This window comes from Cryptomeria japonica, chromosome 7 (assembly GCF_030272615.1).
Source record: "Cryptomeria japonica chromosome 7, Sugi_1.0, whole genome shotgun sequence".
Classification (NCBI taxonomy): domain Eukaryota; kingdom Viridiplantae; phylum Streptophyta; class Pinopsida; order Cupressales; family Cupressaceae; genus Cryptomeria; species Cryptomeria japonica.
The window spans coordinates 260,654,237-260,726,325 of NC_081411.1; the positions used below are offsets into that span (position 1 = coordinate 260,654,237).

At 34.0% G+C, this 72,089-nt stretch overlaps 2 protein-coding genes across 2 annotated transcripts; both read left to right on the forward strand.

The window, feature by feature from the left end:
• The first annotated feature begins 31,729 nt into the window (after positions 1-31,729).
• On the forward strand, positions 31,730-33,077 carry LOC131061203 (GDSL esterase/lipase At4g10955). The gene is made up of 2 exons (XM_057994737.2): positions 31,730-31,865; positions 31,973-33,077. The coding sequence occupies exons 1-2, from the start codon at positions 31,804-31,806 to the stop codon at positions 32,988-32,990; spliced, it is 1,080 nt and encodes a 359-aa protein (XP_057850720.2). The 5' UTR covers positions 31,730-31,803; the 3' UTR covers positions 32,991-33,077.
• Positions 33,078-66,626: 33,549 nt separating this feature from the next.
• Positions 66,627-67,989, forward strand: LOC131061206 (GDSL esterase/lipase At4g10955-like). The gene is made up of 2 exons (XM_057994741.1): positions 66,627-66,752; positions 66,795-67,989. The coding sequence occupies exons 1-2, from the start codon at positions 66,627-66,629 to the stop codon at positions 67,467-67,469; spliced, it is 801 nt and encodes a 266-aa protein (XP_057850724.1). The 3' UTR covers positions 67,470-67,989.
• Positions 67,990-72,089: the final 4,100 nt, after the last annotated feature.

Below are 72,089 nucleotides of genomic sequence, written 5' to 3' on the forward strand. Positions count from 1 at the left end.
CCAATCATTCCGAGCCACACTCTAGCGATGCTTTCCCTTGAGCGCTCAAGGTGTGAAACCTGTGAAACTTTCACGTTGTGTATCTTAGAGCCCATGGAACATATGGATGAGCCATCTGAACCTATGGGGTTGTGTGATGGGTGCCTCCAAAAACCTCTCTCTCTTTCGGACAACTCAATTCTATTTTCTTGTGGTGAGATTTTTTATGTCACATAAAAAATCGGCAAATGCATTTAGTGAAAGGTGGCAACATAGCATAACTTTCGTTCTTCTCATTGTGGAAATGAACCATCAGCACAAGTGTATTTGGGTGGCTAGGTTTATTCTAGGCATGTCCTTGTTTTGATCCCCAAGTTGCTCGATCATTCTAAGCCACACTCTAGAGACACTTTCCCTTGAGGGCTCAAGGTATGAAAATGGTCAAACTTTCTCATTGCGTATCTTGGAGCCCGTAGCATGTATGGATGAGCTATGTGAATATATGGGGTCATATGGTTGGAGCCTACAAAAAAACTCACTTTCAAACAACTCAATTTCATTTTCTCGTGGTGAGATTTTTTCTGTCGCATAAAAAATTATTAGATGCATTCAGTGAAAGGTGGCAACATAGCATAACTTTCATTCTGGTCATCATGGCAACAAACCATTAGGGCGATCAGTTATGGGTGGTTGGGTTTATGATAGGTATGGCCTTGTTTTGCTCCCCAAGTTTCCCATTCATTCTGAGCCATATCCTACTGATGCTTTCCCTTGAGCACTCAAAGTGTGAAAATGATCAAAATTTCATCTCGCGTATCTTGAAGCCTGTGCCACATGTGGAAGAGCCATCTAAACCTACAGGGTCATTTGGTTGGAGCCTACAAAAAAATCTCTCACTTTTGGACAACTCAATTCCATTTGCTCGTGGTGATATTTTTTCTGTCGCATCAAAAACCATAAGATGCATTTAGTGAAAGGTGGCAACATAGTGCATTTTTTGTTCTTCTCACCATGGCAATGAACCATCAATGTGAGTGCATTTGGGTGGATGGGTTTATGCTAGGTATGCCCTTGTTTCTCTCCCCAAGTCGCCTGATCATTCTGAGCCACATCCTATTGATGCTTTCCCTTGAGTGCTCATAGTGTGAAAATGGTCAAAATTTAACCTCATATATCTCTGAGCCCATGGCACTTATGGATGATCCATCTAAACCTACGAGTTCATGTGGTTGCAGCCTACAAAAATCTCTCTTGCTTTTGGCCAACTCAATTCCATTTTGATGCAGTCACCGGTGAGGAGGGACCTCAAAGAGATCAGTCCGGATTGGTCAGCAAGAGTAAACACAACGGAAACATACAGGTATGATGGAGGCAATGCAGAACATATAGTTTTATTGCATGAAAATTGACTACATCCAACAAGTAACAACCGGGTTAAAACATACTGGCACACATGCCTGGTAGAATAGGTCACAACTGGGACCTTGAATCAAAAGATCTATCTTCTAGGCACAACCTATCTATCTGATACTCAGATTGATTCTAATTGATTCATTCTAAAGCATCGTTAAAAATATATATCGATCTAAAGGATCCAGTTGGCCCAAAAGGGATCTAAACTCAAAGAACAAGACCTAACATGCAAAATAAACAAGGTTGGCCTCTGCCAAGAGATTCCTCCAAAAAACCCAAAGGATGAAATGTAGAAGGTCGGCCACATGCCAAGAAATATCAAGATCAATGCTCAAGGCTACACAAGCTTCAGAATGGGTTTCAGTAGATTAGCAGAATAGGTCTCAAGCAACCAGTAACAAGAAACTGTCATGGAAAATAGTAGCGATATCTTGTCAGAAAGTGATCCAAATGAGATGCAGTCTGAAAGCAAGAAAGATGATGAAGTCTTCAAGTAGAATCCAATTCCACAAGATCCGGTGAGCCAAAAATAGGACACGTAGAAAAAAAACTGAAACTGCAAACAAACCATAAAGGAAAATATTTTTGGTTGATGCAAGATTGCTGTGAACCGGGGATGCTCCTGCATTAGACATTCAGGGTTAATAAAAAGTAAGCCTCTCACTTTTCTAGGGTTAGAGGGAAACCAAGGCATTCTACCTATGCCTGAGAAATCCAAGATGAATCTTCAACTGGTCTGCTCTTCCACTTCACAAGATATTCTTTGTGCTGACTGTTCTAGGTACTACACCCAATCCTACTATCCAAAATCTCTTCAATATGATCCAGTTCCTTCCAAGGCAATTGTTTCTCAAGGTTTGGAACACTGTCCTCACTAAATTCTAGTTCATGGTACTAATGAAGATCTGCAATGTTGAATATAGGTGAAATAATTAGACTACCTGGTAGCTCCACTTCATATGCATTTCCAGAACAAAACTTTCTCAAAATCTTACAAGGTCCAAACTTCTTCATCCATAACTTATTATAAGTTCCAAGCGGTAATCTCTCTTTTCTCAAATATACAATCACTTCATTACCAACTTCAAATTCCTTATGTCTCCTCTTCTCATCTTCTTTCTCTTTATATTTGTTTTTCATGTCTTCCAAATGTTGTTTAACCTAAATATGCAATGCTGCCATGTGATCTGCAAAATCTTCTACTTCTGAACTCTTCTAGTCTTCACTGCTAATGTCTCTCAATTTTGATGTTCCTCTGTGATGCACTCTGGTAACAATCTCAAAAGGTGTTTTTTCAGTACTTCTGTTCACTGAATTGTTGTAGGCAAACTCTGCTTGTGCAAGGATCAAATCCCAGCTTTTGGTTTTGTCTCCCACTAAACATATCAACAAGTTTCCCAAGCTCTGGTTAATAACTTCTGTCTGTCCATTAGTTTGTGGATGAAAAGTAGATCTGAACTTCAAATCTGTCTTCATCTTCTTCCAAAGTGTTCTCCAAAAATAGCCAACAAACTTAGTGTCTCTATCTGAAACTACGCTCTTAGGTAATCCATGCAATCTCACCACTTCCTTGAAAAATAGGTCTGCTACATGTAATGCATTTGATGTCTTGTTACAAGGTATGAAATGATCCATCTTTGAAAATCTATCCACTACCACAAATATAGAATCGTTCCCTCTTGGTGTCTTAGGCAATCCAAGTACAAAATCCATGCTTATATCCTCCCAAGGGCTTACCCCTACTATCAAAGGTTTATACAATCCCACATTCTAACTACTACCTTTTGCAGCTTGACAAAATCTACAACTTTGCACATATCTCTTAACATCCTTATCAATCTAGGGCCAAAAGTACTGCTCACTCACCAATGCAACTATTTTGTCAATGCCAAAATGTCTAGCTAAACCTCCACTATGTTTCTCCTTTATTAGGTTCTCTCTCATGGAACTCTTAGGTATGCACAACTGAACTCCCTTGAATAATATCCCATCCTAAATGAAATAACCCAACTATTTTCTCCTATCAACCATAACCGGTTCTCTACATGCTTTCCAAGGTTCTGCAAAATCCGGATCTTCATCATACAAGGTCTTCAAATCTTTAAAACTTAATACTATCACTCTCATTTCTATTAGCAAATTCCTTCTCCTACTCAATGCATCGGCAACTTTGTTAGATTTCCCACTTCTATGCTTCAACACAAAGGTGTAACTCTGCAAGAATTCTACCCATCTCATATGTCTCAGATTCAACTTACTCTTGACTATTCAAATATTGCAAAGCTTGATGATCTGTATATAATACAAACTCCTTAGGCATCAAGTAGTGTCTCCATTTCTTCAAGGCTTGAACTACGGAATAAAATTCCCGATCATACACTGAATATCTCTTTTAGACATCATTCAATTTCTCATTGAAATAGGCTAATGCTCTCCCTTCTTCACTCAAAACTGCTCCTATTGCTGTTCCACTTGCCTCACAATCCACTTGAAATACCTTATTGAAATTCGGTAAAGCTAACACAGGTTTCTTAGTCACTTTTTGCTTCAATAATTCAAAACTTTTGTTTGCTTCGATGGTCCACTTTAATTTCTACTGATCTCCTCTCATGGTATCAGTCATAGGGTTAAAAACTAAACTAAAATTTATGATAAACTTCAAGTAAAAACTAGCCAATCCATGAAATGATCTTACCTCTCCAATGTTTTCTGGTGTAGGCCAATCAACAATGGCTTTCACTTTCTCAGGGTCCATCTTCAAACCATCCTCAGATATCACAAAGCCCAAATAGACTAAATCATCCTTCATGTAAGTACACTTCTTGATATTGATCATCAAGTTTTCTTCTCTCAACCTCTGCAAAACTTTTCTTAACTGCAATAAATTCTCCTCTTTTGTTCTACTGAAAATAAGACTGTCATCCAAATTCACAATAACAAACTTACCCAAGAATTTCTTCAATACCTCATTCATTAGCCTCATGAAAGTACTCGGTGCATTAGTCAATCCAAAAGGCATCACCAACCATTCATATAGTCCTTCATTTGTCTTAAATGTTGTCTTCCACTCATCACCTTCTCTGATCCTGATATGATGATATCCACTCTTCAAATCTATCTTTGTAAAGTATTTTTCTCCACTCAAATAGTCTATTATGTCATCCATCCTAGGCAAAGGAAATTGGTATTTCACCATGATCTTGTTTATTGCTCTTGAATCGGTATGCATCCTCCATTCTCCATTCTTATTAGGTGCTAATACTGTTGGTAATGCACAAGGGCTCATACTCTCCCTGAGCAAACCTTTCTTCAACAAATCCTGCACTTGTCTATCTAGTTCTTCATTCTCTACCGATGTCAACTGGTGTTCAACTTTGTTAGGAAAACTAGCCTTGGCAACCAAGTCCATGCAATGACTAATACTTCTAATAGGTGGCAATCCATCAGGTACATTATCTAAAATGATTTCCTCGTATTCAATCAACACATTCTTATCTCTTCCGGGTGTTCTCCTTCTGGTTCCAGTATCTCAGTCTTCTTAGGATTTAAAGAAAAACACACATTCTCCTGTCTCAGTCCATCCATGAATTTCCTTCCATATACTAAACAGATTCTAGCATTTGTATAGACTTCATTCTTTAGAGGTTCCTCCAAAGGTAACAAGGTTTGCTTCATCCCATTGGCCACAATAGTGTATGTATTCTTCCTCCCATCATTTATTACCTGTCTATCAAACTGCCAAGGTCTTCACAATAAAAGATGACAAATATCCATAGGCATAATGTCACACAAAATGTCATCATGATAATTCCCAATTTTCAATTTTACCAAACATTGTTCACTTACTAACAACTTATGTTCATCCCAAATCCATGCTATCTGCTAAGGCTTAGGATGTTTCAATCTCTCCAATTTCAACTTATTCACCATCTCTTCTGAAACAAGATTATCTAAACTACCACTATCAATAACAACTTTACAACACTTACCAGATACCCTACATCTGGTCTTGAACAAATTCTTCCTCTGCAAGGTTTCTTCATCTCCTCCAGTATGACACAAGGCTCTCCTCATCATCAATAGTTCTCGATCTTTTGGTTTATTGTCTGATCCAGTGGGGATTTCTTCCACCACTACTACTCTTCTGGTAGCCTTTGTCTTCTTACATTCAAATGCATGGTGTCCTTCTCCTCCACACTAAAAGCAAGTTCCTCTAAATGTCCTCTTGTCTTGTCTTCCAAAGTTATCATTCAAGTAACCATCCGGTTCTCTCCTCCGATAGAAATTTCTATCATCCTTCCGGTACGAATTACCATCTTTTCTCACTTCCTTGTTCTTGTTCTGATATGTACTGGTTCCTCTTCCTCCGGTATATCCTCTTCCTCCTTGAATATTCCTTCGGTAAACCTTCCACCTCTACCTCTCTGTCCCTGCTCATGTATTTTGTTCAATTTTTCTTCAGCCTTTAATGCATACTGGTAAGCCTCTTCAACACTCTCCAATTTGATCATACTGAGTTTATCTTGTATAGACATTTGCAATCCATTCAAATATATTGCAATTTGTTCAACTTCATCATCAACATGTCTAGATCTGATGTTCAATTTTTAAAATGGTTCAGTGTACTCCTTCACACTAGATTCCTTCTATCTCAGGTTCTACAACTTCCAGAATAAATCCACTTGATAATTCGCTAGGACAAACTTTGATTTTAACTTAGCAATCATTCGATCCCACGTCTTAATATTTTATTTACCTCTTCTTTTTCTAGATCAACTTGCAAATGCTCCCACCAAAGAGATGCATGACCTTTCAACTGGGTACAGGCATATTTCACATTCCTCTCTTCTGCAGTGTTTTCAAAATCAAAATACTTCTCCATATCTGAGATCCAATCCATCAATTCATCCGAATCTAAATTCCCATCATATTCTGGTGGGGTAAAATGAGGTTTAGTGTTCACCCTACTCCAAAACCTTTCTTCATCCGGATCAACTGCCGGTAGGTTTACTTGTTCTGCCAGGGCTTCTTCTCCTTCATCTTTGCTTACATCTTCAATATGTCGACCTCTTCTCTAGGCTATCTTCATGGCTTCTAACTGAGCTTCTTTTCCTCACAACATCTCCATCATAATAGGGTCTGCATTCCCATGTGCTCCACCATTCCTAGTTCCTCTTCGAACCATTGATTCGCGCTAGTCCTTTGCAATTGCAGGTCGGATCCGCAATCCGCCACCCTACAAAAAAATTTAGGACACACAACCTCTGGAACAAAACTTCGCTCTGATACCACTTGAAGCAGTCATCGGTGAGGAGGGATCTCAAAGAGATTAGTCTGAACCGGTCAACAAGAGTAAACACAACTAAAAAACATAGATATGATGGAGGCAATGTAGACCAGATAGTTTTATTGCATGAAAATTGACTACATCCAACTGGTAACAATCGGGTTACAACATACTGACACACAGACCTGGTGGAATAGGTCACAACCAGGACCTTGAATTAAAATATCTATCTTCTAGGCACAACCTATCTATTTGATACTCAGATTGATTTTAATTGATTCATTCTAAAGAATGATTAAAAATATATATATCGATCCAAAGGATCCAGTTCGCCCAAAAGGGATCAAAACTCAAAGAAGAAGACCTAATGTGCAAAATGAACAAGGTCAGCCTCCACCAAGAGATTCCTCCAAAAAATCCAAAGGATGAAACGTAGAAGGTCAACCACATGCCAAGAAACATCGAGATCAATGCTCAAGGCTCTGCAAGCTTCAAAATGGGTTCTGGTAGATCAACAGAATAGGTCTTAGGCAATCGGTAACAAAGGAACGACCGATAACAAGAAACTATTATGGAAACCAGTAGCGATATCTTGCTGGAAATGATCCAAATGAGATGCGGTCTGAAAGCAAGAAAGATGATCAAGTCTTCAAATAGAATCCAACTCCATAGGATCTAGTGAGCCAAAACTGGGTCACACAGAAAGAAAAATGAAACTGCAAACAAAACAAAAAGGAAAATGTTTTTGGTTGATGCAAGATTGTTGTGAACCGGGGATGCTCCTGCATCACATTTACTATGGTGAGATTTTTTTGTCGCATAAAAAAACGTCAAATGCATTCAGTGAAAGGTGGCAACATAGTGCAACTTTCATTCTGTTCGTCGTGGAAAAGAATTGTCAACATGAGCACATTTGGGTGGCTGATTTTATGCTAGGTATGCCCTTGTTTCGCTTCCCAATTCACCCAATCATTGTGAGGCACACTCCAGCGATGCTTTCTCTTGAGCGCTCAAAGTGTGAAAATGGTCAAATTTTGATGTCGCGCATCTCCAATCCCGTGGCATGTACGGATGATCCATTTAAACCTATGGGGTTATGTGATGGGTGCTACAAAAAACTCTCTCACTTTTGGCCAGCTCGATTCCATTTACTCATAGTGGGATTTTTTGTGTCACATAAAAATCTGTTAGATGCATTCATTGAAAGGTGGCAACATAGTGCAAATTTCATTTTGTTCATTATGGAAACAAACCATGTCAATCTGAGCACATTCAGGTGGCCAAGTTTACGGTAGGTATGCCCTTGTTTCTCTCCCCAAGTCGCCCGATCATTTCGAGCCACACTCTAGTGATGCTTTCCCTTGAGCACTCAAAGTGTGAAAACAATCAAACTTTGATGCCACGTATATTGGATCCTATGGCACGTATGGACAATCCATTTGAACCTATGGGGTCATGTGATGGGTGCCTACAAAAACCTCTCTCGCTTTTGGCCAATTACTATTTGTTTTCCCATGCCTAGACTTTTTTGGTCACATAAAAAATCATCAAATGCATTCAGTGAAAGGTGACAACATAGAATGACTTTTTTTATTCTCACGGTGGCAATGAATTGTCAGTGCGAGTGCATCTGAGTGCTTGGGTTTACGTCAGGTATGCTCTTGTTTCTATCCCCAAGTCGCCTGAGCATTCCGAGTCACACCCTAACGACGCTTTCACTTGAGTGCTCTAAGTGTGAAAACCATCACACTTTCACATTGCGTATCTCGGAGCCCATGACACGTATGAATGAGACATCTAAAGCTATGGGGTTGTGTGATGTGCACCTACAAAAACCTCTCTTGCATTCAGACAACTCAATTTCATTTGCTTGTGGTGAGACTTTTTCTGTTGCTTCAGAAACCATCAAATGCATTCAGTGAAAGGTGGCAACATAGCACAATTTTTTTTTCTTCTTCTCGTCGTCGAAATGAACCATCAATATGAGTGTGTCTAGGAGGACATGTTTACGCTAGGTATGGCATTGTTTCAGTTACCAAGTTGCTCGATCATGATTTTGATTTTTTTTAAATATGATGTGATCATTTTGTTTTTTGAGTGAATGGGTATAAAATAAAAGTTATTTGAATTTTGAAAGTAGTTTAGAGGGTCCACATTTAATGTAAGAGTTGACATCTAGCTTGTACTTGAAAGAAAGGAAAAACCTGATTAAAAGAGTAATTTCTTCCTTAAGCATATATGTAGACTAGTACAAAATAAGACTTTCTAACTTAGTCTACCACTAATAAACTAACTCTAACTAAAGTGAAGAGACTAGTTACTGAAACAAAAAATTAACTAGGATAATGTTACTACTGTTTGTCTCCATGGACTACGACAAAATTGAAATTCTAGGCATGAAAATACATATATTTTCTAGTTACCAAGTTATGAAGTTGAATTGTCAAACAATAATTAATTTCAACTAAAAATGTAAAAATAATTGTACAAAAAACCTATAGAATATATAATATATCACATACAAAAATGTTCGTACAATTAGAGAATCTTGATTTCAATCATCAAATGTATATATGTGATTATGGATAACAGTTGTAATATGATTTGAATTAACCAAAAAAGTCATAAAGTCATACAATGTTTCATGTCAATAAGAGTATAATATATATATCCAATACAGTGATACGAGCTTTCCAAAAGCTATATGGCAATAAAATGTCACATATACATAATACAAAACATATGCTCGAAAATGCCATTTAGGCATACAATAAAGGCCCCTAGTCTACTGATTTCCCACTAGCATGGGGAAATAGATCATGAGATGCTTTTGACTGTCGAGGGGATGGATATGTATGCAATGCTAGCATATTTTGAATGCATTCACTAGTCCTCCTTTCTAAACTTCTCTAAAGCTCCAACTAATACAATCAAAAGTATAGACATCAATATATAATATTTATAAAAAATGGATTGTAGAATGACAAATAATAGAACAATTACTTACCGCAAACACAAAATCACATTGTTCATCTACAATGGGGGCATGCTCATGCTCAGGAGTGACAAGGCCCTACAACAAGTATTATGATAGAAATTAAACTACATAAAAGTATCATTACAATTTTTAATAATAAACAATTAAAAGAACAACAAAAATGTACTAATTTATCTCAAACCTATGTCAAAGCTTCTGAACTTGCTATTGCTGCAGCAACACCACGATCCAATGTAGCACAAACATCAAGAGGAGTATTTGATGTCAACAACTAAAAATGAAACAATAAATATTATTCAATTAACAAAACTACTAAACTTGTTTTACCACACTGTTAATGAATAAAGGTTACCTTAGTGTAAGTGCCTTGACAAACTTCACTGCAAGGTGTCAATGTCAAAGATCCAACAACAAACTATTTGACATCCAAAGTGACTTATGAGAAAAATATTCATATAATGTTGACTATTCATATGTAATAGTTGAATTATTTATTGGATACATACTTGATCACTCGATGGTGTCGTGTAAAACATGGCTGGTGGAATGTCACAAGTAGTAAAAACACTCTAACTCCACATTTTTATCACAATCATTGTACTAATTTAGTTTTTCTAACTCTTCAAAATAAAATTTAATAAAAAAAATTAAATGAAGTTGCAAAAATTTACCTGGGTATCAATGTTGAATGTCTCACTCAGTAGAGACTCTGTCATGACCATATTCTTAATAGCAGATGGTTGTTGTGTAGGTGCATGTTGACTACTATTAGGGTGATACGTGCAAAGGGCCCCACATGACTGGCAATAGTGAGATCAACATGTAATAGAGTCTCGACATACTGTATGAGGGTGTGATTTAGTGAGCTAATGGACTCTAAGGTATCCACCTTGACACTGTCCTTCACAATGGAAGGAATAGTCATGTGCTCCACCATAGGTCTACCCAAGGGTCTCAGTGCTAGGTTTAGGTCATGCTGTGACCCTACTTAGTCATGTGAGGATCCCACCCCCACCTTAAAAATTTAGGTAGTTGAAATAGTTAGGGATCTCATTCAGGATAAACTCACAATAGAGTTTACTCAAAAAGTACTGAGGCACCTCATGATTATTACATGATAGCTGATAAAAAACCATCCACCACCTATCCTAAAAGTTATTCCTTATCCCTTTGGTGGCACCAATTGATAGGGAACCTCTTGCATCCAGGCTGTAAGGGTTGATTGGTTCTAGGATCTGTGAAAAGTGCACATAGGTCAACTTTGTTTATTTTCTTTTTCTTTATTGTAGCATATGATAACTTGTTTGCATAAAATTGTTTTTGTTCTTCTCTTTTGTTGGACCATATATTAATTTTACCACTCACTAAACCTAAATGGGCTACAATAGATTGCAGTGACTCTGCAAGACTTGTCCTATGAGAGGTTGTGAAATTAGGATCTTTCAACCTATTTATCAACTCCTCAAGTTGTTTTTTGTTGTTTTCAATTTTCCCTAATATATTTTCCCGGGTTCTTGGGGGATGTCTAGGAATTGGGGGAGGGGTTGGTTGTGCCTCTTCTTCAGAATGCTCTTCATGAGGAGGTGGTGGTGGGTTTTCAACATTTTCAGATGGATTTTGAATTCTTGAAATTTAAAACAACTTTCAATTTTAAAACCTAATTTAATCCATATTTTAAACAAAATTAGAGAGTGAAAAAATAGAAATACATACTTCTTCGACCCCCTCGATGCTATGGTGCCATTTTGATGAATTTGTCACACAATCAAAAGCAAAAACTATATTTATATTTGGCGTGCATAGTCTATAAAGCATGAAATGCCGCTCCAACTGTGGGTTTGGGAAAAAAAAAACATATGGATTGCGAATTTTAAGTTTTAATGTTAACTTTAACATTTGGCGCACACCTTCTTTGGTGTGCACCAAAGGGCCTATTGGGGACCAAAATTTTTTTTGGCATCATTTTGGTCCCCCATCTTGGTGCATTTGCCATAGAGCAATGCAAATACAATATTTGACTTTATTTCTTAATCTTTTATGCTTTGATGGTGTGTAGGGGAAAAAGTGAGACTAAGTATGGAAACCCTAATCCCAATCTCATACACACTCATGGAATACGGAAGAGCCCAGGGAGGTAATGCACGTCAGTTACTTCTAATGAGAAAGAGAGAGTCATGGATTACCTCTTAGGTTTTCTATTCCTTTGCTGTAAATGAGAGAGAGGAATGATGCAAAATGCAATCTAACCTAGAAAGCAAGCAAGCAAGCAAACCCTAATTTGAGAATGTCGATAATAGAACAACTGATATATTGTTGCAAAGTATAGATCAGAGGTACACCTATGTCTGAAATCTGAACAAAAATGTCTAGGACCAGAGTGCCACGCCACTATCCTGATTCTACAATTCTGGAGCTGCAACTGACAAGAGGGATTTTGGAGCCTGCAAAGTGTTGTTTTGCCAAGTCTTGCTTGACAGAGGGAAGGACCATGGTGCCACACCACTATCCTAGGAAGGACCAAGGTGCCACACCCCTCTCCTTGGGCTTTCTGCCAAGATCTACAACCCAAAACTATCCCCATGTGCTCTTCCGGTCCCAAAACTTCCAGCGATGCTTAGATCCGAACCTATACCTGAATCTGAAAAAGAGGGTTTGGGGTGGCTATATAGGGTTTTTACTTAGTCAAACCCCTATGTTGGTCATTTCCACCTCCACTAATAGTCGATAATATACTGAAAATGTGTGTGCGAGAACCTTGTGTGTATGCAGGATCCTAAGAATGAAAGTAAACAACTTAGAGCAACCCTAAAGAGTAAACCCTAACTTCTTATAATTGACAAAGTAAATGCTCTAAATCCACAATGCAAAGTGATCTAAAGCATGAATGTGAGTCAAAATGAGGCTTATGCAAAGATATGAAAACAACATAGAACCATACCCAACCCCAAGGGAGAGGTACAAGCCAATCATTAGTCGGTGATCTCCTATTGTTCTTCTATATCTTCAAAAGCCCCCAATTGATAAAATGATGCTTGATGAATTTTTGATGGATGAATGTTGAATGTTGTTGAAGACTTCAAATATCTCCTCTTTCGCTACAAAGAAGGCTCTAATGCTCCAAAAACCTGTTCTTAGATTCTTTGAAGAAGACTCCTTCAAATGAAGAAAGAGAGCTCTTAAGTATGAAATCCTAGATCTTAATTTCATGTTTACGCCGACCTAGGATTTGAATTTCCACCTGATATTTTGGGGTTAAGCATTATTGTATCATAGGATTGTGCTCCCAAAATTTCGAGGAAAAAGTTGCGGACCATGTGCATTACCGCCACAGTCAGAGCAACTTTTCACCAAATTTTTGGGGCCGTTAGATATGATGATATTAGAGAGCATCCCAAAGTTATAGCTGATTTTGAGATGTTTTGATATGCAAAATTGGCCTAAACGGTCAAAATAAGACATAATTAGGGTTTATGATTAAATGATTCATTGGAGAAATAAAATGAAAAGGGGCACACTTAGGGTAAAGGGCACAAATTTATAATATGTAAAGTAATGATACATGACCTTAGATTTAATTTAATTAATTAATTAAATGCTTAAAGGGGAATTACAAATGCAAGATGCAAGACACACTAAGGCGGGTGCTAACCTAAGTGTGAAATTGTACCACCCTAGCAAGGGTGTACAATTTACAACACTATAGATGGATGTTGATATGTCATTCCAATCCACCACTAAGGCATGAGTTGAGAGAACACTACTAATAATCTATGGATTTTTCCATTAGCTTTGCCAATTGAATTTGTTTAAAATCTCCTATTACCATTTTGAACATATCCTGTAAATATATTGTATTTCATGAAATTAAATTTTTGTGAAGCATTTTGTGAAATATGTTGCACATTTATGCTTTTTTATTTTGCATACATGTCCACCAGAGCATTTTAAATATAGTGCTTAGAAAAATTATTTCATTCATTATGCTTTGATGTATGCTCATACATGATTTCAAAGCTCCCATTTTGGTGTAGATTAGGGAAGATGCCAACAAAGGTAATGAGAGTTGGTATTACATCTACCATTTGCAATTACCTTTGAAAGTTTTGGAAACTTTTGAACAAGTCTATCATGTTATTTCCTTGTAATTATGCTTTTTATGACACTCAAACTTACCTGTTTTTTGGTAGACACTTTATACGACTTGTCTATTTTTTAACATTTGTAGAAATAGTGAATGTAGTATTTGCAACTATAAATTCTATTAAAATTTAACCTTCCTTCTAGCATGGGAAGGGAAAAATTTCTACACATCACGAGGACATGATCCTATGAGACATTTTTCTCAACAATTTGTGCCAGTGTCTCTACACTATGCATACTTGTGGCAAGGAATTCCACATCTGACAAAAGTCCTACTTTTATTACATCAATTTGAATTAAGAAGGGAATTGGAATGCCTTAAAATAGAGCTATCAAGGGTTAAGGAGGATGTCAAAACTATTTGGGAAAAATGTGAAGAGTGTTAGAGGACAAAGAGGTTCCCAATATAATGGGAAAAGTTCCTATTCAAATGCTAACTAGTGATGTAAAATGCAAATTAAAGATAGTGTCAAGACTTAGGCATGTGTTCAAAATATTTTAGGGGTTACGGGTAGAGTAGGACTTTTGCAATTTCTGGGGGTATTAAGAACTAACAAGAGTTCCTAGTGGGTTAGAAACTTGTCAATGTTGGGGATTCTAGGTAGGTTAGGAACTAGAGGAATTTTGAAGATTTTATATATATAAACTTTATAAATATATAATATAAATATAAATATTACAATATATATTAATATTAATTTAAGGTATATAATAATATTATATATAATTAGATTATTTTTTTAATATTAAAATTATAGACCGCCATCTATGGGGTTGATCAGGTTGATTTACAGTTTGTTCTTAGTGTAGATACACAATGGGTTTCATTCAAAATTGTTTGAATTAATGTCAATTTTGATGGTGCCTCCCACAGAAACCATGGCTCCTCAAAGGTAATGAATCATCCAAAACCATGAGGGGAATATATAGGGTTGAGGAAAAAATATAGGGGAGACTATGAGAAATGTGGCCGAGTACTTGATCAATGCTTGATGGATTGATTGGGTTGCCATCATTGTAGCATTTTTGAGATGTTAGGGATCATAATACTTGTGTCCCATGTTTAGCATAATAGATGAAGGCTCAAATAGCTGATAGATTCCAAGGAGCAAATGTATAAAACAAGTGTGTTTTGATTTTCCCTATAGTTTACTGGGAGTTTCCTATCACCAATAAAATGATATAGGGATCTAGTCTACAATGGCTTGAGTATTGGTGTTTTTATTGATACTTTGAGGATACTCGCGCACCCATACATTGGTATTAAAGGATGGAGTTTCCTGATGTTGGGCACACATTTGATTTGCAAGGGGGAGCTATGTTCCTCTGGAATGATGGTAGATGTCATAGTCTCATTCCTAGTGTAAGATCAAGCAAAGAACCTAATGATGTAATGAGGTTTCCATCATAAAACTCATGTGTTGAATTTTGCAACATGAGTTTGCAAGATCAAACAACAAACTAGAACACCTAAATCACAATTGAGAGTAGCAAGAAAAATATGTCACATTCCTCGAAAGCAAAGATTGCAAAATAAAATTACAATGCATAATGATGTACTTTTATAGAGAGAACAAATATTCCCTAAGCTAAATTTAGGAGAACTAAAGTGAAAGCACGAGGACCTAAAAAAATCTCAACTCTAGCCAAACTAGAAACACAACTAAGTGAACTTAAGAAAAAATGTATAACTAAAGTTAAAAATTCTCTAACAACCCCCCTTAAGTGAAACTTAGGGAGAAGATAAAAACCTCTAAATGCATGAAATGGAAAAATGGGCATTGACACCAAAAGGCCTGATGAGGTACCTGTGTACAGAAAAGATCTCTCACAACTGGAGAAAAGGAGAAAAACCTAGTGGAAGAAAAATCCTCTCCAAAAGAGAGAAAAATGAATTAAGGACAAAGAAGCCTTCAAGAAAATGTTCCAATAGATAGAATAGAAGCATGAAGAACATCCTCAAATCACAAAGAAGTTATAGACAAATATCAAACAAAGAGACTTTTATAGTGCTAAATGAAGAACCTCGGTTGAAACCAAGATGATGATCAAGATCAAGAAGACAATAATCCTTATGAGTGTCCCCAATGACACTACTTGAACACATAGATGACAAACAAAGGAAAAACATTTATTAGTCAAAGATACAGATGGCACATGAATTTGCATGAGTGACCCCAATGACACTACTCAATCATGAAAGAGTAAATTGCTAGTTGAAAATATAGGTGCCATTAGTTTGAAGAACAATAATTAGTTGAAGATGGAAGGTCACATTCACAAAACTGGAATGCAAGAGTGTCTATATGGTAAAAGCTCCATCTCACTGAAATACAACCATTGCATTTGACTAGTACATAGAAACAAATACTGTATACACAACTTACTCCAAAGTGTTCATCCAAGGAAGTAATAGAACCAACAATAGAAATCCCCCATAATGTTGACAAGGGAGAGGTGACAAGTCCACTAAAATTGTGTGTCACCAAGTAGCACATGAAGGAGAAATTGAATTTGCACAAGAAAATGCCTGCAACTAAAAAAGGGTATGCAAGCAATGCACACACACATGGGACAAGAATAAATAGGATTCAATGTTGTCATGGAGGAATGCTCACTAGACAAAGGTGTGATGAAAAAAAAAGATGCTATACAACCCCCACGACACTTTATAATACAATACATGTATAAATAAGACACAAAAAATGTGCAAAATCCCCAAAAACCATACACAAGAGTGGAACTTTATTTCAATGTGTCTACAAACACATAAGTGCATGAAAGGATGCTCAAAATGCCCAAATAAGGAAAATTTCTATAAATACATATAGAAATGCCCAAGAGAATCCATCTAATGCAAACATAAAGTTTCTAGGAGCCAAAAAGACCAAGTAATCAATCATAAAGTGAAAACACAAAAGACTAAATAAAAAATACCTTCGGCAAATGCTAAAAAAAATAGTTGCAGATTTGGACAGAGAACTAAACCACCTTTCTAATGATATTTGGTTTTTGAAAAATAGAGTTTGAATGTGCAACATATGGCCCCAAAAGTGTCAAACTAGACTTATGACTTTGTTGACTTGGTATGGAAAATTGGAGAGGAATCTAAAAAAATAACTAGCATTAATGGATTGGCGCCAAGACCAGCTTTCTGATGATATGTTGTTTGCATGATTTCGATTATGTATGACCAAGTTATGGCAAAAAAACCAACTGCATGTCAATTAGGGCTTGAAAGGCTTGAAGGGTTTCCAAAAATAGAAAACTACCAAAAATAGGAACTTTCTAATAATAGAAACTTTACGAAAATGGAAATTTTTGAAAATAGAAAGTTTCCAAAATAAAAACTTTTCAAAAATGAAAACTTTCTAAAAATAGAAACTTTTCAAAAATTGAAAATTTCCAAAATTTTTGATGCTTTTTTGCTCCAAAATTTGATAATAGTTGTCCACTTCTAGATCCACACAAGAAGGAAAACTTGGCAACCTTGCAACGCTTCCAAGAAAAGAAACTCTCAAAGCTCGAGAAGGGGTTTGTTGGATCCATGCTGATCCCATGTTGAATTTTGCAACACAAGCCTACAAGATCAAACAACAAAATAGAACACCTTCCACAAATGAGAGTAGCAAGAAAAATATGCCATATTCCTTAAAAGAAAAGATTAGAAAATGAAATTGCATTGTAAAATGATGTGGTTTTTTAGAGAGCCCAAAGATTCCCTAAGCTAAATTTAGGAGAAATAAAGTGAAAGCATGAGGAGCGAAAAAAAAGCTCAACTCTAGCTAAACTAAAGCACAATTTAGTGAACTTAAGCAAGAAAAGCATAACTAAAGTTAAAAATTCTCTAATATCATGCCCATGATCAATGTAACAGAGGAAGGATCAAAGGGCCAATTGATTCCAAGGATCAAATGCACAAGTGTGTTGCTTCACCTATCGATGTATTAAAAACTTGCCTATCATTGATCAAATATTACATGGATACTTTGGAACATGAGTATTTGTAATTTTATTGGGACTTTCAGGATTCTTGTGTCCCTATGCCCTAGTATCGAAGGATGGTGTTGCTTGATGCTAGCTACACATCATTTAAGTAAAACAAAATTTGCAATATTTAGAAGCATACATGTTTTCCATGTTTGGAGTTGCATTTCTTTCACAGTTAATTTGGAGTTGCATGTCATATAATTTTACTTCATCATTAATATATTGAAGTAGCAATTTTATGTCATGTTGGTGTATGGTATGTGGTACATGTTCAGTCTCAACTATGTAAGAATTTGATAAGTAGAGAGGCTTGGTACTAGAAGTGAAGGGAAGTGAAGAAAATGTAGAGATTTTCATACTTAGTAACATAATTTGCAAGATATATAGGAAACAAGGACAAGTTCCCTTGATTCTAATTAGGAGGGAGAAAAGTGAAGTATGAGATGTTCTATATGCCTTGCACGACTACCTAAAAGTGAAATAAATTATTACATATTTGGGTTCATAATCTATATCATATGTTATTATGTCGATTGTAACTTGTGATAATTGTATGCCTGCCATTAGAGTTTATATATTGTATCTACATATGTTGATAATATTGGACCTAAGTAAATACTAGAAGTAACAAGCCGCAAGGTTTATGCTAAGATTCTTCTATCATTTTCTACAAGAAAAAATGAATTTTAGGAGATCTATACTTACATAGCTACCATAGTCTACCATAGTCTTATTTCTACATGTAGAGTATCTAGTCATGAGGGGATAATACAATCAAAGAAGGCCTTTTGTATTGTTCATTGAAAACCCTATGAGCATCCAATGTTTTCCTAGAAAATTCTCTTTGGAGTGGAGTGTCATGTCATTTGGTATTGAGATTGAATCCACATTAGATTCAAATATCTAATTAATATTTTATGGGTGGGTGACAAGATATAATTTATAACATATGGGCCTAGGGTCAACCTATGTTTGGCCACTCTCTATAGATTTCCATTTGATAGAGATAATGTATACAATTGGACAGAAATTGATAGCTTATCAATCCTCTTGGTGATATTAAGAGTGTTAACAACCACGGTTAAATCATTCTAGAAGGATGCTATCTCTTTCTTCAAGGGAAAAATTGTTTGGATTTTCCCTCAAAACCACAATCTCCACCTAAAAACCATGGAGCAATTACCTATGAGCATCCTCTACAATCTTTCCCCAACCCTTTAGATGACCCAAATTCTCATTAAGAAAGGACCACATGGAAAATCCCATGTTAAATGGTTTAGTCCCTAGTCAAATTCCCCAACTTGCTCATTAAGTTAGCCACAATTCATGCCCTTGACCTTAAACCTGTAGTAAATTCTCCATATTTTCTAACTTGATGATAAAGTTGATACATATAGAGTGGCTCAATGTTTAAGAAAGATAAACATTACACAACCTTATATCAAAGTTACACTCCTATAGAATAGGTTACAAATCTCATCTACTAAGAAATGTCTGGACATAACTCAAAATCAAATAACAATCATCTTCAAAGAAAACTTTCACGTGAACCATAATAGAAGAAAGGGAAATCTGTACAACAAAATCTACAAACATACAAAATTAAAATGTAATGATGTTACACCGTAGAAATTTGATAGAGTTACAGTGGAAAGAAAGAACAAAAGATGAAAGTTATTAATGGTAGTATCATCTTGTCTTTGTTGTAGTCGAATCCTCCTTCTAGAATGTTAGGTTGGAATGCTCACAACTATGAATCTTTAAAAAAAAATTCAGTTTGTGAATCTGGCCATCAAACATATATTTCAATATTAACAACACAATACAAGATTTTTTTTCTAGAGTTGCGACTTTTCTAACAATTGTAAGCTTTGCCATGACGTGGTGGTTGCATTGGGGAATCTGTAGGTGACAATAGTATTTGTGTATGAGATATTAGTACACAACACATTGCCTACAACATAAATTTTGTAAACGAATGATAGATCTTTAAGATTTCGGTCCCTTTCTATTGTTTTGTTGGCATTGGGAAATAAATGAAAGGCAGAGCATTTGTTATCTTGTCTCTTGTTATAAATCTGACCGCCACGCCGGGTTTTATGAGGGCACACAGAGTTCAGAAGTTAGTGCACATAATACAACCTTGTTGCATATTTCAAAACTGGACTAGTTAAATCACACACATTAAGTTTCTATTTTTAGGTTTAAAAATATTAAACACTCAGAATTGAGAGACATTCTCTAGACTTAATATGTTGCTTAGTATGTGTGGTTTAAGGGTGGCCCCCCAAAACTGCTCTATATTTGCAAGCACATATTTAACATTGGTGGATTTCTTTGTGCCCAAAATTGTCTTCTTGTTGAAACCCAATTGCAAATTTATTACATGGTTCCACCTGAAGAACAAGTTGAGCAATGTCTTGGAGTTATATATAATTAGTATTTTTTTTTTGTTATTTAATAAAATTATTAATTAATTTTATTAAATTTTTAAATAAACTGTCTACTCCTAATTCGATTACATAAATAAAAAGGTGTAGTTTTTTTTTTAATTTCTACTAAATCAACTAGCCATAGCTGTGTAACCCTATTCCTAATAAATCAACACGTAAGTAACAGGTCCAAACTAGAATAAATCCTAGAGAAGCAACAATTGCCAATTTTTCCCCTTTCCAATCCTTGTTTATTCTAGTATATAGATAAAATGCAAATATAATCCAAGTTATTAGTGCCCAAGTCTCTTTGAGATCCCATCTCCAATAAGATCCCCATGCTTCGTTGGCCCATACTGCCCCAGAAATTATACCTATAGTTAAAAGAAAAAATCCTAGACCAATGACACGATAACTCAATTGGTCTAATTAATTAGTAAATAACCATTTATGATAATTTATAAATGAAAGGCAAAAAGAATGTTTCGATTCCTTTTTTTCTTGGTCATGTGAATTCCCATTTTTATTGAAGAAAAATGAGTTTAATAAAAATCTTTTGATTTATGTCCAAGGGGTTGAGCTTAACTGGTTAAAACATTGGGTTCTCACTGTGGAGACCCAAGTTCAATTCCCAATAGGGACATCTGAAGTGGAATTCTAAGCTATGACTCTTGGCCTTCCATACGATGGGGAAGGTCTTGGGGTCAATCTAATCAAACATAATAATAATAATAATAATAATTCAAAGATATGTAATAGGAATGGGGCCCCCTACTGTGTCCCCACTAGTTCATAGCTCCAGTCAAAAGTTATTTAGGCTTCGGCCAATTACTGATCAAAAAAAAAAAAAAATCTTTTGATTTATTTGGGATGCAATGACCAAAAAGCTATTGATGATAGGGATCCACATAAAAGAGTTGCAAAACTGAGCAATATCATACTTACATGCACCATTAACCAATGAGATTGTAAAGCGGGTACTAACATTGCAGATTGTTGCATTTTATCTAAAAGACCTAAAGTAGCAAAACCATGAGTTAACATAGAACTTGGCGCGGTGATTTCACATAAAACATCTTGGCCCCGTACTTCTATAACTATATGAATCATGGAGGAAGCCCATGAAAGGAACATGAATGACTCATACAAATTACTTAATGATAAATGTCCTGAATAGAGCGTCCGAGTAACTAATACTCCCATTATACAAATACACGTCACTATCATGCCCTTTCCTCCTGATTTACTTAGTTCTTCACTTGAATTAATTTTCGATCTTATCATCGTACTTCATTTATTTGTTCTATATATATCTATATGTGTGTGTGTGTATTTGATTCCTTGAATCAAATTTTGCTTCTAATCAAAAAAGAGAAAATGAAGTCTCCATCATGTTCTTTCTGATCTGTCCAATGAATTCACGATGATTCATGAAAAATAATGAACAATTGACTTAATAAAATGTCTATTTTTACATAATACGCTATTGTAGTTTTTTTTACTTTCTTCTTAAATCTCCAGAAAAGTCGATTCAAAATTAGCTTTTATATAGATTAGAAGAGATTTGACTGGGATTGAATTTTTTAAAAATTACAAATTTTTAGCCTCCTTGGACGCATGGCTTAGGTAGTTATAAAATGATGTAACTTAAAATATATAATTCAAATTATATTCAATTTAAAAAAGTATAGGTGTATTCAAATAGATACCTTAATCATTGAATAAAATTCTTAGTTCTTTTCGGGGGTAGTTTTCGAGGTGCTGAGTGGGGTTTGAGGTCGGTTTTTGTTTTCCTATCTGAGTTCTTTGGTTTTCTATTCAGTTGCTTTCATCTGAATTTTTGGTGTATGGGGGTTTTGTGTGCGGTGTTGGATGTTTTAGTGGTGTTTTGTTTGTTCTTTTTCTATGGGTTTGCTGCCAGGGGAGCCATCAGGAGTTAAATCTCCCATGGATTTTTGTGAGGCGCTTGGGGTTTCTCCCTCGAATCCTAAAACAAAGTTTTTTAATAACAAATTATTCATGAAGGAAACAAATGATGGAGAATTTGTACCATCGGGAGGTTCTCAGATCCTGAAGGTGAATGGATGCTGGTCCAAGAAGAGACCTATTTTGGTGATCCATCCAGAGTCCATTGTCGAGGACATTGAATATTTTTTCAAAGCATGCCTTGCTCTGTAAATTCATGGGAATGAGGGTTTCATTGCAATTTGTGGACTTGTGGGCACGAAGGACTTGTTTTCTTGAAGGGGAAATGGAAATCATGTTGTTGGATAACTAATACTTCATGGTGGTTTTCAATTGCATGGAAGATCAGAATAAAGTTTTCGAGGGGAGTCCTTACTTCCACAACTAGATGGGTCTTTTCATGAAACTTTGCCACACAGGCTTCAATCCATCGAGGGAGTTACCGAATAGTGTCCCTATTTGGGTGCGTCTTCCTCACTTTCCTGTTGAATGTTGGCATAATGATATCCTACATAATGTGGCTACGCTGTTGGTGAAACTAGTGGGTGTTTCTCAACAAACAAGGGACATAAAGGTAATGATTTATACGCGCACTTGTGTCGAAATAGATTTAAATAACCCTTTTCTAGATTCTTTGGAAATTTGGGTGGGTCATATTCTTGGTTTCAACAGTTGGACTATGAAACATTGCCATTCCGTTGTCATCTCTACCATGAATATGAGCACCTACAGAAAAGATGCCCAAGGGCTAAAACGATGGAGTCGCAGTTAACTCAACCACCCCGCAACCAGCCAAGGGTTGAAAAAGGAAAAACAACTATGCCCCGTGAGGCTGCAGGTGGTGAAGGTTTCATTCCAAACAAAGGACGTAATAAGAATCGGGGGAAGAAGAGGACCCTTAAGTAACGATAGGAAGAGGATTGTTTAACCAATTTGATATTCTGGATGACCTCAACCAACAAGAAGTAAACCCCGATTTGATGGCCATGGATCAAGGAACAATGGAAGTTATCCAGGGTGACAATGCTCCAAGTAATGATCAGAATGTGCAAGTGGACATTGCTCTACAAATGAACACAGATCTGGGATTGATGGATTCTGGTGTTCCTGAATCTTGTGCAAATGGGACAATAGGTGAGGGGGAAACTACCATATCACCTGGAAAGACAGGCCTTGATTCGGCAAAAGGAGTCAAAAGCTCTTCGATATTGGGGATCCTTTAGAAAGAGCTTAAAAAAAGGGTTGTTGAGCTAAGTCTTCCAAGGGTGGAAGAAAGAAGGATTTAGAGAAAATAAAGTTGATGGGGGAGTCCTTGGTAGAATCTGGCTGCGTGAAGACATTGGATTACCACTTCTCTAATCCTCAAAAATGATAATTTTATCTTGGAATGTTAGGGGATTGAACAGTGGCCCTCGACAAAAACCTTTTCAAGATTTGGTAAGAATTCATTCTCCTAATGTTCTTTTCCTATAGGAGACTAAATTGTCTATTGAGAGCATGGTTGGTTTGTTACCAAAGCTTTGGGCGCATGGTGATGGTCAGTGTATTGGGGCCCATGGTGTTGTTAGAGTATTCGGGTATTTACTTAATTAATTAAATAATATTTGTTTAATTGTTTAAGTTCCCTTTATCTCTTTTACACTTAAGCTAACTTTAGGTGCATAATAATTAATTATTTTATTAATTATTATGTGCAAACCTAGGTTTTCCTTTTTAGGGTTTCTTGACCTATTAAAGGTTGAGTTCTTTCTTTTCATTGTAAGAAGAAGGATTATTACATTACACATTTTGTGAATATTGAGCTCTCTCCTTTTGAGCATATTTTATGTGTATTTATTTCTTCTGTGATTTGCTTCCTTGCTTCTCCTTGTAACAGGTTTTTCAGCTTGTAGAGTTCATTTGGGCTCCTATGGTGTTGTATTTTCTCAACTCCAACAACCTACACCCAAGAGGACAAGACAAAGTTTTTGGGGGGGGTTCCCATGGTATGCAGGGTATCGTGGGGCCCCTACCACACTGTAGGCCTGGTACAGCCGCCATTGACTGTCCGGTCCTGAGCCCTGCTGTACTCCTGCCGCCGTCAGTGCCCTTCTGGTCCCCACCGACCCTCTAGCTTCTACCAACACCGACATCTGGCCCCCGCCGGCATCGACTTCTCCTGCTGGTCTCTCCTCAGCTCCCCGACCCCGGTCTAGCTCCGCCACTCGGCCACCAGGGCACCAACCGACCACCGGAGCTCCACCCATCCGCCACCGGAGCGCCACCCACTGGCCACCTCCACCCGCCCCAGCCACCAGACTACTCCTTTCTCTTTTTTTGAAGGGGGGTTTGGTTTTTTGGTCATATCTTGGGCATACGGAGTTGTTTTTTCAAAAAAAAAAAGGTGTTAGAAAGCTGGTTCTGAGATGGACCTCGTGACATTGGTATGTTTTTCCAATTTTTTTGTTTGAATGTGTTTTTTTCCAGTCAAAGTGAGGTCTTGTTTTTGCACTCCGAGAGCCATAGAATGAGCATCCGAACTCCGTTTTTCGAAAAGTTTATATTTTTGAAAAGCGTGTGCTGTGTACTTTCCATCCATATGAGTTTTATTTCTAGATTATTCTCCATGAATATTTTATTCAGTTTTTTTCTTTTCAGTACTCTAGTGGATATCTTGCTTGTTTAGGTCCTGGGATCTCTTCTCTGAGTATGATGTCTCTATTTTGGTTCTCCTTTCTATTTCTAGTCTTCAGATCATTGTAGCATTATATTTATGCAAACACACTGAGATAAAGTGCCATCATGCATTGTTTACTTGGGATCTTGAATATCTTGTGCCTTATTATACATGCACTACTTATAAAGTGCCATGAGGGGGTTGATGTTTGCCTTTTGTTTGCCATCTGCCTTTGTCCAGTGAGTGTTCCTTCCATGAAATTTGCCTCATGGTGTGTGTCAAGTGAGTGTTCCTTCCACGACACTGTGTATTGTCTTTGCGCCTTCGATGTTCCTGGTTCTTCATCGTGCAATTCTTGTTGGCTGTTCTTTTCAGTGTTACTGTCTCTCTTTAGCATTATGGGGAGGTTTGTCCTGTTGGTTCAAATGCTTCAGTGGTTCGATTGATCAGCTCTTCAGGCTTTGGTGTTTTCATGCCATCTATATCTTCTATTTCAGTTGTTTGCCTTGTTTTCCTTCTGATTCGAGTAGTGTCATTTGAGGGCACTCATACACATTACAGTCTTCTCTACCTGGTCATGTTCTATTCCAGTGGAGGTTCTTCAAATCAGCAGTTATTCTTCGACAGTGTTTGTAGGTTCTTCATGCTTCAGTTGTGTTCTTTTCCATCTCTTTTTGGAGTAGAGCTTTTTCCCACGTGGTTTTCTCTATTTCTCTAGTTCATAGAGATTTCATTGTATTTGGGTACCTGATCAGGCCTTGTTGCCGAGACCCATATTTCCTGCTTTCAGTAGCTGTTCTAGGCTTTAGCTTCTCCCTAAGTCTAGCTTAAGGGGGGGGGGGGGGTGTTAGAGTATTCAGGTATTTACTTAATTAATTAAACAATATTTGTCTAATTATTTAAATTCCCTTTATCTCTTTTACACTTAAGCTAATTTTAGGTGCATAATAATTAATTCTTTTATTCATTATTATGTGCAAACCTAGGTTTTCCTTTTTAGGGTTTCTTGACCTATTAAAGGTTGATTTCTTTCTTTTCATTGTAAGAAGAAGGATTATTACATTACACATTTTGTGAATATTGAGCTCTCTCTTTTTGAGCATATTTTCTATGTATTTCTTTCTTCTATGATTTGCTTCCTTGCTTCTCCTTGTAATAGGTTTTTTAGCTTGCAGAGATCATTTGGGCTCTTGTGGTGTTCTATTTTCTCAACTCCAATAGGTGTTGCTGAGGGTTTGGCTTGTTTTTGGAACTCTTTGAAGATTCACCCTCTTGGCTCTTTGGTGGTTACCTTCCAAGTCCTCCATTTAGAATGTTGCTTCTAGCCTTGAGACATGAGAGTCTATCCTCCTCTCTAACATTTATGATCCTAATGACTTCCTGGGAAAGCAAATTTTATGGACCCACATAAATTCTATCCGAAGGATGGTTCCTTTTCATTCGTGGATTATGGAAGGAGACTTTAATGCTATAATAGAATTGGTAGAGAAACAAGGTGGTATTCCGAGATTGTAGCCTTCTTCTTTCATGATGCGTGAAAACATCTTTGTTTTGAACTTGGTGGATGTCAAGCCTAATAATGGTCAGTTTACTTTGAATAATCGAAGGACAGGGGAGAATTGTATTGCAGAGAGGCTTGCTCACTTTTTGGTTTCCTATTTTTGGGTTGGTGGTGGGTGGTCTTCTAGCTCTAAGATATTAGATTGGCGTGGGTTGGATCACTGGCCTAGTAAGTTATTGATATCTGCTGCCTAGGTGGCTTGTTCTCCTCCATTCAAATTTCAACTTATGTGGTTATGAGAGTCTTCCTTACATGATCATGTTGCTGAATGGTGGAGGATTGGTAGACTAGCTCATAGCATTGCTATATATACCTTTGCAAAACTTTTGTATTTTTTTAAGTACTGGCTTAAGAGATGGAACTGATAGAGTTTTAGAAATATTTTCATGCTAAAGCTTCATAGTAAATGGCCAGTGGTTGGTCTGGAGGAGGATTATGTTGAGCTTCATAGTATTTTATCAGGTAGACTTTGTAGCTCCCTTAAGGACAAGGACGTCCTTTCTTGGTATTCGAATACTAAAGGGGTTTATATGGTTACAGGTGGTTACCAGGAAATGTCGGTTCACAAGCTTGATGGGGGGGAGGTCCAATGGTGGAAGTTTGTGTGGAATAAATTCTCTTGGCTAAAGTGTAATTTCTTTATGTGGACAATGGCATAGAACAAATGTTTGACTTGGGATAATATTCAGAAGTGGGGATTTCACAACCCTTCCATCTGTGTTTTGTGTGGCATTGCTAAAGATGACTCTTCACATTTATTCTTTCATTGTCCTTTCTCTTTGCAGATTTGACACTTCTTGTGGGATGTCTGGAAACATCCTTGTGTTCATGCTACGTCCCTTGTGGGATTCTAGAATAGTTTGGGTAAGCCTCCTACTATGACTTCTTTTCTCTAGATTGTTTGGTGTATTGGGCCTACTTTCATTCTTTGACAGATATGGTTGGAAAGGAATCGTAAGATTTTTTGGGGGGAGAGGTTACTGGTCCAGCAAGTGTGGCATAGAATTGGGGGGATGGTTCATAAAACAGTTGAAGCTAAATGTGAGGTGATGTTCCCACTAGATAGAAAGGATGCAAAATTCACCGACAGGTTGGGTTTTTAGGGGTTGTCTCCTAGCTCTGCTTGTGTAAGAAGAAGTAGATGTGCTAAGACGAGGATTCAAAGGGAGGGTAATTGGCAGCCTCCCCCGATGAACTTCTTGAAAATTAACACAGATAGTTCTGCTCGTGGTAATACTGGGCCTGCCGGGATAGGAGGTGTTGGTAGATATTGCATGGGTGAGGTGGTGTTCTTCTTTTCTATTCATAAAGGGCACCAGGCTAACAAATTTATGGAGGGATTAACAATTTTGGTCTCTTTTGAGTGCGCTTATGGCTTAGGATGACGCAAAGTTATTTGTGAATCCGATTCATAGGTTGTTGTGAATTTGTTGGTTTATCAGAAGGTAAATGATGTTAGCTAGCAATTAGCTTGGGTTGTTCAACAGATTTTATGGATTTTCTCGAGGATGGAGGAGGTGCCTTTTATCCACATTCTGTGTGAGTGAAATAGGATTGCTGATTGTTTGGCCAAGTGGGCTTCGAAGAATGCTGATGATTGGAAGATTGAGGAATGGGAGAATCTACCCCTGGTTTGTTGTCAGGTTTTGGAGAGGATCTTAGTGGAGGATAATGGTGTCTTTGGTAGTGGTTGAGGGTGTCTCTTGTTTTAGGTGTAGTTGTTATTGTCTTTAGGAGCCTTTGGTTCTTTCTTTTCTTGTAATGATTGCTTCTGATTTTTAATAAAGTTTTTACCCTTTTATTCAAAAAAAATTCTTAGTTTTTTTCATTTTTAAAAACATTATCAATTTATTTTAGTAATATGATTTTTTCAAGAGGTAATTTACATTGATATTAGGTAGAAGAGATATTTTATATTGTGTTCATAAAAGAAAAATAAAATATATAATTGTACCAAAAGAAATTCTACCCTAACATCAAGGAAATTAATGTTCTTACTATATATATATATATATGAAATAGAACAATTACCACATAATTGTGAGTACTTGTTTGCAATATTGTAATAATAGTATTTATTGGATAGTTGATATATGGGCTATGGAATACTAATTTAAGGGTGTATTGAATAATAGTGAATTTATCACAAGTTTATTAGGTCAATGAATATTATAGTTCTTAGGGCTGACATTGGTTTCGAGTTTGATTCATACCAAGCACAACTACAATTAGTATAGTTGAAGTTGAGTTTGTTCTTTAGAAAAAAAAATAGTTAAATATTGTTGAGAAAATTATTACTTATTAAAGAGTCTTCCTATATTGCTTAGTTGATTTTGAGTTTAATATTAAAACTCTCATTATATAGTTGAAGTTGAATTTTTTTGATATTAAACAGTAATAGTGAGTACTTGCCTTCATAGCATAGCAATAAAAGTATCGAGTCTAATTGATAGATGAGTCATTCCAATAATTTATAGGAAGGCTAGACAATAGTTTAAATCAATGAATTCTTGCAAATCATCATGATTTTACTAGGTTGATGAATATTATAGTTGGCAGGGTTGACCATGACTAATTCATACAAAGTGCAACTATGACTAGAATAGTTGAAATCGAGTTTGTTCATTAGCATACATATTTGTTTTTAGTTTGATTGGTTGGTTTTGAGTTCTATAATCAAATCAAATCAAATATCTCTTGACTAATTCTAAAATAAAGTATAATAGTTTTAAATAAAATAAAATAGGTCTAGAATATTTGATAAGAAAAACTCTAAATAAATAAAATAACTTAAAATTGATACCATAGATGAATATAATTAAAATATCTATACTAATAATATTATAGTTTATATTAATATGCTTACTCGTCACATAATCTTGGATTTTACTTTCGATTAAATTATTTCAACTAGTTTAATATTATCTTCTCTCTACTATAGATGGTACTGATTGAAAAACTGAAATTAGTAAAGTTTTATCATAGAAAATATGTTTATGATTTGTGTTTGAGAGTAAAAATCAAGAAATTGACATCATTTGTTGGTTAAGGTGGCCAATATGAGGAATCATTCTATTTTTTTGACAAAAATAGGTGATAATAAAATCCAAGTTAACTATAAAATGACATTTGCCAAATTTGTAGCCACCAAAAGAATATAATCTATAACGATAATATAAATTGGATTATTAATATAGTACTTAGTGACTACTCTTAATTTTGAAATGAGAAAAATTTAGTTGGAATAAATAAAAAATATATAAAATATGATATATAATTATAATATTTTTTATAATCAATAATTCAATATTCAATTTATTATGAATGCATTACTTTTTAAACATTAATTTTTTAAAATGAGCATATTTAATGTGGAATAAATAATATAAATGTAGAACAAGAAAGGAATTTTATAGTCACTCATGGCATAGTGTGATTGTTGAATTATTACATTGTTGTTGTGGCCACTAATGTTCAAACCTTCATAGATCCATTTTGATTATGGGTTTGAACCTTTGCATTGATGCTATTTGTTTTCATGTCAATGAGAGTGCTCCAAAAGCTTGCTATTTGATTATTGTTCTCGTAGGTTTTAAAATTTGTGTTAGTGTTGTATTCATGCCAAAGATAAGATCTCCCATGTATGGGATGAGAAATCGTATTAATTAAAAGATACATTAATTTGTAAATTATCTAGAAAATTTAGAAGTTTGTTGAGTTAATTTCAAGGATTGATTAAAAATTATTTTGTTAAAAAATAATAAACATTAAGTGGAAGTAAATATGAATTAACAAAAAGAAAAAACTTTTAGCTATTTTTCTCTTTGATTTTAATATAATAAGACCTCAATTTTAGTATTAATTTTATATTCTATTTCACTGTGAACTTTTACACTTTCATCTTAAAGGTTTAAGAATTGTACTTGTATAAATAATATATGACAAGCCAATGTAAAAAAACCTATAGAAATTATAAGAATGCGAAGAATTAAAAATATTATTATATAAGTCTAAAATGAAAATCCATTATGAATTAAAATAGAATACAAATAAAAATATACAGTTTTTTGATAAATGTATTTCTTTTCTCTTTTTAATGAAAAAAATGCAAATTACATAGATAAAATTGCAATTAAAAACTATAAGAATAAGATGTACAAAATAGACCAACAAAGTTTAGTAATAGTATACAAGCACAAAATTGACTTTAAAGAGAATATATGCATGAGCAAGTTTTACAAAACAAATAACAAAACTTGCTAACAATAGAACAACTAACTATTAACAATACATGACAAAACAACATTGATTGAACATAAAATGGAATAGTTGAAGAGGAGGAATCAATTGAAACAAAAATCCATAACATCAATAAAATGATCTTAATCCCTATGCTATGTCAACATTCTTTTTACTTGACAACTACTTAAAATTGCAATTTGATTTGTTGAATTTGAAATTCCATCTTTAAATTCTTCTTAGCCTCTATTTAGAATAAAAAAAATAAAGAAACAAAACAACTAAACGTATCAAAGTGAAACCTTAAATATAAATCCTTGATAACCATTATAATCATTAAAGACATCTTTACACTCATTACCATTTGACATAATTTGCGGTTAATCTCGACACAAAATGGCACCATGGAAAAACCCAAATCTGCAAAACACATCATTTTTTTGCCCATTTTTTTTGTAGTTTAACAACAATAGGGAGGCAGATCACCAATAAAAAAAAAAAGAAAATAAGGAGGCGGGCCATGAAGATTGAGCATCTAACAATTTCACACAAATCTGTTGTGCTTTGCAAATTTTAAAAATGGTATGACCGTATACAAATGTACTATTTTTGTGTGGAGATTAATCGTCCAACCCAAAAGACCTCTTTCCAATTTTTATACCGAGAGGTATCTACAATGACATCAAAATGTCCGTAAACAAAAATCCATTTTTGAAACAATTTGAAATGCAAATGACAGGTAAATGCATGAGATATGCCACATTTCAGCTTTTGTGGTGTTATTTTATTACTCTAAATAAAATAGAACCCTCGCCACTTGTCTCCAGCTAGCTAGATTCACAGCATTTGCATGCAGAACTTTAATGGATTTGTATTCTTGATGTTTAGTATTTGTATTCTCTTATATTATAAGATATCTCTCGACATATTTTACATATATTTTTTTAAAATATACTTATACTAGTTATTTTTTCAATAAAAAAAAAAGTGTGACCTCTTTCTAACCTAATTTTCTTTTCATACATTGGATATCATCATACTCTTCCTCAGACCGACAGCACTGGTTTACGATTCCCAATTAAAGTGCATAAATTTGAAATTAATACCACCGAAGCTCCACTGAACATACATCGTCAGTTGGGAATGGCAAGAGAGCGAGACACCTTCCAGCTTTCGGGCCCTTGCTATCTTACACACGTCGACTGGTAAGAGACCAAAATCTTAAAACAAAACTTCCCTTCCATTGGAACTAGATACCTACATTGTTTTCCTACTCTAAGACGTTGATTTTCTCCCCTGTGCTGCTTGTAAGGTCCGATCCAGGTCACCGGCGATGCATAGCCGCCAGTTTAGTCCAGGGCGTGTACGTGCAAGAACAGGAAAGACAGGATCGCAGGCCCAAGCATGAAACTCACGCGGAAATGTGGTGGAGCTTCTTCAGCTTCAAGCTCCTCCACCCTCTGCTCGATCGATCCGACGGATCCATTTTCGGCGCCGTTTATAAATGGAGCAAAAAGGCGGCGGGCGTGAGATTTCAGCCGCCGGGCGTGCCCAAAATAGTGGTGGCCTTGCGAGGAACAGTTGCGAAAGCAGAGTCTGTGGTCAGAGATCTCCGGCTGGACTTCAACATTTTCACTAATGAACTCCACAGAAGCTGCCGTTTTCACTGCACACTAGACGCCGTGAAAGCAAGCGTTCACAAGCATGGAAGTGAGAGCGTGTGGATCGCCGGGCATTCTCTCGGCGCTGCCATGGGTATGTTAGCGGGACGGAAAATGGCAGAGGAAGAGCAGCAGTTTTTACAGACCCATCTCTTCAATCCACCCTTCATTTTGCCGCCGGTGGAAAGGATTAAGAATGAGAAAATCAAAAGCGGGTTTCACATTGCGCGAAGCCTGGTCACGGCCGGGCTGTCAATGACGCTGCTGGACAGCCGTGCCCGAGCTGAATCTCAGAAAACGTTTTCTGCTCTGCGATTGTGGGTTCCTTGTTTGTATGTGAATCGGCAGGATTATGTGAGCTCGGGTTATGTGGGCTATTTTGCTAACCAGCAGGTGATGCATGAAATGGGGGCTGGCGGTATTGCTGAACTGGCCGCACGGCACTCTATCAGTGAGATGCTTTTGTCGGCATTTGGGAAGAAGTCCAAGGCAGGGCATTTGATACCATGTGCGAGGCTTATTATCAATCTGAGCGCTTCGGCGGATTTTAAGACGGCCCATGGTATTCATCAGTGGTGGGCTGCTGATATCAAAATTCAATGCACAGAATACAGGCTTGTTCCGGCAGAACACCCCAAAACTGCTTTTCATCTGCAAGCACATATTTAACGTCTTGTGGTTTTTTTTTGCCCATCTGTACCATGAGTATTATTTCTTTTCTTTCTGATGATAATGGAATTGAGTCTTTTTCATCCAGATTCAAGGCCCAGGGATGGGTGAATCGATGACAGGGCCCCACATGAAGAATTAGGAATTATGCAATTTGGAAAGTTATGAGATGTTTCAAAAGTATTCAACTTCTTTTTAATCAAATCTGTATTTGGAAAGGGTTTTTTTGGGATAAAATTGTATAGATTTTTTACGTTAAAATAATTGTTTTGGATCACAATCCTTAACTGTCACCGAAATGGTTTAAAAAATAAAGAAATGACATTTTTTAGTACTAAGATGTTTTATCTTTTCTCCAAAATATCTTCATATCCTACGGTTTTGGGTGACGTTTAAAATCAGCTGTCAAATTTCAGACGCAGATGGTCATCCATTCCTATGTCAAGTTTTTTGGTCTTTGCATGATGAACATCAAAATACTGAAAGACACGCTGTATACAACTTACCTAGACATGCCGACTTCCAAAGCCAGTGGCTTTCCAGCATATCCAGATGAAGTGCTTACAGAAATCCATGTCAGAAATTTTTAATCAGACAGACAATCAAATACATTTAAGAATTTATGTCGAAAAGATATAGGTCGTGAAAAATATCGCTGCACGGAATGAATAATAAAATTGGCACTTTCCAGTGTGGAAAATTTAGGCGAATTGAATGAGTGTATTTTATTCGCTTCCCAGCGTCTGGCAGGCAGGAGCATATAAGGATGGAAAAACAAATATCTCTATTTTGTGGTCAGTTTTAAATCTCACATCCAAAGCAATATATTAAGTCCAGAGAATGTCAGTCAATTCTGAATGTTTAACATAGTGTGAGATTTAAGTCGTCTATTATCTCACCATGAACACAGAGAACACAGAGAACACAATCCTGTTCTTGAAAAACTTAGATTATGACACACAACGATTAATGGAAGTACTAATATCACAAAGATAATTTATAATATAGAAGCCTGTTATGCCTGATTAAGAGACAGTTTATCCACATAGATCTAAAATATTAATTGGTCAATGATGTTCCACTTACGCACTTTTTAACATGTTCTTACATGTATCTAGCTTATCTTGCGACGGGATAGATGTTCTTATATATCTTACCCACATCATAGTCTATATTTGAAAAAGTGAATTTGGGAAGGAAATGGTTACCCATTTTCTAGAATACACAAGACATCATTATCTTTTGCACATTATAAATACATTATAATAGATGCTTGGTACATTCTAAGGGTTGGAGGTTGGAAATTTGATGGTCTATGGTCTATTAGACTGTATGAATTGACATGTTATATTTACATACAATCGCATAAATGACACTTTAAGTTATTAATAAACTATTAAAATTCATTATAAGTAAATACAATATAGTATTTTAATTTATAATATTAATATATATTATTTTATATTATTTATTATAGTAATTCAAACTACTTTAGAATAAACATAAGATATAACTATTTCTGTGGAGGGAAAAAAGCGAGACCGAGTGACTAGGACCTAATTCCACTTTTGCCAACACATTGGGAATACGAAAGACCCTAGGGAGATAGCTCACTTTGGCTACTTCTTGTGAGAAAGAGAGAGCCAAGGATTATCTCTCATGGTTTCTATTCCTCTTGTTGTATATGAAGGGAAGATGTGAAAAATAGGGTGCGATTGATCAACTAGACTAGGAGATAAACAATGAAGCATATATGAACTGAAATTGCATACACTTGTAGATCTGAAACTTAGATACAGAAAGCAGAGAAGGGGAAGAAATTCAGATGTGTAATTGATGCTGAAAACTGAGCCAAACTGACCAAGACTAGGGCACCACGCCCTTGTCCCTGAAGATTTGACAGAGAGCCGCAATTGTAGACCTGCAATCCAGACATCTTGAGCCTTCACCTTGCTAAAATTCACTGAAATTGAGGGGTACCAGGTGCCACACCCCTATCCTTGATGGATTTGGGGTACTCTGAGGCCTTGGGACTATCCTTGTTCTTTTTCTGATCTGGTAAGCCTTCTGGGTACCTGTTTTTGCACCTGCAACTGAAAAAGAAGGGGGTTTGGGTGGCTATAGGGGTGGCCGTTAAAATTTTGGCCTAGCTGTCATATGTCAAGCATCTCATTATTAGAAAGGGGGCTGATAACTGAGCATTGTTTAATAGAATTATTATTTTAAAAATTTATTGTTATTTATTAATTATTTTTTATTAAAGTTTTATAGAGAATTATATTAAAAATAATTATTTATAAAGTGTTATTTAAAATAAATGATTTGATGTCATTATGGTGAGGTAATTAATAAAAATATAATTGATATGATTATATTTTCTTGCCTTGCACATTAACTAATAAAATTAGAAAGGTTTTAATGTTAATTTTAATTGGAGCCCCTTTTTTTAATAAAATCTAGATTTTCATAAAAATGCAGGTGCAATGTTCTGATTAATTAAAGTGAGATAGGCCCGAACCTTTACATATCTGCTAAAGAGCAACTACTTGGGGCACATGAGGAGTGCACACCCAACCAAAACACAAAAGACCAAAACAAGCTAAAACCCAATAGATGACTGGGATAAAACTACTAAACATAAAACCAAATACAAACAACATCCAATAACTCACCAAAGATATGAATGAATGGTCTACTAAGTGGGGGAATTATCATCTTGCCATTCATTGCATAGAACTTCAAATTCATCAGAAAAATATAGATTTTAGTTAGAATCTTTCTCAAAGGCTAAAGTGATTGAATCTAGAGTAGCCTTGACAACAAAGGTGAGGGGTTCCATCACTGCAGAAGGAGACTCCAGGTGTCTCTTCCTCTATGACTTTCTTCATTTTATCTCGTCTTGTATGGTATGTAGAGAAGCTACATTCTCCATTGCCATTTCTTGACTCAGAGCAATCATTTCCTCAACCTTCCTTTTTAGAATCTCATGATTCTCCTTCAACTCAACCACAATTTTCTTCTCATCCCTCTGAGAAAATTTTTCATTAAGGTCCTTGAGCTTTTCCTTAATACTATCTCATTTTTCCAATTTCCCAACCATATGATTGGTAACCTTCCAAACCTTCTCATCCTTATCCTCCAATGCCCAATTGTCGTTCCAAGCCTTAGTCTCAACCATTTCTTCAAGCCTATTTATCTTCTTTTTGGCCACACTCAACTAGGAGAGGAGCCAATGTGTGACCACATCTTGCTGTTCAACCACCTTAGCTAGCTTAGACACTTTCTCAGTCAGAGTAGGGGAGTCAAGTTTGGGGGTAGAAACATCATTGGGGGGGGGAGCGGGGAAAGGGGCCTATCTCCATAGAAGTAGTAGGAGACCAATCAAAACCTATGTTTGAGGATGAATCAAAATCCTTTGAATCCACATCCTCTTTAGAGTCCACCAACTAAACATCTTGCAAAGGGGTGACATGATAATTTTCTTTTATCCCCTTGAATAGGGTTGAATAGGGTAGGGACAAGTTTGGTCTTGGATGAGGAAGCAAAATTGGGGTCTGATTTTGAAATAGGGGCACCAGAAAGCTCCACAACTAATTGAGAAGTTGACAAGGGGCTAAGGGAAATCAAAGGGGTCCGACTAGATGAGGTTAAGACCAAGTGAAAATTATAGAGCCTTGAGATTAAGCCTTGGTGGAGGGGGAGGGAATTCTTAGATTTAGCCCTAGCAATTAACTACAATAATGAAGAACAAACCCAAAAAGGGAAATTCATTTTGATACCATACATTAGATGATTCAACATGGGAAAGAGTTGGGTATGGAATCTTTTGGATCTACTATCGAACATGAAGTATTTCATAAGCTTGAGCGTCACATCCTTATAAACCCCAAGAAGGTCTTCTTTCTTGTACCCACTCTATAGCCTTGAGATCCCTTCACCAGACTTAAAGAATCTCTTGAAGTCATCTTTGTAATACCCCTTCGATTTTTTTTGGGAAATTCATCCCTTCTAGAGATAGCTTAGTAATAGTGGCAATAGTTTCCATAGAGACCATAAAGGCCTCTCCCCTAATTTTTACCTCACCTTTTTACCACGACTGGGAAAATTTTCAGAGAGGGCTGGGTCAAAACCTTGCATCCCTTCCACATAGTTCCCAAGGTTTCCCTTTACCACTTTCAACCACAACTTAGCATTATTTTTAAAATTATCGCAACCATTGGGCTCAGATTGAATGAGACTAGAGGAAAAAATCATTGAGTGAATTTGAATACTAGTAACTTGAAACAAACAACATAGGTCAAAATAGGGTAAGGTGTAACTGAAACCCAAATTTAATGTTTGCAACCTAAGAATTAAATGATTACCAAAAATGTTGGCTATGACAATAAATAAAAAAAGACAGTCTTAGGGTTATTTTGCATCATTAGGCCTTATTTTAGCAAGGATAGTGGCACAAACCACATTAGGGATTTCATGTAAATTCATCCATATTTTCATATGATTGGAAAATGAGTCTAGAGAAGCCAACCTATCCACTACATTATTTCCATCTCTTCATGTATGACTAAGTCTTACATGACCAAGCTTGGGGAGGAGGTCAAGACACTTGGCGATGAGGTGTTCACATTTCCAATCAGGTATGGCTTCTCTTTTGAGCATTGAAATAGTGATCTTTGAATCATCTTCAATAATTATTTGTTTGTACCTAAGCTATCTCTTGCAAGAAATATGCCATAATAAACAACTACCACCTTTCTAATGCTTGAGGTTTGCATACCTAGGTTAGCCACATAAGCTAGGGCCATGTTTCCCCTAAGGTTATGTATGACCCCACCCCCACCTACCTAACCCAAGTTACCTTTAGAAGAGCTATTTAAATTCATTTTTTAATTAACGAGTGTTGCGGTAGGGGGGGGGGGGGGTCATTTAATTTAATTTCTAAAGACAATAGGCAGGGAGATGAATCTAGATATGGGCTTAGTCAAACTCCAATTTCTAAAAATTATCCAATCCAGGGAAGACAATGGTAGAGAGTGATTTATTTTCTCAAAACATCCCATATTTTCTTTGATGTTGTTAATAATGGAAATGGATAAAGAGTCCCAACTACTCTTCCTATCCCTGAATATTTTGATATTTTTCTCTTTCCAAAGGCTCCACCTTGTATGAAAGAAGGACTACCACTATAGCTCCCCAGTAAGGGGATGAGCCAACAAAGGTGACCAACCAAAAAAAAAGTCCTTAAGATTCCCATTCCAAACCAAATCAACTAGGAACAAGCTAGATAATTCTCCATCTAATAGTCTAGGAGGATGAACAGTGAAACATAATATGATTTATACTCTCTTCTTCCTTCTCACATAAAACACATCTATTCACTAAGTGAAAAACCATGCCTTTTAAGGTTGTTAATAGTAAAGATTTTACCATGGAAATTCATCCACCAAAAGAAGAACACTTTTGAGATGATTTTTTGACTTCCAAATGTTAGATGAATTATAGAGAGGGAAGGGGGACAAAGTATCAATCTCAAATCTAGAATAGACATTGTACTTGCCATATTTGGAGGAATCCTAGATCAACCTATCTTCAATATCCAATCTAAAAAATTGACGCTTCTAAGGATCCTAAGGAGCTCTACAACAACCATTCTCAACTGAAGATCAAAGTCCATGGGGTTGATTCTCCCTATCAGAGGGGAAGAATTAGGAATCTAATAGTCGCTAACAAAAAACCCATATCTAGCCATTAAATCTCTTTCAATAGTTGAGCAAACAGGGTGAAACTCCAAGGGGACATAAGACACCCACAGGCCTTTCCAAAATCTAGCCGTGTTACCATTACCACCATGCCAATAGGATAACCTTATTAAGAAGCTCTTTAGTTTATAGAATATTATTCCAGAAATGAGATCCTCTAGGAAGGACATTAGAGGTCAACAAAGCATAATTATTCTTTTCATGGAGGTACTTATTCTTCATGACCATCACTAGTCAAAATTTTCTAAAATAAATCTCCATACCACCTTCTCCATAATATGGGTGCAATAATAAAAATCTAGGTACATGCGAGTTTATTTTCATTCTAAATCAAAATTATATTTTCAATATTTTTTCTTCTTGTGACATCTGTATTCACAATATCAAGTCCACTATTGCACATTTGGCAAGCAACTACTATAAATACATTAAGAATGAAATGCCATCATCATATTTTTTTAGAGGATTTCATGATTGAGTCATGGTTAATAATAGGTTTCTGAATTCATTGTTATATTATCATGGTAAAAAGGAAAACTATAAATTTTCATAAGACAAAATCATGAAACATCTCAGGTGGCTTCATCTCTTCTCTTGTCTCTATGGACATTCCTAAACTAGGTACTTATTCGGAAAATAAACTATGATCTAACACATAGAATGGTCATGTCTTAGGATTGATGGGTTGTAGCATTGATAGTGACACTATATGCATGCCATCTCATATATTGAGTGCCTTGTTTCTTTATACTTGAATTTGGAAGATGCATAGAGACTTGAATCAATTTTTGTTTTTAAAAGATCTTATACTCTTCATGATAATAATCTAGCCTATATGACAATGATACTATATGACTCTTTGAAAATAACACCCATGAACAAAAATATAGAGCAAATAAATATAGAGTATTTAAATTTTAGCAATTTAGTCAACAACTATAATGTAGTGACTAACCTACTTGCATATTCCACTCATACTAGCTTCTAATCCAAAAACTTATAGATCAAAGAGAGAATACCTTTCCGTCTCATGCATATTGCATTGACAAAAGTATGAAACATGTGAAATAGGCACATTTAATCTAGGGACACACTTGCAAGACTTCAAAATAGATTTGTCTTTGTAGAAAGAAAAGTTTCAATAAAAAATAGAACCAAGACTATTGAACATTCTTATTTGCTAGCTATTTTACCAAAATTCAAGACCCAAGCAAAGAGAAAGGAGAAGCCTAGACATAAACTATCCATCTTTTCTTTATTTTCCTTGATTTGGTGTATATGAGTGTTATGTGGTGGTTTGTTCCATGCCCATGCATATCTTTCATTACTTTTCATTTTAACTACCACATCCATATATTAGCACATGAGTTTATTATTCTCTTTTCTTCTCTATATTTTACATACTAGGGCAATGTTTGGAGGTCTAAGTCTAGCAATTTTGTAATTTTATTTATTTATGATTCCACTCCCATTTATTTCACTAATCTCTTGATGGTTTTAATATCTTAGTTTCATTAAGAGACCACTCTAGTTGAATAAAACATGTTTCTAATATAGATTTGTAAGTTTTATTTCTCTAAACATGTATTAGTGTCTGTATTTTGATATTTTCATGAAGTAAAAATAAATATTAAACATTTAAATTTAGTAATTTAATAACATCAATCAAAGTAACACGTAATATTACAATTACCAAATAAATATATTTCTTTAAAATCAACCCACACATTTTCTTTTCTGTATTTCAATTTAATCAATGTAAATAAATATTTCTAACTAACTGATTAAACAAATGTAACTCACAAATAAATCAACAATTGGGTTAGTCATTCAAATTAACACATGCATTCAACTAAGTGTGTGTGCGCACGTGTGCAAGTCCCATCATGAAACCTTCTTCTAGAAAGCTAGGCTACCCATGCTTCAACCATATTCTCATCTTCACACTTGTCCAATCACTCACAAAACTTTGAATTATACCAGTAGGATTTGTTCCCATAATCGATACTCATAACCAAATTACTTACTTTTAAATAAGCACATAATAATTAATCAACACATTAATTAAAAAATTATTACATTTTGAATTAAACACATACAAATTAACAATCAATGATCTAAATTAAAGAATGTGTATGTGATCTATAGTGGACACCTAATCTATTTTTCTAATTATCTCAATTAAAGTCTAAAGTATTAATAATAATTAAGTCTAGGTGAATTCAGGTTATGACAATTAGATGATAACTTAACATTTGTATAAATTATCTTAAAAATATTATAAGTTTGTTGAGTTACTTGTAGATTTAATTAAAATTCACTTTGTAAAAAACAAGAAACATGTAAGTCCAGAAGTAAATATGAAATGAAAAAATAAAACCTATTAACTATTTTTCTCTTTGATTTTAATGTAATAAGGCCTCAATTTTACTATTGAGTTAATATTCTATTTCATCATGAACTTTTGCACTTTCACTTTGAAGGTTTAAAAATCATATTTATATCAATAATATATATCTTTAAGGTGAAAGAGTTACATTTAAGAATCATTCTTTTTTTTAACCTTTGACTTGTTAGGAATTTTAATATTACTCAAGAAATAGAAAACTTATGTTGGTTCATCAAATTCAAATTTTATAAGTTACCACATCACTAAATTAAATTTTTATTATTTTTCATTATTATGATAATTTTGTAATTAATCATAAAATTGTAACATAAAAATATATAAAATTATAATACATACATACATACATATATATGTATATGTATATGTATATGTATACACATACACATACACATACACATACACATACACATACACACACACATATATACATATACGTATATATGTATGTATATATAAATGTATATATACATATATGTATATGTATATATTTATGTATGTATATATGTATGTATGTATGTGTGTGTATGTGTATGCGTATGTATATATGCATGTGTACGTATATATGTATGTATATATATGTATGTGTATATATATATACACATACATGTATATATACATATATATATGTATATATACATATATATATGTATATATACATATATACGTACGCTATCGCTATATATATATATATATATAATTTCTTTTAAATTCTTATAAAAATAATACTTCCTCTCACCTAATAAATTTTCTTTATTTAAAAAAATTGATGTGTAAACTATTTTTCCTTATTTTTTTAGAGAGAATATAGGATTATGGGTATACAAAGGAGAAAGAGAAGTTCACATGGATCGAGGAAAAAAATGATATTTAAAGAAAAAACTCAAAAAAAATTCATAATATGAAAGACTAAAAAAATAAACAACAAGACAATCTAAAGAAACCTATAGAATTTATAAGAATACGAAGAATAATTAATATAACTATATAAGTCTAAAAGAAAACCTATTATGAATAATACAAATAAAAACATATAGTTTTTGATAGGTATACTTTTTTTAATTAAAAGAATGCAGATTACATAGAGAAAATTGTAGTTAAAACCTACAAGAATAAGATGTATAAAATAGACCAACAAATTTTAGTAATAGTACACAAGCACACAATTGACTTTTAGGAGAATATATGCATGAGTAAGTTTTACAAAATAAACCACAAAAACTTACTAGCAATAGAACAATTGTAGTATTGACAATACATGACAATTAGAACATCAAATGAAACAATTGAAGAGGAGTTACACCAAATGAAGAAAAAATCCTAAGCATAGTTAATTCTATAAGAAGGCCTTAATCCATGTTTTGTGCCAACCTTCCTTTTACTTAGCAACTACTTAACTTGCAATTTGATTTGTTGAATTTAGAAATCCATCTTTAAAATTATCTTCGCACTTGCTCGGAGCTTGAGAAAATAAAGAAGCACTTGACAATAAAGCATGTTATAGTAAAATCTAAAAAATACAAATCCTTGGTGATCATTATGATTATTAGGAACATCTTTACAATGATTTTTCAATATATGCAACAAAATAACATGTCTAACACCATCGACAATAATATAACCTAGCTGAAGACCTCCCCAAGTTAATTTGTGTTCAATATCATACATTGGATATCATTACACTCTTCCTCTTGAAAGATAAAGTCTATGGACAAGATGGTTCACGATTCCCAATTTAAGTGCAAAGCTCCACTAGATAAAGCAATGCGATAAATATAAATTGGAAATGACAAATGATTGAGAAATCTTCAAGCTTTTAGACCCTTGCTATCTCACACATGTGACTATCTAGTCAACTATAAAACAATTTTTTAAAAAAATGTCGAAATATTGCTTTTGTATGATTTGTTTTTTAAGTAGCTAGATAGAAGTCTCCATCTCACACATGTAACAGAACAAAACCTTAAAACACAATTTCCCTTTCCTACTTTAAAAACCGTTGATTTTCTCCCCTCTGCTTGTAAGGTCCAATCCAAGTGACTGGCGATGGATAGCCGTCATTTAGACCCTTGGAATGAATATCAGATTATGGGTTCCTTGTTTGTGTGTAAATCGGCAAGACTATCTGAGCTCGGGTTTGTGTGGGATATTCGGCTAAACTGGCGGCGTGACATTGTTAAGGAAGTCAAAGTGAGGGCATTTGGTAGCTTCAGCGAGTCTTAGTATCAATCTGAGCACTTTGGGCAGATTTCATGGGGTCACACGCTATTGATCAGTGGTGGACAGCTGATATCAGAACTGATTGCACAGAATACATGCTTGTTCCAGCACAAGGAACTCTTCAGGGGCACCCCAAAACTGCTCTTCTTTTGCCAGCACATATTTAATGTTGGTGGATTCCTTTGTGCCCAGAATTATGTCAACTTATCTCCAAAATATCTTGATACCCTTCAATTTTGGGGGACGTGTGAAATCAGCTATGAAATTCAGGCCCGAAGTTTTGGTCTTTGCGTGGGCGACGAGAGGACATGTCGTCAAAACACTGAAATTCCCACGCTGTATGTACAAATAACCCGGACGTGCTGATTTCCGAGCGGCACATTTGTATGTTGTACATATATACATATCAGATCTGTCAGAAACTTTTAAATCAAATCGACAATTATAGGAATTTACGTCGAAACGAAATATCGGTGCACGTGAATGAATAGTACAACTGTAGTCCAACGATCACTTCGCCACTGTGGTTACTACTTCGATTCACTGTTTCCGACCGCCATGAGCAGCTAACGACGGAAACACAAATATATCTGTCTCACACGACGTCACCGGATAACGACGAGAACACAGAGAGGATGATCCTCTTCGTCAAAAACAGAGATTATAATTTTCCCCAACTTTATGCACAACGACCAATAGAAGTAATAATATCACAGAGATAATTTATAATAATATAGAAGCCTCCTTACGGCTGGAACGTACTTATTAGTTAAATCCTTTTATACTATTTTAGTTTGGAACGGTTAACATTTATATCACCGCCAATGGTTTATAATATACTAGAATATCCAATAAATACAGGTTTTCTTAAATTTATAAGCTATGTAACATCTCATCCTTGAATTCTCTCACTTGCCATACACATACATTGTAAAAGAAGATAAGGGGTTCCAATAAAATTAACAAGTAGGGAGGTCTTGAATTATTATTGTAGTTTCGTAAATCGTAAACCCATATAATTTCACACTCTTTTTTGGACCATTGTCTTGGTGTTTCTCCTCCTAGCTCTTTTCCATGCCTATATTTGGTCTTGTACTCCAAATTTGATGTCATATGATGATAAGGTGATTTGATTCTCTATTGAGAACTTGTGTACATTGGACATGTCTTTGTCCCATCCCTTTCTATGTGGACTAGGGTGCTTGGTGCCATAGCCCCTCGAGATTGGGTCCAATTTTGAATATGTTGGTGTACAAGTTCCCATCAATTGTTATTTGAGCTTGATATTTTAATATGAGTGTTGGAGGCCGACCAAATTTATGAAATACCATAGGAACCCTATATAAGAACATCTTTCTTAATTCATTTTCATCCATCTACATTCCTAATCACTTCCTAGAGCAAGTACTATGAACAAGTTTCTTCATATTTGAGGATTATGGAGTGGCAAGTTACACCAATCTTCATGCAAGTGGTTTTTCATGATTGATCTCATCTTGTCATGTCTTTTTGTTGTATCAACATTTGTGGGCCCACCTTATAAATTATCTTAATGGAATTTGTTTTTTTATATCCCATTTACCCACCTTGTAAATGTCCCATTTACCCAACTTATAGTTATTATTAACTTGTACCAAAAAACTAGCTTAATTTTCTAAGTTCATCATGGAATCAACAACATCAATGGCATTCATTTGTATCACAACCTGTCATTTCGATTACATCCCATAGTGTTACTAGCCTAGTTTAAATCATAACCACTAATACAACTTTTGTTATCCAGATCCCTTGGACCAAGCTATCCCACTCACATCAAATTGATGTTGAAGAAATTATCAAGGAGCCATCCTAGTTTTGAATCTATTGCTATCTAAGAAACTTTCCCCCCTATAGAACTTTATTTTTGTAGATAATTATTACTATCAAAATACTTGAGGAACCTTGTTGTGGAAGTCCATACTATATAGTAATTGAGTAGTTCCTACTATGTAATTTCACTACTAGAAAAGCTCAATGTTGCATAATGACCTACTACAAAATTACCTATTGTACAACTAGTTAAGGAACCTTGTTGTTATGGAACTTTATTGTTGTAGAACCTCACTACTACAAAACTAGTTGAGCATCCTTCCCATTGAAAAAAAACACCACTAAAGAACTAGCTAAGGAACCCCCTCACTAGATTAGTCCAATGTTGCAAAAAATTATTGTTGTAGAACTAGTCGAGGAAGATCCACACTACAAAACCTCCCTACTACAAATCTAAGGAGATTTATTACTATGGAACTTCACTACTATGAATCTCACTAGTTTAAGAACCTCCTTTCTATAGAACTTCACTACTATGAAACTACTTTTTAAACTGTTGAATTCCACTTCACATTCCAACACTTCTAGTTAGCGACAAGATAAAACACACAAATATATAGTTTAGCTACTATAGCAGTCAGAAAGTGAATATTTAATTCAAAATATTGATTTCAATGGCAACAATATTTTCACTATTGATCAAGAATCTATTTTGGGTCAATAGTTAAAAATCTATAAGATCGTATGTATTTGTTGATAGGGTTTAGAATCAAATATAATACACTTGACTAATTAGGTTGAAAATTTAGTTGGGTGGCTTGTTATTATCCCCCACTAGGTTGAAAACATGTAAAGATAACCTAATAAATACTTATAGTGAAAATTTGAAGGGTGTCATAACTTAAGTACATCCAACCCTACACTTGAAACTTGTTGGGAAAGACATCACTTTGATACCAAACATGTATCTAAAATTAAATATACAAAGTATGGTGTAATAATAATAGAGGATGTGTAACACCTCCTAAATTATCAAATCAATATGAGTTACATTCTAGGGATGCTACCCCTAATTTATATAGATATACCTTTACATTTACCATACAAATACTATTATGTTAAATGATATAGAAGATAATAATGTAGAGATGAAGAGATTTTCAGTATCACCCAAGAGAAACAACATGAAAACCAAATATCCTCCACAATGTAAAGAGAAGCAACCCAAATATTTTATTTTACCAATGAGAAAATAATGAAATTGAGACATCATACAATGTGCATACACCATGTATACAAAAAAAAGGTGTGATGAGGTACAAACAACCTACAACAAAAATTTAAATGTACTATGCACAATATTAAATGCTAAGTGACTAATATCTAATAATGAGATATAACCCCATTATAAGGATAATATAGAATTCCACTTAAGACTAGGTAAACTTAAGTCATGTCAATGGGTTCCTATAAATAACTAGCTAGAAGCAAAACCAAATTTGCACCAACACCACCCCTTAAGTGAAACTTAGGTAGATGAAAATATTATGAAGATTATCCAAAATTGCACTATGCAAGATGGGTCCCAAACTAAAATCCATGTTAGGTACCCATGAACTAATGCAATGCAATGAAATCTCTCACAAATAGAGAATGGGAGAAAAACCTTGTGGGATGAAACTTCTCTCCAAAGGACAAAAAAATTGAAAATGATCAAAAGAAAAAGTGAAGGAATGATGACCCATCAAAACCCCCCAAGGACAATTTCCTTCACCCCTAACATTGAACATGACACAAGATAGAAAGGATACAACAAAGGTTTAGTGAAGATGTCCACAACTTGCTACTATGTAGGCAAATACTCAATACTAAGAAAAATATCCTAAATGAGCTACCGAAAGAAATGCATGTGGATCTCAATATGAATGGTATGCTAATGCTGCAATAGGTTGTGAAAAATGTGAATAACACTTTGATTGTCACACAAAAGTGTAGTGGGATGATCAAAAGGAAAGCTAAACTTGACAATCATTTGTCGAAGATAATGAACCTCTTATTTAGGCAAGACTAATCCTTGATACTTAGCCTCAACTAATGATAATAAATTAATAGTTTGTGTATTGCAAGACCATGAAATCAACCAGAATCAAGGCAAAAGACAAAGCCAAAAGTAGGCCATCGACCATTAACATTACTAACCCAATTTGAGTCTATGAAGCCCACTTTCTTAGTAGCTCTTGAGGAATAGTGAATACCAAATTATGTAGTGCCTAAAATTTTACTCTTGAAGATATGTTTGGTTTCCTTTTGATGACTGTCATGACGATATCGAGAGAAACAAGAGAGAAGACCAACTGCAAAGGAATTATTAGGATGACTATGTATCAAGTATAAAAGATTTCCAACCAATTGTCGATACAAAGTAGCAACAACTAATGGAGTGGCACAATTGGTAGACAACACAACACCTAACCAAAAATGAGTAGGGGCAGGCTTACAATTATCCATCCCAAATCTTTGAAGCAAATAAAGAGCATACTTCCTACTAAAAGATAAAAACACCTGCAAATAACCAATGAACCTAAAGACTAAGGAAGTAATGGAAAGGACCAAGGTTGGTCATATCAATTCTCTTTGTGTATTTTGAATTATGGAAGAAGAACTCCTCGTGAGAGTTAAATCATCCACGTAGAGAATAATAATTATAAGATTTTATCTGTGTCTCTGAATATAAATTATCAAATTATAATGATATTTGATGAATCTGGAAGTAAGAAAAAAATGATATATCTTCTCATCCCAAGGCCTTGGGGCATGTTGACTAGAAAATAGGATATAAAAAATAGTTCATAGATATAAGGGTGTAATCTAATAATAAGGTTTATAAATATGTAATTTGGAAGATATATTTGTCCATATTAGTCTTTAAGGATACTATCTAGGGGCTATGTCCCTAATAGGGGATACACTTATAGATGAAAGAGCTATTCACCATAATAGAGGAGTAATAGAACATAATAAGATAGAGATATAAATTACAAGGAGATATAAGGGAATGCACTAAGTGATATATCAACAAGTGAATATAAATAGATTTTATTATCAAGTCTAATACTGATTATGATTTTTATTTCTGTTAAGTGCTTAAAGTAGATCCCTACAATAGCATAAATACTTTAGCAATATAACTCTGGTCTATCTCCTTTATACTTCTTTCTAACATTCATACCATTGTTAGGACCCTAGTTAGGTTTTGGTGAGGTTTCTAGGAATAAATTTCTAAAATCTTAATCTAACACTAGAGCATAAAAGAAGAAAGAAATGAGATATGATCAATAAAATCTCTATCTTCTTTTAGTCTACCTTGTGAGAGTGTGTCAGGTACCAAGGGGAGGGGAAATGGAAAGGGGGAAAAGGTTCATAAGACCTATGAAAATATGTGACAGTTGAAGAAACCAAATTAATAACCACCATGTAGGATGCGATAATTAGAATTTGAGAGAGATCAAATAGAAAACTAAAACAAGAAATATAGACATAATGGCCAAACCTAATGGAGAAGAGAGAAGAATCTGACAAGAAATGGAGAGAGAATAAAGGCATCAAAGAAGAATGGAATCAACAAAAAAAGAAAGGTTAGAATGTGCAAATAATAGTGTTGTTAAGCATGCCACTATGGGTGTTGCCAAGAAAAAAAAGGGAAAATAAATAGAATTAGTAGTAAAAACATCCTGGAAAACCTAAATTCATAATTTGATAAGATGCAAGGATTTATTATTCAATTTATTTAGAAATTATCTATGGAGCTCAAGGGCCAATGAATATTTCAAGTTTAATTTATTTTTAAGCGGTCTTATTAAATTTATATTAATAAAATTAAAAAGTAGGTTTCGACACTTTGTAGTGGTCAAGTCAATCTATTGGTCTTAATGTAGGCTCATAATATTGATAATTGTTCAATTCAATATTTATTTTAGATCTCTAAACTTATAAATTTTTACTTAGATCTTTATTTTTGTGATTGTTGCAATATTGAAAAGGCATTGAAGAACTCTATAGATCCATCCATGCACTTTTTATAGGTTTACTATCAAGTGTATGTATCAACTATAAATTGAGAATAAGTTTATTTGTTGCATATTATTATTCTTTTCACTATAGAAGAATCAAATAGAAGATAGGAGGTGATTTACACCTTTACCTTGTTCATGAAGATGAGCTACTCTACATGGTTTATTAGAAGACATACATACATGTTTAACTACAACTCGTATTTTTCTAGTTGAAGAACTATTTATAAATTTCATCTTTATCCCGCATAATGAATTAAATTATACTATTTACAATAACCTTTATATAAGCTTTTGATTATTTTTAAACATCACAAATGTAGGAGGATTACACTATAGTAAAGTAAACCATAATAACAAAATGAGAATTCAATAATAGGTGAAATAAAATAATGGAGGTTGCATGCATTGTACAAATTAGTCTTACTAGTTTTTGAGAATTTTTTTTTGGCAAAACTTTGAAGGAATATGAACACCATCAGATCTCTTTTCTTCTTTAAATATTTGTTTGGCTTGAATTGTTTGTCTATTAAGCATTCCTTGCAATCTTGATTTTTTTTTCTTCATGATGAATTTAACAATAGTCTTTTACATTGTAAAAAGAATTCACTACTTAGTGTTAAGAAAATAAAGTGACTAAACTAATTAATAATATCTACACAGATAAAATTATAATCTTAATCCATACACCATTCTCCATAATTCAATATTCATTTAAAAGCCACAATTTCAATATCTATATTATAGCATATATCAAAATTTCACTTATTCTTTAAATCGATGTATCCACAATATTTATCATCTCCTACATCATTCTCAAACTAATTTATTGTTAAAATATTCATTTAAATGATAATGTAAATGTTAAGGCTAATGATGTCATCACCCTTACCATTCAATTTTATGATCTAGAAATTTATGTCCATCAAGATGTTCTATAACTATTAATATGAATAATTTTACTCATCGAATGCCCCTCCTATATTAGGGTTAGTATTTCCACTACTTAGGGTTGATTCAAGTCCTACAAAATATTTCATATTTACAAGGGACATTAATAATCAGATTTATTTTAAAAAATGAGTAATGACCATCACTTAAAAACATCACTAGCTAGTTACACATTCAAATCATTTCAAATTTATTAGAGCGAAATAAATTTAAGGTATTCTTTCTCAAAGAAAAGTAACCACCTAGATGGAATATATTCCATCAAAGTGAAGAGTTGATGCTAGAAACAATGAATTTTAAGAAATGATACTAGCAAAACTAAATTTTACTAGAAGCACCAAAATCAAGATATTTTTGCTAAATATATTTAATTCATTTTTGCACATTCATACAATAGTCCCACAAAACTACTTAACTTCATCTACTAAGCTAAGAATATCTCTACTTGAATAAAATACAAAATATTGATATAATATCTATGATTGAGAGTACATATACTTTAAATTTGAAATACATGCTTTGTAATGGTAAAATTGGCATACACATAAGATTTCAAAAGCAATTTGTAATGGTAAAATTGGCATACACATAAGATTTTGAATTTTGTTTAGAGCTCATTTCAATGGAAATATGTTTATGCAATTACAAAGCTGCTTTTCATTTGAAAGCACATATTTAACGTTTTGTGGATTTGTTTTTGCCCGTGTTTACCATGTTAATTTTTTTCTTTCCGATAATGGAATTGAATTCTCAACCTGATTCAACTGTATTCAACTTCCTTCTTTTTGAGCTAAATACATATTTGAAAAGTGTTATATTTGGACTGTCCCGGTGCAACCATTTTCAAAAATCTATTTTTTAGATATTCCAGAGTTAAATTTTATTTTTATAATAATGTGAAAATATCTTGATACCCTACTATTTTGGGTAGCGTGTGAAATCAGCTGCGAAATTCCGGGCCCACTTAGTCATCCCTTCGTATTCCCAGGATTTTGGTCTTAGCAGCGGGCGACGAGAGGACATGTCGTATTTAACTTATTTTGGTTAGTATTTATTGTTTAATTATTTTTAAATATATTTGTGAAGTTTGTGAATCAATTAATGTTTCATTTTTCTATTTATTTTTAAACACTTATTAAATTTATATTAAAAATATGTACTTGAAATTTTGAGAAAAATATTGAAAGCAAATTTTAGACATTTTTGGCAATATGTAGTTGTTGCTTATTCTAGCTTGTTCTTTTTTTCAAACTTATTTTCAATTCTTAAATAGTAGGTGCTCAATTAAAATAAGGAAATATTCCAAATAATCCTTTTCTCATAATTAAAAATTTGCATGGGAACACTCCATTTGTTTAAATTTAAGCAAAAAACACACTTAAGCGGCTACATGGGGACATGGGGTTACATATATCATACATTGTCTTCCATATTTTATAATTGTATAGATTCTCTTATACATCTTATACACATTTTAATACAATTGTAAAATGATTTAATGTGTTATTTCAAGAATCTCAAGGTTTCTTCCAAGAGGGGTGTCATTTTTTGTGTGGCTCCATATTCATAACATGTTAGAACATTCACTACGTACAACATTTTTTTAAATTTGGAAGGAATGCAACATCTCATCCTTGTATTCTCTCATTTGTCATATTGATTATAATCTAAAATAAGTGGTTCCTAAAAAATGAACTAACTATTGTTATGAACATGGATATTTCATATTCATTTTCTCTTTTGTAGTGTGAAAATGACACATTATCTAACTAATCATTTGTTGGGACCTATTCATACATGTTCACATTTTAAGTTTACTTAAGGCTCTAAAAATATTTCTAGAAGTATCTAGTACACATGTGGTTTTATCCTCTATGTTGTCACATGTCATAAGATTAAGACACTTTTCATCATCTTAGTTAGTCTTATCTCATCACCTTGTCTATATCCTAATGGTTTCTCATTGTACATTTTGGGTGATTGATCATAATTTATTTTGTACCATAATTAAACAATTATTTCTCTTAGCCCCCCTCTTGTAGAAGGTAATCTTTGGTCTTGTAGGTGATCATGGGAATTTGAGTCCTGTAATGCCCCGCTAGGAACCCTAAAGGAAAACAACACAACTAGGCAACTAAAGGGTGAAATAATTTTTTTAAAAAAGATTAAGTGCATTAATTATAACCATTGCACGTCTAATACCACAACGCAAGACTAACACACAATTTCCTAAGGGTTACCAATGAAGATTAATCGTAGATTATATTAACACCACAGTTAATCCAATTGTCCATTTAATTAGATAAATTAAATGCTTAAGTTTAAAACTACACATACATCTAAATTCCATAATGAAAGATTCACGTATTCCAATGCATTCAATTTTTCATAAATCATTTATACATAAGATCAAAGCAACTGAATTAACATACATTCCATTGACATAATATTACAATATCCATAAATACATGACTTCCAATAATACCACAGATTACAAAGTTACAATAACAAGGTTACATAAAATTTTGATACAATGACCACAAGGTCTCAACTAAACAATGATCATGAACATGAGCTGGTACATGAACCACGAACCAAGAAACACCAGCAAAGCCTTTCCTCGCTTGAAGATACAATCCAAAACATCTGATGGGAAGTGGCACTACCACCTGACCATGTGATCTCGAAATGGAACCACCCCACCGTGCTAGGAGATAGTAGAAAACCCTCAAGAAAGAAAAGTAAGACAAATACGAAAGAACTACAAGACTCTGCAAACATCCATGTGACTCAACTCACAAAATACTAGTGACTCTAAGGAGAGAGTATCATCGCATAGCTTAAGATGGATACCATGGTAAATCCTCCATAGGTCCAGACTCACTATCCTGGTAACCTCTCCCGAACCTTTGGTTCCAACTAAGTCTCATGCGGACCCTACCAATCCTTTTGTGAAGACAAGGTGGTAAGTTTGTCATTCCAGGCCTTCTTGCAACATTATGAGCCTTGTACTAGCACTCACCTATGCACGAGGTACATTATCTTAATTAATATTTATTCCACCCACCCCCAAATCAATTATTAGGTTATCACTTTTTAACTGACTTCCGATGGGTTATCCTGTCATCCACTTCGGGCATGGCCCCCACTCGAAAGCCACTCTCTCTCATAGGGCACTAACAGGAAAGGTTTCTCTATGAGAACTCTATGGCAAAAAAGGCAGCCATACCTAATCCTGACAAACCACAGGTGAAGAATACACAATCACTAACCCAAGATTGACCATTTGGAAAAAAACACACAATGGATCACATCAATAAGGTTATACAACAACACTTGACCAAGGAGATATAATAACATATGACACAATGATGACTCAACTAGAATCGCAACAGAATTAAGCTTGACTACAAACACCATTTACACAAGATCCTAATATAGGCAATCTTTTCTTACAACAGCCAAAAGCATAAATAACTTGCAAATAAAGATTTTCCAGATAAAAAGAAATTACAACTATTTAAATACAAAGAAATCAATCTTGTCAGTTGTCCAATAAAGTTAAATAAATTCACATATGAATTAATCTCCTAATGTGTTTCCAAGCATAAATATAAAATCTAAAAATTACAAGCTTTTTCTGAAAACACCCAAACTCTAATATATATATATATATATATATATATATATATAATATACTTATAATTATATTACAAAATATATATGTCAACTCATAAATTAATTTTCACAGTATTAAAAATAATACTAAAATAATATAATGCCCATAATAAAAAAACAACTTATATATAAATATATATATAAATACATATATAAATATTTATATTATATATGATAAATTAATTAATAATTAACCAAAATACACAACCTCGAGCACGAAACCCGAAAGTGCCATGTCAAAGTACGCATAGGGGAATGTAAAAAAATAAACATTAAATCTCTGCTACTCTACACGATAGCACATGCTATGCACAGTAGCCCATGCTACCGTTGGTAGCAGATGCTATCGTAGGTAGCATACTATTGTAGGTAGCATACTACTGTTGGTAGTACTGCTACCATACGGTAGCTGTACTACCGTCGGTAGTGCTACCGAGGTTTAATTAATATATATATATATATATATATATATATATATATATATATATATATATATATATATATATATATATATATATATATTCTAAATTAATTCCTTTTCAATAAATACAATAACATAAATAAAACAATAAATTTCCAATTCCAATAAAATTCACTTTCACAGAATTTTATCTAATATAATTTTTATTTTATTTTAATAATTAAATAAATTATTTTCCCAAAACTTAAATAGCCCATTAATTAAATTTATTTCTAAAGTAATTAAATAATTTAACAGAGATACCATTATTAAAAAAAACTGTCATAGCCAAATATTGGAACAAAATCAAACAAGAGGAAATGATTTCTCTAGTAAATCCCATTCCTTCTAAATCTTGCAATTTCCATGCACAAGAAAATTCTTGACAAAATTTGCCATAATAACTTATCACAAATTTCTCCAAATTTAATCTACAAATCATCCAAAAAATAACTTCTTTCCATAAACCAAAAATCAACTTCAGGAATGGACTTTAGCCAAGAACAATAATTAATCAGACAAGATTTTAAATTTGACAAACATCTTAACACACATCATTCAGAAAGATAAAAGAAATAAAAATATTTTCTTTGAAACAAACAATCAAAAGAAGCCACCCAACTTGGTATAGCTTTCCTGGAAGAAATTTGTAGAAGAGAACCAATCCTTCAACAAGGTTCCAAATAAATTTCTTCACCTAAATTCTTGACCCGTTTCCTGTGTATCTTAAAATAATGACCTATTCCCCTTTTTCAACTAAAATTCTAGGTTGAATATCTTTTTCCCCAAAAACCTAAATTTAGAATAAAAGCAATTTTATTTTCTTTTCTAATTTTCTAACCAAGGATAAGTTAACATGCAATAATTAAAAATCATTTTTCTTTCTTTTCTTTTCTCATGTAGATAATTAATTTCCCTAAATAAAGAAATTAAAGCAATACTTTAATTCTAATTAATTCTTTTATTCTTTTATTCTTTTATTTATTTAAAATTCTAGGAAACAATAAATGAAATTAATCTAATTTATTTTTCACTAAAATTTAAATAAAATATATTTATAATATCATGCACCTTGCAACTTAATTTATTAACTTCTTTTAATTAATTAATTTAATAATCTCAATGCATACATAATTCAACTATGAGATAACTCCATAAACTTAATGAATTAATTAAATCCACTAAAACACACAAACTAAACAAACCTCAAGCAAATACTCATAAAAAAATAAAACAACAAAATACGAAGGCTGAACAAACTAACATGACGACCAAATGACGACACTCACATGAGTGTAATTGAGTAAAATAGGGTCAACTACTATCTCCTCCACTTCAATCAGAAAATATAAGGCATGCTCAGACCTGTGAAGCCAGGTGGAGACGATACCTCGTACCTACCCAGTACTTGTACCTGCAATATCTTGCATCACCGAGCCACACATGGATATATACAATATAGAAAACATGACATACACATCGATGAAGGAGAATCATGACGTTCCCTGTTTGACTGAAATGAATGAAGGAAAATCGTCCCCTTGCATCCAATACACTCACAGACACAACATATAATTACACATTGCATAGATAAAGTAAAATGTCAGTACATAGCAATAATCCATAAAATGCCATAAATCACAAGTACTGAAATACTGCAAATAAATTATGCATCTCATATCCAGATAAAGTATGAAATAATGTCATAAAAGTCAAAACAACACATCATGGTAATGTATCCACTGAAAACAAACAATAATAAAATATGAGTCTAATGAGTTCAAATGAGTAGGGGTACTACCTTCTTCCCCCAAAACTAGGCTTACTCTTGGAAGCCTAAAACAAATAAGAATACAACTCTCTCATCTTCGCTGCATCCTCCCCTAGCTTTCCTAGCCATGACCTAGCACTGTATAGAGAAAACGGTTCAGACCTACGGCAAGGATAAAACAAGGGAAACACAAACATTAAGACCTAAGAAAAAAGGTCAAACTGGATAGGTTCACTATAAACCTAGAGCACCCAGTGTTGAAACTTGGGCTCTGATACCAAATGTAATGCCCCGCCAGGAACCCTAAAGGAAAACAACACAACTAGGCAACTAAAGGGTGAAATAATTTTAAAAAAAAGAGATTAAGTGCATTAATTATAGCCATTGCACATCTAATAACACATTGGAAGACTAGCACATGATTTCATAAGGGTTACCAATGAAGATTAATCATAGATTATATTAACACCATGGTTAATCCAATTGTTCATTTAATTAGATAAATTAAATGCTTAAGTTTAAAACTACACATACATCTAAATTCCATAATGAAAGATTCAAGTATTCCAATACATTCAACTTTTTCATAAATCATTTATACATAAGATCAAAGCAACTGAATTAACATATATTCCACTGACATAATATTACAATATCCATAAATACATGGCTTCCAATAATACCATGGATTACAAAGTTACAATAACAAGGTTACATAAAAGTTTGATACAATGACCACAAGGTCTCAACTGAACATTGATCACGAACATGAGCTGGTACATGAACCACGAACCAAGAAACACCAGCGAAGCCTTTCCTCGCCTGAAGATACAATCCAGAATATTTGATGGGAAGTGCACTACCACTTGACCATGTGATCCCGAAATGGAACCACCCCACTGTGCTAGGATATAATAAAAAACCCTAAATCAAGCAAAGTAAGACAAATAAGAAAGAACTACAAGACTCCGCAAACATCCATGTGAGTCAACTCACAAAACACTAGTGACTCTAAGGAGAGAGTGTCATCGCATAGCTTAAGATGGATACCATGGTACAACCTCCATGGGTCCAGGCTCACTATCCTGGTAACCTCTCCCGAACCTCCGTTTCCAACTAAGTCTCATGCAGACCCTACCAATCCTTTCATGAAGATGAGGTGGTAATTTTGCCATTCCAGGCCTTCTCGTAACATTATTAGCCCTGTACTACCAATCACCTATGCATGAGGTACATTATCTTAATTAATATTTATTCCACCCACCCCCAAATCAATTATTAGGTTATCACTTTTTAACTGACTTTCGATGGGTTATACTGTCATCCACTTTGGGCACAACCCCCACTTGAAAGCCACTCTCTCTCATAGGACACTAATAGGAAAGGTCTCTCTATGAGAACTCTATGGCGAAACAGACAACCACAACTAATCTTGACAAACCACAGGTGAAGAATACACAATCACTAACCCAAGATTGACCATTTGGATAAAACACACAATGGCTCACATCAATAAGGTTATACAACAAAACGTGACCAAGGAGATATAATAAAATAGCACACAATGACAACTCAACCAAAATTGTAATGGAATTAAGCTTGACTACAAACACCGTTTACACAAGATCCTAATACAAACAATCTTTTCTTACAACAACCAAAAGCATAAATAACTAGCAAATAATGATTTTCTAGATAAAAAGAAATTACAACTATTTTAATTCAAAGAAATCAATCTTGTCATTTGTCCAATAAAGTTAAATAAATTCACATATGAATTATATATATATATATATATATATATAAATATATATATATATATATTATATATAATAAATTAATTAATAAATAACCAAAATACACAACCCCGGGCACGAAACCCGAAAGTGCCATGTCAAAGTATGCACAGGGGAATGTAAAAAAAAACATTAAATCTCTTCTACTCTGCACAGTAGCACATGCTATGCACGGTAGCCCATGCTACTGCCGGTAGCACTGCTAACACAATGTAGCAGGTGCTCTCGCACAGTAGCACTGCTAATGCCAATAGAAGATGCTACCCTAGGTAGCATACTACTGTCGATAGTACTACTACTATACGGTAGCCGTACTACCATCAGTAGTGCCACCGAGGTTTAATTTATTTATTTATTTATTTTTATATTTTTAATTTTTATATATATATATATATTTTTAAAATTAATTCCTTTTCAATAAATACAATAACATAAATAAAACAATAAATTTCCTATTCCAATAAAATTTACTCTCATAGAATTTTATCTAATACATTTATTTTTATTTTTTTATAATTAAATAAAATATTTTCCCAAAACTTAAATAACCCAATAAATTTAATTAATAATTAAATTTATTTCTAAAGTAATTAAATAATTTAACAGCGATACCATTATTTAAAAAAAGATTCCATAGCCAAATATTGGAACAAAATCAAACAAGGGGAAATGATTTCTCTGGTAAATCCCATTCCTTCTAAATCTTGCAATTTCCATACACAACAAAATTCTTGGCAAAATTTGCCATAATAACTTATCACAATTTTCTCCAAATTTAATCTACAAAACATCCAGAAAATAACTTCTTTCCATAAACCAAAAATCAACTTCAGGAATGGACTTTAGCCAAGAACAATAATTAATCAGACAGGATTTTAAATTTGACAAACATCTTAACACACACATCATTCAGAAAGATAAAAGAAATAAAAATATTTTCTTTGAAACAAACAATCAAAAGAAGCCACCCAACCTGGTATAGCTTTCCTTGAAGAAATTTGTAGAAGAGAACCAATCCTTCAACAAGCTTCCCAAAAAATTTCTACACCTAAATCCCTGACCTGTTTCCTGTGTATCCTAAAATAATTACCTATTCCCCTTTTTAAACTAAAATTCTAGGTTGAATATCTTTTTCCCCAAAAACCTAAATTTAGAATAAAAGCAATTTTATTTTCTTTTCTAATTTTCTAACCAAGGATAAGTTAACACGCAATAATTAAAAATCATTTTTCTTTCTTTTCTTTTCTCATGCAGATAATTAATTTCCTAAATAAAAAAATTAAAGCAATACTTTAATTCTAATTAATTCTTTTATTCATTTATTTATTTATTCTTTTATTCTTTTATTTATTTAAAATTCTAGGAAACAATAAATGAAATTGATCTAATTTATTTTTCACTAAAATTTAAATAAAATATATTTATAATATCATGCACCTTGCAACTTAATTTATTAACGTCTTTTAATTAATTAATTAATTAATTTAATAATCTCAATGCATACATAATTCAACTATGAGATAACTCCATAAACTTAATTAATTAATTAAATCCACTAAAACACACAAATTGAACAAACCTCAAGCAAATATTCATAAAAAAATCAAACAACAAAATTGAAGGCCGAATAAACTGACAGGATGACCAATTGATGACACTAACACGAGTGTAACTGAGTAAAATAGGGTCAACTACTATCTCCTCCACTTCCATCGGAAAATATAAGGCATGCTCAGACCTATGAAGCCAGGTGGAGATGATACTCCGTACCTACCCGGTACTTGTACCTGCAATATCTTGCATCACCGAACCACACATGCATATATACAATATAGAAAACACGGCATACACACCGATGAAGGAGAATCGCGACGTTCCCTGTCTCATGGAAATGAGTGAAGGAAAATCATCCCCTTGCATCCAATACACTCGTAGACACACAACATATAATTACACATTGCACAGATAAAGTAAAATGTCAGTACATAGCAATAATTCATAAAATGCCATAAATCACAAGTACTAAAATACTGCAAATAAATTATGCATCTCATATCCAGATAAAACATGAAATAATGTGATAAAAGTCTGAATAACACATCATGGTAATGTATCCATTGAAAACAAATAATAATAAATATGAGTCTAATGAGTTCAAAGGAGTAGGGGTACTACAAGTCCATTAATTACTTTTATATGGCATTTGAGTTTCAAATCTATAAATTTCTTCTCAAATATAAAAGATAATCAGGCTTGGGGTTTTGAGGGTGCATTTTAAGACAAACACACACCTCACCATTAAGTATAGAAGAACCAAACTAGTCACAGTCCCATTTATTATAGGGCATGATCATGTCTATCTTGTAGAGCTCATCTTCTAGTGGGTAGCACGATCGACTTTTCACACACAAAATACCACCTCAAACATTTGGACATCACCTCCATACAATCAAAGTGGACATAATTTTAGACACCACCAACAATAGTAGTACAAATTAGGTTCATTGCCCAAATGTCATCAGTAGCTATTCTTTTCTATGATTCATAACTTTACACCTTGGAGTCATATTTTTTGCAAATAATGTATCATTAAAAAGGAGGTTTGTACACTTTTTAGTGGCGCAAGTCAATTTATTAGACTTGTTTTAAGTGTCTAATATTGATAATTGAAGTTAAATCTTTATTTTTGATCTTCAAGCGTATTAATTTATACCTAGATCTCCAAGCTAAATGTATGATAAGGAATTTTTGGGTGGAACTTGAAAAGTATTCAACAAATATTTGCAAGTGAAATGCAATCAATAAAGACCAATCTTATCTAGATGCCTAATGATCACTTTACTATAAATTGAGAATAGTTTTATTTTTTGCATATTATTATTCTTTTCACTACACAATAATCTAATAGAAGATAGGAGGTGATGTACACCTTTACCTTGAATGGAGATGACCTTTACATGAACCTTTGATTTATCTTAAATATCACAAATACAAGAGGAGTATACTATAGTAAAATAAACCATCATAAAAAAGGAGCATTCAATCATAGGTAAAATAAAGTAGTGGAGGTCACATGCATCGTATGTTAGCCTTACTAGTTTTTGAGAAAAATTTCCTAATAATACTATCAATGTTATAGAACTATTAATATTAATAATTTCACTAACCAAGTGCCTCTCCTACATTAGGGTTAACTCAAGTCATACACAATATTTCATATTTATAAGGGAGGTTGATAATTTAAAAAAAAAAAAATGAGTAATGACCATCACGTTGAAATAATCACTAACTAGTTACACATTCAAGGCATTTAAAAATTAATTAGAACAAAATAAATTTAAGGAATTCTTTCTCAAAGAAAAGTAGCCATGTACATACAATCCATCAAAGTTTGTAGTTGATAAGTATCAATAATAAATTTTAGGAGATGATAATAAGAATACTAAATTTTACTAGAAGAACCAAAATCGAGATATTTTTGCTAATTATATTTAAGCCATTTTTTCCGCATTGATATAATAGTCATATAAAATTACTTAACTTTGTCTACTAAGTTAAGCATCTCTCTACTCCAATCTAATACACAATATTTGATATAATATCCATAACTGTAAAGTTAAAGAATGATACGTAATTATTCTAAAGTAGTTGAAACCATTATAAGCATTAAGTACATTAAAGTGAATTAAATTGCGAAATGATTTAGGTTGAGTCTTAGTAAACTCAACAAATTCCTTAGATGTGGCTTGACCATATCACATATTCATAACATTGCATGAATATCTTTTACATTACTACATCATGTGGAGACCTATGATTGAATCATGTAGAATCTTTATGATATTTCATGGTATTATCATGCAATGTTTTATAATTATTGCAACAAATAAAGATTGATTCGATGACCACGTCATGTGAAATCATATCTCATTACACATCACAAGGAATATTTTTAATCACTTTTATTCTAAGTAAAATTCCCAACCCCTTCTCCCTTTTTTTTAATTTTCAATTGTGTATATAGTTGAAACAACTTGTAATTTGCGTCTTTTTTAGTTATGTGATAGTAGTTACTCATTTCATATATGGATTTTTTTAGATATTAAAGGAGTGTTCCTACCCAAAAAAATACAAGAAGAATTCAAGAACAATATATTAATTTCTATGAATCCATATCGTCTTGAGTGTTTGAATATTTACTTTTCATGGTGATTGAGAGTATTCATATACTTTGAAATACATGCTTGGTTAGATTTTCATGTACCTCAAAGGAGGAGAAATTTATAATGGTGAAATTGACATACACATAGCATTTCCAATTTAGTTTAAGGCCCATTTTGATGGAAGTGTCTTAATGTAGTTACAATCGACAAGTAGCATGCTCATATTGGGTTTGGCTTGTGACCCAATCTCTAACTATCCTTATTTACCCCATTTTGCACTTGTTCTCATAGATTCATCATTTTAATCCTCATTCACACTCATCTCCATACTTCACTTACTACCTCAATATTATTATTATCTTATTTTATTTCATTTATGTGTTACTTGATATTGATGACATGAGACACAAGATGAACCAAAATTTTAATAATCAAATTCAATTTCAAAAATTCTAATCCATTCATATTAATCATTAAGTGACATGACTTGGTACACACTGTGTGTTTAAAAAGGCGTGTCAATCATTAAACAAAATAAAACAACACATAGATGAAACAAGTATTAGAACTAGGAATCTATTTAAAAACAAGAAATACAACTTAGCCTCCTTTATGATTTTCCATCCTCCTCTAATCTCAAGGACCTTGAAGGTTGATAGGTGTGGCTCTTAGTAGCAAGAAATGACCATCAAGATGACAACTCAAGATATGAGTAGCTACATGATTCTAGATTAAATGCAAGATTATTATGACATGATGCTCAAATTATGCTAAAATTGATATTCTAAATGCTAATTGATAAATACAGATTGCAAGATAATAACAATGCAAATTAAGCTAAGATGCAGGGGGGTTGATTGATGTAAATGAGGGGTATTTATAGGATTTCCAAGGCCAAGGCTGAGGTGGCAGAAATCGACGGTCATGATCTGATCTAGAGATATCAAGGGCTAAGATTGAGGAAGTTTGGATAAGAGGATGGAAGGAAGGACACATGTCATCTCTGTGGTGACAAGTGGCAATGATCTTCAACAAATTTCTCATGAGAGGGAAAGTGTCAAAGGGAAGATGACATATGGCAAAGGTGCCATGTGTCTTCAAAGGGGTGTTACACTCCAAATGGGTTAGACAAAGGTTGGAATGTACAAGTTGGAAGGGCTAGGGTTTGTTAAACCCAGGGTCAAATTGAATGGGTTAAGTTAGGGGATGATTAGGCTTGGTGGTTAAAGGTAGGAGCCATGTGCTCATTTGAATTTAGGAAATGGATCTAATTAAATTCAGCAAATGATTTATTTGTTTTATTTAATTATAGGGGTAGAAGAATTGAATTTGATGGGAAAAATTAATTAATTTAAATTAATTAATCAAGAGGAGTTATTGAATGAACTAAATGAATAAATCCTTAGATTTAGTCACAAGTAGAGGAATTACAAGAGGTAATTAATTAAACCACTTGCGTATTTAATCAGTTAGGAAGGGTTAATTAATTAAATTACCGTGTATTTAATCAATTATCTCCAGACCATTTTTTAGTGTATACACACACTTGTATGCACATGTTTCTATGTTTTGATATTTAAAAGAATTAAATGTATCATTAATTCATATGCTAGAAATATATAGGAAACTAAATTTGTAATTACAAGGTGAAATCATTAGAGCACACTTTGATTTTCTAACGGGCAAATAATCTAGTTTAACATTTGCGCATTGCCTCATTTTAGGTTTTTGCGTCGCATTAACATTTCTCCTATGTCACGCACTTGGTTTTTATCATTTGCGAGCATCGAGTCCTTCTTCTACATTCTTCAGTTGTCTCGCTTTCAAATTTGGTCTTGTCGATAACAATCTTCATTCATGATTTTGGTTGATCTTTGTCCTTGTTAATCTTGTCATTTTGCGATCGATTTGTCATCGATCGTTGTCCTTCTCAATCATGTCAATTTGGATCAATTTGTCATTGTTCCTCGGTGCATTTATCAATCAAAGCATTTATCAGAATCATGATCAAAATCATGATCGATATCAATTATCTTCAATCAAGACCTAATTGTCGTTCTTGCATTGTTAATTCATCTTTTAGGATTTCATGATTTAATCATTTAACCTTGTTTGGCATTTTCCCTCTAGGTTAAATAATTTATTTATTTATCCTAAGTTTTCTTGTCACAATTAAATGTTTATTTAATTGGCTAATTAATTTCCTCCTATTTTTGTAAATTAATTAATTAATGAGAAATTATTAATTAATTTACCTATTTTTCATCAATTTCCTAATTTCCAAGTCATTATTTCCAACTTAATTTTCTAATTTCTCCTAAATTCCTAAATGTCTATTTCTATTTCAAAATCTTGTCATAAATCCTTGCATAGCAATTTGTCATAATTTTGTCATAAATCATCAATCAATCAATTTTGCATAGAAAGTGCAAATTTGTCATAATTTGTCATATTGATTTGCAATTTCCATTTGAATCTCTTCATGCTAATCTTGTCATTTCTCCAATTTATCTATAAATTGGATGAATTTCTTCAATCAAAGCCCCTTGATTCTAGCCCCTAATTTGATTATTGAATTTCTAATCAATCACGCTTCGAGTACTTTTGAGCAATTTTCTTACCTACTTGCTTTCAATCATCTATGTGCACTTGTAGGTGAGATCCACAACCAAACTATTTGAAGAGGAAAGAAGAACAATGGAGCCGCATGAAGGAAGCATTCAGATTTGCATATGGTTTGCATAGTATTTACTCTTGAATGTTTTATCTTTATGTCTTTATTGAATGTGTTTAGGATAGATCATTGCAATGAGCTTTCGTGATTGAGCTAGATTAATGTTTATCTTGTTTGTGATGATTTCCAGATTCCTATGCTACAGTTAGGCTTGGTGGTTAAAGGTAGGAGCCATGTGCTCATTTGAATTTAGGAAATGGATCTAATTAAATTCAGCAAATGATTTATTTGTTTTATTTAATTATAGGAGTAGAAGAATTGAATTTGATGGGAAAAATTAATTAATTTAGATTAATTAATCAAGAGGAATTATTGAATGAACTAAATGAATAAATCCTTAGATTTAGTCACAAGTAGAGGAATTACAAGGGGTAATTAATTAAACCACTTGCGTATTTAATCAATTAGGAGGGGTTCATTAATTAAATTACCGTGTATTTAATCAATTATCTCCAGACCATTTTTTAGTGTATACACACACTTGTATGCACATGTTTCTATGTTTTGATATTTAAAAGAATTCAATGTATCATTAATTCATATGCTAGAAATATATAGGAAACTAAATTTGTAATTACAAGGTGAAATCATTAGAGCACACTTTGATTTTCTAATGGGCAAATAATCTAGTTTTCTTATATGCCATCTACATGTTGGTAAATGTAATTTTTGAATCTTCGTTCTAAGCTATAAAGACAACCCATCCAAGATTGTGACCCAAGAGAACTTGACCCTAGTGGTCTAGTAGATCCTACAAGGATGTCTATAGACCCCACAATCCTTATAAGTACATTATATATTAGAGATCTAGGTGAAAAGGATTCAATAGTCTATGTTTTTCATTTTAGATCTACACATCAAAGTTTAAATCTACGAAAAACAATATAGAGCCAATAGTACTCAAAGTTAAGCCAAAGAGTTTTTTATTGCTTTTTTAATTCTAAGATAGTCAATATATCAAGGCCATTCAATTTTTAGAGATAGTAAATCCCTTATGAACATCATCAATGCCATTTTTTTAATTTTCAAGCTAATCACCTAATTCGTATATAATTTATAGATATTAATTACACCGTAACTCTAACATTTATTTATAAAAGATATTTTCTAATACAAAAAATAATTTGAAGATGTAATTATATCCAAAGTCATAATGTCATATAATATTGTAAGCTCGAAAAAAATAAAACGTAAATAGAATTTCTAGATGACAAAGTGCATGGTAAGCACGATTGTTGTATATTTAACATTTACTGGCATAGAAACAATATTTCTAATTAAGATTTTGAGATTATTTCGACAGATCTTCTTCTTGTTCAACATGTATCTTGGCATAACTGTAATCAATCTTCTCACTGAAAAAATTGTGAAGCGGATGCATTTTACTTAGGGAATGGACGATATGCTCGACAAAACAAGTGCAAGATATTAAAACATTAGTTCACATTCACAGTCAATACTTACTGTGAATTTCAATGACTTGACAGGGGCTAGAAGACAAGACCAAACAACCACGAATAGAAAAAAATATTTTTTTGACTGCTATCCAACTGAGAAAGGATATATGATACTGCTTAATACAAAGCTCTAAATTTCTGACACCGATGAGCTGTTCCAAGTAAATTCCATGTAAAAAGATCTTCAGACTGCAGATTCGGTTGAGTAACACATTACTGTTAAAATAAATATTTCTCCACATTTTTCCATATAGGTGAATTTAATATACATTGGATAACCATCATACAGTTCCTCAGCCCAGGAGAAAAAATCTACAGATAGGATGGTTCATGATTCCCAGTTAAAGCACATAAATTTGAAATGAATGATAATGAAACTCCGCTAGAAAAAGCGCATGCACCATATGGTAAATCGTCATTTGGAAATGGCAAGCGAACGAGAGATGTTCAAACATTCGGGCCCCTGCTATCTTACACACGTCGACTGGTAAGAGACCAAAATCTTAGAACAAAACTTCCCTTCCATTAGAACATAATACATTTTCCTAATCTATGGGCCGTTTTCTCTCTCCCCTTTGATGCTTGTCACAGGCGATGCATAGCCGCGAGTTTAGTCCAGGGTGTGTACGCACAGGAATGGGAAAGACAGGAGCGCCGGCTCGGCCCGGATGCTCAAGCGGAAATCTGGTGGAGCTTCTTCGGTTTCAAGCTTCTCCGCCCTCTGCTCGATCGAGTCGACGGGTCCATTTTCGGCGCTGTTTATAAATGGAGTAAAAAGGCAGCGCAAGTGCGATTTCGGCCGCCGGGAGTACCCAAAATAGTGGTTGCCTTGAGAGGAACGGTTCCGAAAGCGGGGGCTGTGGCCAGAGATCTGTGGCTAGACCTCAGCTTTCTCACTAACGAACTCCACACAAGCTACCGTTTTCACTACACGCTGGACGTTGTGAAAAAAAGCGTTCGCAAGCATGGAAGTGAGAACGTGTGGATCGTGGGGCATTCTCTGGGCGCCGCCATGGGCATGTTAGCAGGACGGAAAATGGCAGAGGAAGAGCGCCAGTTCTTACAGGCCCATCTCTTCAATCCGCCCTTTGTTTCGCCGCCAGTGGAAAGGATTCAGAATGAGAAAATCAAGAGCGGGTTTTACATTGCGCGAAGCGTGGTCACAGCCGGGCTGTCAATGACGCTGCAAGATAACCGTAGCTGACGTAAATCAGAAAGAACATTCTCCGTTCTGCGGTTTTGGGTTCCTTGTTTGTATGTCAATCGGCAGGACTATGTGAGCTCGGGTTACGTGGGTTATTTTGCGAACCAGCAGGTGATGCAGCGAATGGGCGCCGGCGGTATTGCTAAACTGTCGGCGCATCATTCTATCAGTGACATTGTTTTGTCGGCGTTGGGAAGGAAGTCGAAGGCAGGGCATTTGATACCTTGTGCGAGTCTTATTATCAACCTGAGTGCTTCTGCGAATTTTATGGCGGCGCATGGTATTAATCAGTGGTGGGCATCTGATATCAGAATTGAGTGCACGGAATACAGGCTTGTTCCGGCAGAGGAAACTCTTCAGGTGCAACCCAAAACTGCTCTTCGTTTACGAGCACATATTTGACGTCGGTGGATTATTTTGTGTTTGTCTCCAGATTCAATGCCTAAGGATCATGGGAACATTTATCAAAGGGCCCCACCTGATGGATGGGCTGAGCATTGTCAGTGTAGATAGTGGAAACCTGGAGCTATGTAAATTAATTGTAATTAGATTCAAGATTCTGGATTTGATTGTAAAATAATCTATTCCCATTTTCATTTCGATTTCATTATACAATTCTCTTTACTTCCTTTAGAAATTTCGCATTTTATATCATACATCCCATTAACAATCATTCAAACAAGGGAATTTCATTAGAGAATTTTAAATTTTTAACAAATTTATTGAAGTGCCGACTTCCAAGGTCAGTAGCTTTCCAGCATATCAGATAAGCCATGACACAGATGTATAACTTACAGAAATCGATGTCAGAACTGCCAGAAATTTTTTATCAGAGAGAGGATGATCCTCTTCCTAAAAAACAGACAGATATTATTTTCCCCAGCTTTATGCACAACGACCAATATAAGTAATAATATCACAGAGATAATTTATAATAATATAGAAGCCTGTTATGCCTGGTTAAGAGCGAGCTTTATCCATAGTCATCTAAAATATCTGCGCCCTTACATCCTCCTTACAGCTGGAACGTGGTTATTAGTTAAATCCTTTTATACTCTTTTAGTTTGGAACGGTTTGCATTTATATCTGCGCCTATGGTTTCCAACACCATTGGTCCAACCAAGGCACCTGATTCGGGTGCCCAAATTGGTCTTTTTGAATGTAAACTTATGATGGATCCACTTTTTGAAAATAGTATATAATTCTCATGGTGGAATATATAATTCTGATTAGGTCCATACAAATCTTTTATGAGATGTTATTATGCCTGTAATAATTTCTGGTATAAAAATTATGTCCATAGAAAATTATATGTAAGCTAATATGTTAAATGATACAATTTGACATGTGTATATTAAGATATATTAATTTAATTTATTATTTTTTATACAATTTTAAAATACAACATTGAATACAATATTATCAATGATATTTTAATATTATTGTATTACATATTTTTTAAATAATCAAGTCAAGAAATTATTTGTAACAACTTCAATTCTATTTGGGATGCAAACCACAATTTCTTACACATTAGAAAAAAATGTTATTGGACTTATATCTAAAAGGTATGCTTCGTCTTATATTAAAGATATATATTTTAGATAATAGAAAGCTTGTGTTAAACAAAGGGAATAAAGATAATACAATATACTATGGGTAACATGGAAGAATTCCTAATGCATCAATATATAATTGTCATCATGCACCTATGTATATCATGAAGGTAAAGAATATAAAATGAAGTTGGTAATGAAAATAATAGATTGCAAAGTTATCTAAAAAAGGTTGCTTTAAAATTTGCATACTTAAAACTCAATATAATGAGAGTATGTAGGTGCTAGACTCTTCTTTTCTCCTAATAATTGTACGTAAAATATTTTTCATTGTTGTATATCAATTAAAGGAGAATGTTAATTCATTCAAAGAAGATTTATTGGTTTAACTTTGAATATAGTTGTAAAAGTTAAGTCCTATCTTTTTTGTAATGATATCAAATTATTCCTTACTTTATGTTTATCCTTGGAATTCATGTCTACTGATTTCCCATGTCATAGAGGTATTTTTCCATGATTACCCACTGATATAAGTATTATACTTATAGTTTTTGTTTTGTTATAGATACAAGGATGCATTTTACATACTGTTGGCAACCATGCAACAAATTGAGAGGGGGTCGAGCGTGGGTGCGGGGGCGGTCAATCAGTTTGCACAAAAACTTAGTGCAACTTAAACCACAAATCAGATCTAATAATTAATAGTTAAAGTTGTTAGGCCCAATATGGAAAGCTAATGTACTAAGAGGGGAGGGGTAAATCAGTACTTCAAAACTTTTCTTCAACAATAACTTTACTGTTAAGCATAAACTGAATATTGCTGTAACAAAATATAATGCTAAAACAAATAAATAACAATCATACATGATTCACTCCATAACACATATATTTTGGTTACGCAGAAACTCTTGGTTAGAGAGAAAAACTGCGGTGGGGATGGCACCCACAACTTCACTAGTGCAATAATAAAGGTTGCTCGGTTAGATCTACATGTTTAGCTATTTTGATAGCTTACCCTGTTAGGAGTATCAAGATCTGTTAGATCTACCTTGCTAAAGGATTTTACAACACTTATTCTAAATGTTGCACTTGGTTAGAGGCTTTACAATTTATAGACTTAGTTAGAGTCTTTTACCCTGTTAAAGGTTTCTCTTACCACTTCAAAATATTACAATAAAATCATTACAAATATCCGCAACTTTACATCTAGAATGTTATAGCAGTATTTATGTGCTCAAAATGAGATTACCTTGCTTATAGCATACCTTGGTAATCCATAGATTAACTCGGTAAACCCTTCTGTTTACTCTGATCCTTGACTGTTCTCTGAAATCCTTCTTGGTGACCTCTGTGTTTCTCTGTCAACTGTAACAGTCATAACACTCTGTGATTTCTCATGATTTTCCTTTTTCGTACAAGCCTTGCTTCATACACACATGCACACATATATTTAATCCTTAACTCATGCTGTATAAATAGATCTCTTATGTTGGTGATCTGGTTCATGCTTCGATCTTACAAACATGATTTCTCGAATGAATAACCATACAAAAATATTTCATTGGTTAGATGACCTTAAAATCATACACAATCTTTAAGTGCAATTTCCAATGTGATAACAGTTACTTGTTCCTCGATCTTTGTAACACATTTCCCATATATGTCTAGGTTCAATGAATCTGGTAACACGTTTCACTCGGTGTGTGTTCACTCAGTATATCATTCTTGCTGCTTAGTAGATATAGAGTGTTACTTGGTAGACAGCTCGGTGTATACTAGGCTCTGAGACTAGTTTCTTCTATAACCGACTGCACTATGCTTACCGACTGAATAATTCGGTAGTAGTAACCGACTAGAATAACTTTGAACATAAGACTAATGGCAACTTAGTGAGTAGTAACAATCTCCCCTTTTGATTAGTTGAGATGTTTGACAAAACTACTTTCAAAGTTATACCTCAAAAATCTATATACTTGCAAAATTTGACTAAAATGATAGTATATACATTTGTCAATGATTGTCAATGAAATAGTATATTCAGATATGCTCCCCTTATCAATATACCGTACATAACTCTGATTTTTGCATGCTCGGTGATCAATGTTCTGTGATAACTGCTCGGTTCACTGCTCAGTTCTTTGTTTCCTATCAAAATTGAAACTGCATTTGAATACTCTATTTCTGTTCGGTATATGCTCCCCCTGTATACTACATTCCCCTATATACTTTGATATGATACTCACTCCCCCTTTTTGACAAACATTAGAACTTAGTTACCATTCGGTGGTGGCAACTGGTCAAAAATGGATTTGTACTTTGTCTGTGCATCGGTGAGAGCAACAGAGAGGGCATCCTTGACACTGTCCATTAAGGAATTCTGCGCTTGAATGTCAGCTAAGAGTGAAATTAAACCATCTAATGTGCTTCCCTCTTGTGTAGTAGATAAATAGGTGGCTTGGTTGATCTGTTCTTGGACGGAAGACAAGTGTGGAATGAATAAGGTTTGTAGAGTCATAATGTCCATCCTTATTTTGTGTTCTTCATTCCTGAGTTCCAATTGTTGAGCCATGAGCTTTTGTAACTTTGTATAAAAATTCTGAATAAAATTTGGCTCTGTGGTCAACTTATTTGAGAGATCGGTGATCTCTTTCTCAATTGTTTTTGTTTTATTTTTGATATCTTTAATGAATAAAGAAAATGTACAGAGTTTCTGAAATAAATAAAGAATGTGCTTGAGTTGAGGGGTCAACTCAGCAATAAATTTGACAAGTTTTACTTTGCCAATAGCAATAGCTTTCTGTACCTCTTCAATCATTTTAGCAGTGAGCTCCTTGTCCTTTAATTTGCTTAAATATTCCAATGCATCTACTCCAGATGTCTCTATCTTGGTTAGGAGTTCATCCAGTTGAACATGGATGGCTGCATTTGCTGACACTATAGCTTTAGGTAGCATATCGGTTAAGAGTGCTTTCACCTTCTGAAGTACTTTATTTTTCTTTTGAATAGCCATTTGTTTTTCTTGTTCAACTTTGTCTTTGCATAGTTCACTGAATTCAATGAGTGC

What these genes read in the sequence shown, in the direction of transcription:
- LOC131061203 (XM_057994737.2), top strand. Translation starts at nt 31,804, where the DNA reads ATGGCAAGAGAGCGAGACACCTTCCAGCTTTCGGGCCCTTGCTATCTT. An exon ending in TATCTTACACACGTCGACTG is followed by an intron (nt 31,866 to 31,972) that starts GTAAGAGACCAA and finishes GCTGCTTGTAAG; the next exon opens with GTCCGATCCAGGTCACCGGC.
- LOC131061206 (XM_057994741.1), top strand. Translation starts at nt 66,627, where the DNA reads ATGAATGATAATGAAACTCCGCTAGAAAAAGCGCATGCACCATATGGT. An exon ending in TATCTTACACACGTCGACTG is followed by an intron (nt 66,753 to 66,794) that starts GTAAGAGACCAA and finishes CCCTTCCATTAG; the next exon opens with AACATAATACATTTTCCTAA.